The sequence below is a fragment of the Miniopterus schreibersii genome (assembly GCF_964146895.1).
Source record: "Miniopterus schreibersii genome assembly, chromosome: 9".
NCBI lineage: Eukaryota > Metazoa > Chordata > Mammalia > Chiroptera > Miniopteridae > Miniopterus > Miniopterus schreibersii.
The window spans coordinates 74,321,169-74,388,713 of record NC_138118.1 but is presented as its reverse complement, the minus strand read 5'-3'; the positions used below and the strand labels follow the sequence as shown (position 1 = coordinate 74,388,713).

The window sequence follows — 67,545 nt, the reverse complement described above, 5'->3', positions numbered from 1 at the left end:
TCACTGTATATGTTTGTCCAGTTTAATGTATACATAAGATTTTTCTTAGTGTATGACATTTTACCTTTTATGAAGAGCTTAGGTGATGGTGGATTAGTTATTTGGCTTTTCCTTTATAATGCACATCTTAGCTTTTGTATAGCTGAAGGGGAAGAGTATAATTGCAGCATAGGTTTCAAAAGCAATTGGGTGAATTTGAAATGAGAATTTAAAGATGCCATCATGCTATCCTGTTTTCTCAATAAAAGAGTTGGACTATACTTTATGTACTGTTTACCTGAAAAAGTATAGGACATTGGATGTGTCTTTCACCAACATGTAAGGGGAATATATGGAAACCATTTGTCATCTTAGCCCTTGGTAAGATTAATTCCCCAGGATAACTTCTCAAATGTTACCAAAGGAATGTTTCCAAAATCCACAAGGGTGCTCCTGGGTCCAGATAAGGTTATGAGGCGCTGTTACATATCAAGTGATAAATTAGATGTTTTGTTGGATTTTAGAAAATGTTAATACCTGTTGGCAAATGTCCTAGTAAAGACATTGAAAACTGAGCTAGTAAAAGCCTTAATTTTGCCACAGATTACACACATCTAAGTTTCACCTACATCTCACTATATCCAACTTTGTTTGGAAATACAAATTTTAATTTGGTTTTATGAGAAAGATGAGTTACAAGTAATGTGAAACTAACAGTTTTTTTGGATTGCCTGTAGATTTGCTAATTTCTGATCCCCAACCCGATTTCTACTCAGGTGAAGGGTGTAGTGAACATTAGGAAACATAAACCTGAGTTGGGAACTTTGAATCTTTTAGACCAGATAAGGGGCCAGGGGTTAGCTCTTATTTTATTAGCCTACACCTCATCTGTCCTCACAAACCTTGACACTAAATACAAGGTATCCTCAAGAGAACTCTTAATACCTTTAGTTTTAGGAAAGAGCAGTAACATAGGTATTTCTCTCTAAAAGTTTTATCCAGTTGGTTGTGGATACGTACTCCCCATCCCCAAATGTTGATCAGAGATACTTTGTTCGGCCCTTGAGGCTATTCTAGAAGAGATTTCATAGAACAAATATTTTACTTGTAAAAATAATGTTTTGGGAAGCTGGAAATTAGGTGTGATAAGACAGTTCAAATGGCATTGAAAATATTAAGTAATTACTTAAAGGCTTATTTTATAATAGGTGGCAATTTTGGAGGTAGCCCTGGTTATGGAGGAGGAAGAGGAGGATATGGTGGTGGAGGACCTGGATATGGCAACCAGGGTGGGGGCTACGGAGGTGGTTATGACAACTATGGAGGAGGTAATTCACCTGCAACCTTTATGTGGGAATTTGGAGTGGAATTAATGACTTTTAATGACATTTCTTTCATTTCAATGTTGTCAGTAGTTGCCTTAAAAATTGTAGAATTGTAGATAGGTGTTTTGCATTTGTTCTGATTTACCTTTTTGGGGAGATTTGTCTTGAATACTTAACATGTATCACTGTTTAATGTTTAATTGTGTTGATTCTGAGGTTCATTATGTAAAACTTGCATTGCAACTTTTTTACAGGAAATTACGGAAGTGGAAATTACAATGATTTTGGAAATTATAACCAGCAACCATCTAACTATGGTCCAATGAAGAGTGGAAATTTTGGTGGTAGCAGGAACATGGGGGGACCATATGGTGGAGGTAATTTGTTATATTGCTTAAATTAATAATGATACAAGAATAAATACTGGTTTTATATACCCACAGCTGTAAATATACTTTTGGGAAAGTAGGTTAGATATTTTGTGGGGATTTCTTTTCCTTGACTGAGTGTTTGGCAAATAAAATTGCCAAGCACACTGCAAAGTGGAATAAATTTGTATGCGTTGTCTCTGAAAGTTAACTTGGTAATCACATGTCTTTATTCAAGTTATTCTTGAGAAAGTTTCTAGTATGACCAAATAAATTTCTTATGCTTGGTATACTTATGAAAAATCCCTTACTGGCTCCAAACGATAACCCTCTCAAAGAATAGGGTCAGTAAAATATTTTCCAAATTTAAAGGGAAAATTATGCCTATGAATCTGGATAATTTATTTTCCAAATAATTAAGATAACTAGAAGCAATCGGTTATGATTTGTTTAAAGTTTATATAGGTATAAGGTAGGATTAATAACTGTTTTGCTAATTATGGGAAATAAAGTAAGTTTGCTTTGTCCTGTTCTAGGAAACTATGGTCCTGGAGGAAGTGGAGGAAGTGGGGGCTATGGAGGGAGAAGCCGATATTGAGCTTCTTCCTATTTGCCATGGGTAAGTAGCTTTTTTGAGTTTTACATTATTATTGTCTTGGGGAGACCTAGCTGTCAGGAGTAAAAGCTTTTTAGGATCATGTTATCTTTCCTTAAAATCTGGTTAGATGGATAATTTCATAACCTATTTTTTTTTTACTCTTTACTTCTGTTGAAACAGGCTTCACTGTATAAATAGGAGAGGATGAGAGCCCAGAGGTAACAGAACAGCTTCAGGTTATCGAAATAACAATGTTAAGGAAACTCTTATCTCAGTCATGCATAAGTATGCAGTGATATGGCAGAAGACACCAGAGCAGATGCAGAGAGCCATTTTGTGAATGGATTGGATTATTTAATAACATTACCTTACTGTGGAGGAAGGATTGTAAAAAAAAAAAAATGCCTTTGAGACAGTTTCTTAGCTTTTTAATTGTTGTTTATTTCTAGTGGTCTTTGTAAGAGTGTAGAAGCATTCCTTCTTTGATAATGTTAAATTTGTAAGTTTCAGGTGACATGTGAAACCTTTTTTAAGATTTTTCTCAAAGTTTTGAAAAGCTATTAGCCAGGATCATGGTGTAATAAGACATAACGTTTTTCCTTTAAAAAATTTAAGTGCGTGTGTAGAGTTAAGAAGCTGTTGTACATTTATGATTTAATAAAATAATTCTAAAGGAAATTGTGTAATTATAGACTTTTTATTTTAAATAAGTTAAGGAGTGGGTAGTATAATTAAGGTCCATTGCAAAGTTGTTGTTATATTTGTGTAAGATAAATGCTGGTCAGATATAAGTGTGTTGTCTGCTGCAATTCATCAGGATTAAATTATCTAGATAACTTAAGGGATATCTCTGCAAGGAGAAACACCTTTTTAGATCTTTTAGATGCTGCTTCTTCAATGCAAGGAAAGGAAATAACCCCAGCGAGGTACTCTTCAGGGATACAGGTCTAGTACAAGAAAACTCTTTGGCGGCTACTAAGTTCAGCCAGTCTTAAAAAACTGTGCTGTTTCTACAAAGCTTTAACTACAGTAGTTTATAAGGATGCCAACGAAAGCTGAGGGTGTAGAGCAAATAGTCTAAGCTTCAGTTAAACTTCTTTAGGTAAGATCTTATTTACTTTTCCTTTCTTAATTTTCCTCCCCAAAAGATAAACTAATACTCTTCAATGGTCTTTCAGTATAGTGGTTCTTACGTAGTTTAACATAGCTATAAATTGAGTTTAACAATTTATAAACTCAAGAGAATAATTTCATAAACCCTGTTTTCCGGTCTGTCATTTACTTAAATTATTTTGGTTGTTCCCCCCCCCCTCCCCCTTTCCTTCTTTCCCACCCCCTCCCCCTCTATGAAGATTCAGGTGCTTAACATATCATTTTTTTCCCTGCTGGAATTTTAGCATTGATATGAACCATGGACAAGCATATTCTGCTGCCACAAAGACTGTAAAGTGCTTCATTTCAACAGCTGAGGCAAGCCAAGTGATTAATAAAGCTTTTCTTGGTTCCTTCAGTGGTGTTGGTAGTAAAATGGTAGGTAAAAGTTAGGCTGCAAGTTCAATAAATCATATGACATTTCCTTTTCTTGGTTTCTTCAGTGGTGTTGGTAGTAAAATGGTAGGTAAAAGTTAGGCTACAATTTCAACAAATCATGAAATTTCCCACCTTTACACCCATGTGTATGCACATTTCTTGGATCAAGCATTTTGAGTGAACGGATTTTTACTAATTACATTTTTAATTTGATAAGGTTATAGCTTTACATGCTTACAAGGATCAGGCTAAGGAGAGAGGTAGGGCAAAATGGTTGAATCAGATTTCAGATAATAGTTTATACTTCAAGTGTTTGTCTACATTATAAATCATGTATCTATCTAGTACTGAATACCGGGGGTATGATTGTAATTTTCCTAATTCCCTACCTTATAGGAGAGATTTAGGTTGGCTGCTGAAATTTCATTTTTTAAATGTCATCAATTTGATTGCCTGGCTTTATTGCCTTTTCAGGAATGTGATAATCAGGGCATATTCTCCTGTATGCACCAGTAAGTCTTCTTTGATCCTAGGACCACCACTGAAGTTACTTAGGTTCTATGGACAAACATGATAAACTTCTTCAGATACTTTTTTTTTCCTTTGGCAGGAAGGTGTCTTGCTGCAGGTAACTAATGAAGAAGTGGTCAACCACAGAGTCTTCAAGAAATAAGAAATTCTGTACCATCTGAAAGTAGTTCTTGTTGGTGCCTTCATTTTAAAAAGCACTCTAAGATTAAAGGGAAATGTTTTCTGATAAAATACAAACTTCATTTAGTATAGGTTCTTAATATAAAACAATTACAAGTTGAGTATTGTTTGTACAAGTAACAAAATCAGCTAGAGATAAATGTATCATGTTTTAAATTAGGTTTTGTGAGTAGACAGATTAAAGTTCTATTTTAAATATAAAATTTATAAAATAAATACTTTTGTATCCAAATACTTGGTGTAATGTTTACACATAAAATGTGTGAATCTTGTTCTATAAACCTTCAGTTGTCTAAAGAATTGCCATCCCCTAGATTTTTAAAGCAGTTTCACAAAGCTGTGCATATTACCATTTTCTATTCAATACTAATAGATGAGAAGAGCATTGTGGACATTATTGGCTGTCCCTAATAAAAATGCCATTCTTTATACACTGTATTTTTAGCGTTCGAATGCTGCTATAGTTTCTCTGGCTTTACCCTGTGCGTTCAACATTGCTGGTGGTGTTTTGAGCAGCTAGAGTGGTCCAAGTTAAGTGGTTATGCAAAGCACCAAGACATAGAATCTGTTATAGTTCAAGAAATGTTGCATTTTATCATTATCGGTAGCTGTCTTAAAAGGGTTTTGAGTGTGGTGGACACAATCTAGTAAAAGTGACTTTCATACTTTGGACATTTACCTGAAATAACAGCATAAAAATATGAAACATGTTAATGTTGGCTTGCTTGCTTTTGGTTTTGATCATGTGAAGTTTATCAGGTAAGTCAAATGAACAGCAGCTAACAGAAGATGAGCTGCTTTGTTTAAAATAGCTATTCGTCAAGGAAACTCACAATACTCTGCTTCAAATTAGGAAAATAACTGCAGGTGTCTGAAGTCTCTAGCTTGATAACGAAGGAGGTAAATGAAGTTGGTGTAACTTTAAAACACCCAACCCTTAACCAGCACACATAATAGCAAAAGGTTTTGATAATATGTAATAAAATCAACAACTATTAACAGGTAATTTTGTTTTAGAACTTGAATTAAGGTAGTTTATGTACAACCCAAGACTTATAAAAGAAGATAATAGCTTTGGGGCAGCTGTTTTCCACCTTTTTCATCTCATGGCACAGTACAATTTCTGTGGCATATCAAATATTTTCTGCTGATCTGACAAATAGGTATAAAAAACTTACTGCTGCACATTACCTTGGTACACGGAGCAATTTAAACCAATAAATTTGTGACCTCGGAGTATTGACAGGTTAACAATTTGGAAGCGAAGCTCAAAATTGCAGTTATAACTAGACTTGGAAAATATGCATCCCAAATGGCCTGACAGGGCTGGCAAGATTGGTTTGGCTGTTTTCCTTCAGCAGTCCAAGAACAAGGGTCAAAATAGGACCAATGTTATGAAGTGTCACTTGTATTCTGATGGTTGCATAATACAGGTTTACTTGTGATCGCCAAGGTGCAAGCATGATTATGGACTGGCTTCCACAACGGACTTCTAGGAACTGGGTCTTCACACAAGATTTTCAATAACCCAGTTTGACTTGGGCCTGCAAGTCAGGTTACTCTGTAAAAGTTACTCTAAGAATTGGTGATTGTATTAAATGTTTAAGTTAATTGAGTTAATTTAGTAATCTGGGGAGGCTCTAAAAGAACGTCTCAGCTCCTTAGTAACAACAGCTCAAAAATGTGCCTATGGAGACACTAATCGGAATACCAAAAATGCATGTGCATTCTTGGCCTAATTTTATTTCAATCTTTAACATGCTCAGGTGGTTGGCATGCACCATATAATTTTACTGTCACCACTACAAGTTAATTTCTTGATAAGTAAAGTTGAATCAGTGGATTATGCAAAAATGAGCAAGTGGGAAATGATCCAGATTCAGAGTATACTAAAAATTATAAAGTGTTGACCAGTAGGCTGGCATCTTGAGGCTTGGTTCTGGAAATTGGTCAATATTGAACTGCGTCTGGCCTTGATAGGGAACCACCCAAATATCCAGAGGTTCTTGAGCACACATTTATTGATTACACTTGACCAAAAATCTGATCTCACCTGTAGGATGTTCAGCAGAGCCTTCGTTTGATGGCTGCAGGAGGAAATGAGGTGCTTAGCATGAGATGGTCTGCCAGATTTCACTTTTAAACGGACTTTTATGATGGAAGAGTAATTTAAAAATTACCTAGTTAAATGAGGTTCCCAGCTGGGTGTGGCTCAGCAGGTTCAGCGTCGACCTAGGATCCAGGCAATCGGGGTTCAATTCCCGGTCAGGGCACATGCCCGGGGTGCGGGCTCGATCAATGACTCATAATTGGTGTTTCTATCTCTCTCCCTAACCCTTCCTCTCTGAAATCAATAAAGATATATTTAAAAAAAAAAAAAGTTAAATGAGGTAAGAGTGATTTCATGTTTGAAACGGAATTTAGGTTTGGGTCAATCCACTAAAATCTGAAGAGAAAGATGCCTACCAGAAAACTTACAAGGGCTAACTACCAACAAGAGCAAACTACTCAAGGGTCTAGATCTTGGTCACCTTGAGGTTTATTTTTAAACCTCATCAAATAATTGGGAAGACATTTTGCACAAACCTTGTTTTGATGGAATTGTCTCAGTTCAACAGAGACTCACCTGTGTTAAGACTAACTGGTCTGGTTTAGGTGTTTAAGGAATGGGTCAACAGTTTCAGTAAAATGCAACATCAGTTAGAACTTGGCCTTTGAAAAGTCCTAAAGTCTGAAGCTGAATAGACTGAATTCCATTTTCTCATAACACTGCCCTTAATTCCATAACCTACATGTTAAAACTACTGAACTAGTAAAGCAGTTTAGGCAACCTTTGTGTTCTCTAATCAAAATAGGGAGTTCAGACAAAATCTTGATTTCTGCTGTTAAAACTGGGTCATCAATGATGGCTGAATTAGCAGCTTCAGGTGACCCACCCCAAATCTGATTATTTTTGTGTAGGGGGGACGATGTGTCAGGAAATTCCGAGTTTTGATTCATTGACCTTTGGTTACAATGCACCAAAATACCTTCCAGACCAAAAGTTTTAAGTCTGTTAATGTACTAAGTCCCAGTGCTCCACAGGTCCTTTTTCCTTGTGAATTTGATGCCGCCTATTGTGGTCTTGGTAGTTCCAGGGATCTGGGGAGTCTTGACAATACTTGAGTAAAAAGGCCACAAACAATTTTGAAACAACATAAGTTGGTACTGTTGAATTTTGTATTTCAGATTTGAAATAATTTGTGGTAAAGTGCCCTGAAGCTGTGATCTAAATACCAAAGATGACATCAGTGGTGATTGTACAAAACTGATCCGAAGAGTGATGTGTCTAGAAGCATTGTGGCAAAATCTAGGGCTTGAAAGAAATGCCTAGGCCCAATTTAAAGTGGAGAAAAAGTTTATTATAAAAATCCACTCATAAAACACTGCATTTTTGCAACCCAAGATAACATTGTTAGGTAGAAATATATGACAACCTTATTTTGAAATTAGACAGTACTCACAATAACTCATTTGCATTTCAATTATTTTTAGGATTAATGACTAGTTCAAGTACACTTGTTTCTTACTGTCCTGTTTCATACGGTTTTGGTATTTCCAGTTTGGTTGTATAGTCTATGCTCATCTATTAACTCTTACCCTGCTGTTGGTTTGTGTTCATGTATGGCTTGTAACATTTTCACACGAAGCTACGCGAGTTTTGGTAAGACATCAATGTTCTGGACGTGAGGCCATCCCTATAGGCTACCTTACTTGCCTGGGAGTTCTTATATATAGGTAGCTCTGTTTTATCTCTAAAACCTGTGACTATCACTGTAGAGCATTGATCTCAGTCATTAAAGTCTAATGCACTCTTTAAAGCTTCATTTTTTGTTTTGTTTTTGACACGTGTTTACAGCTTGGCCATTTTATTTCATATAGTATTCTGTTAAATCCAAGTGGGGATTTCCCTTACCACATTAACAGACCATATTTAGTTCAATTTAGATCAAGCCCTTTCTGCTAAGTATTCACCTGTATTCCTGAATGTAGGTGTATTAGAGGAAAAATAGCCAAGGTAAATTTGCTTAGAATTTCTGTATTTAAAGGAAACGTTAACTTTTTAAATAAATACAAGTATAAAATTTATTTCCACAGAAAAAGTTATAATTAAGTATTCATAAGAATTAAAATAGCTTTTGAAAAGCTCACTATAATTCAGTGCCAACAAACAATGTTAAGGCTACTCTGCATTTCAAGTCAAGAGCTAAAACTTTTAAAAATAATTGCATCCAGTGCTTGAAGTGACCATCTTACTAAGAATAAGAAGTGGCTACCAAAGTGACTATATAGTCCTATCAAGTTTTTATGTCAGCTACTCGGTACATATTTATGAATTGTGCATAGAATACATGACTTCTTGGAAAGTTGTGGCTTTCCCCAGATTTCCCACAGGCCTTACCTGGGAGTCCTAAACTTGTCCATATAAGCTTCAAAATGTAGCACTGAGTGATTCAAGTAGCAGTACTTAAAAGATGCTTATAAAATATTTTGAGCTAAACCTTCAAGCCGTTCCAATGGTTTGTGAGCCACGTATCATCTGAACATTACTACTATATACACATTAATGAAATTAATCCATTTTCAATTTCTTCTCTCACTTTTTCTCTTTCCCTTTTGAGTTTCCTTTTTGTGGCCTGAGGTCACCAGTTCCTTGGGTACAATCAAAACACTTCCATCATGGCTGCACTGAAGGGCATATTGGTTTGGATTGACTGGCCTACCTTCATCATCTCTTAACCTACTAAAAATATCATGATAAAGGTCATGCAGTTTCTGTTTCATGATGTTAATAGCTTTGTTACACTGGGCTCGCTCGCTCTTGAGGGTTTCCTTCTTTGCTTGCAAGTTACATACATCATCTTCTAGGTTCAAAATGATGTCCAGTTTGCGCTTCCGACAGTTCTGAGCAGCAACTTTATTTTTCCCCCTTCGTCGAATATCACGGATGAGTGACACTTGTAAATCTGTCAGGTAGTACCTGCTTAGCATGTTGTTGAAGGAATCAACAGGCATGTGGACAATTTCATCTACAGAAAAAGGGATGTGCAGAGCTTTAGCACGGCGCTCATCACGGCTTAAGTTTCTGTCTGTGTCATTCAGGTACCTACTTTTTATTTTCTGTGACTTCCCAGGCCATGGAGAAGATTCAGAAGTGGATTCTGGTACACTTGGCTGTAAGTGGTAAGTGTGGTTATGGAATATGTGTTGAAATGCAAGGTCCCCGTAAAAACCAGAATCATCCCTAAGATCCATGTGACAAATCTTACTGGGCTCCGGGTAGTAGCCTCCTACAGCCCCTTCTAAAGCATGGTGGGAAAGAGTTTCAAGGTCACTACTAGAACCCATAGCACCTTCACACACAGAAGAATCACAGTTGGTGGCAGAGGTGCTATTATGACTTGAATTTAAGGAAAGCCCAGAATCAGAATCTGGTTGTTCAAAAAGGTGAGAAACTTCCATTGGATCAAAACCTTCTTCTGTCACCAAAGACATTGAGTTTATCTCATCAAATATGTTTATATCAAGGTCATACAGAAGGTCTTGGCTTGTAAGATTCCTTATCTGCTGGTCAACTGGTGGAAAAACTGCCAAATTAGTTCCAGGAAGGGTCTGTTCAGGACTGGTGGTCTGAGAGTTTAACTGCAGAAATGGTTCCTGTGGCTGTGGAGTCCTTGCTACTGGATCTCTTCTAAATGTACTGTCAGGACACAGCAACATGGCCTCATGGAGGTTGACATCATGACTTATAGCCTGGCTAAAATTCACATTATAATATGCTGAAGAATTCATGCCATCATTGATACTTCCAGAGAGAAGAGGAGTATCTCCCAGTGAGAGGCCCTGGAAAAAGAGCACTTAGTTCTTACAATATGGCAATTTAGAAAACAATTAGGTTAGTAAAAACCTAGTCTTGCTATTAGATCATTCTAATGTTCTAATCTTACTGTATTTTACTACTGTAAGATGCAGCTCTCCTAGCTGTTGGCAATCTAAATCTACATTGTGGAGGATCATGGGTAAAAATAGTAACAGTGAAGTAGTGCTGGTTGGGTTGTGTGTGTGTGTCAAAGTAAGACCAATACCGTATAATCATGACACAAATGCTACAAGAAAAATAAAGCTATGCCTTAGTTTGTCAGTGTTGACTGCCATTTTGATTCAATATGAATTATACAAATTCAATTAGACCTTTGGAGGAATAGTATACACATTAGACTAATTCTACAAAGTTGACGTGTTTCTATAAAAAGGAATCCTAAGTCTGTGCTTAAATAGTACATTAGATATTAATTTCTGCATAAGTACTTAAACTATGTCATCCAGGTATAAAGGTTATATTCATTCACAGGTCAGTACAGATATTTTCCTGCAAGGACAAAAAGCCAAGGTTCCAATTACCTCCAGTGAATTTTCAGGCTGTGATGAAAGCAACTGAAATAAGTCTTCCAGAGAGAAAGATGTGTCAGTCCCATTTAGATGTCTCTGTAGAAAAATGCAAAAGGTACATCATTAAAATAAAAGACTGAAGTGGTTGCCTGGGTGCTTTGGGTTTTATCTTATAAGGACAACCAGATCTTGTCTCCATGCTGGTTTTTCATCCCTACCTTGGGGTTTTTATACCCCTCCTTTAGGTACTCAATATTCTCATGTCCTTTTTAAAATAAGATCCTTCCAACTCCAAACTCCTCCCCTATTCCTGCCCTAACCATCTCCATATAACTTTTGGCTAGAATTGTTTGTTCTACCTTATTTTGCCCCTTCACAGCCAACCCTCCAAATTTGCTACAAAATTACGTAACTTCACAGTCAAATATGTATTTAGATGTGCCAAAATTTTCGACTAACTTCTTTACTCACCATTACGTCATCTGCCATTAAGGTTTAGTTCCTTTCTTGCTGAAATAACTCCTGAATAACTCTTTAGAGGCTCCTCAAGTAGTAAATCTTAGTTTTTATAACCTGGAATTATTTTGCCTTCATGTTTAAATAACTTATTTGGTAAGATGATCAGGTTTAAGGTTTTCCCTCAGTACTTTGTCCATGGCATTTATTACTACTGATTGGCTATAAGATGACAGATTGCAATCTTTTTTCCCCTAGGTAATTTTAAAGGTTTTTTTCCTTATTTGTTGTCCTGCCATTTCACTTTGATATGTTTGGGACTTTGTACTTAGTCTGCTTGGGACTCTGTATTCCTTTTCATCTGAGTCACAAGATCATTTTAATTTTGTAAATATTTTGCCATAAACTTTGAAATTGCTTCTCCTTCATGCTTTCTAATCTCTCCTGGGACGATTAGAGAGTTCATCTTTGTCAGGAGCTATTAATGTAGGAATCCCACATATCAAGGGTTACTGACTATGAGACAGTTTTGTGTTTTTTCTCTGCAAGGATCAGTTTTTATATCATTTTCTCAAGTTTGCTTTCTTGGCTCAGGATTCCTGATGGTAATGGTGTGGGTCAGACTCTATAGCTGGCTTTGGGGCCCATTTGGGGTTCTGTTTTCTAAAGGGTAGACAGCTTCCTGGCTGTCTCCTGTCTGGTGGCTAGAATTATCCTAGTCCCCATTTCCTGAACCAAAGAGCCTTTAGAGAGTGTGGTTATTAGACACGAGTCAGGAGGCTGTCCCCACTGGGCCTGGCCTTATTCTAGGCCAGAGGTACAAAATGGGCCCCTGGATGCCCAAGGAGCATGGCCCAGAGGGAGACTGCGGGAGGAGGTGAGCCTAAGCCCCAGCTGGTATTGAGGATGATCTGCCTGCGGGTGACAAGGCATCCTGCATCAGGGAATCCTCACCCAGCCATGGCAAATGGAACTAACAAAACCTGCTAGCAAGGTCCTGGAGGGGTGGAGGGGTGGACACACACACACACACACACACACACAATCTTGAGTTTAACCAGGGATAACTAATTCTATGGACTGATTTCCTTTGTAAATCAAATAACCATTCCCACAATAAAAGATTAAAAAACCCAAAATACCTTGTATTTTTCATATATCAGGTTTGCTTATACTAGGTCATACTTATATACAAAATTCATCCTCAACACAAATTGACAAATCCACCTTAAAGTGAGACGGTGACACGCTCACCTCATCCCTAGCTTCCGCGGTCTTCTCCGCCTCCCACTCAGCTTCATCTGCTGTTCTGGTTTCATCTTCATTCTTCTGCGGTAGTGATTTGTCCTTCTGGGCCGACACTCGTAGCTCCTTGTCCTCCTCCTGGGAACTGGGACTCGTAGCTCTTAGTACCTCATACTCCTATAAAAGTACCCCCAAAATGTGCTAAGTAGAAATCCGTATTTCATCAAGTCAGTCAAAACAGTCTTTAAAAGGGCACTGCACTTCCCGCTCGGCGATCATGAAAACACACGAGCCAAAAGCTGACACTGCCACTTCACTATCAAAGAAACGCTTAATTCTGAAACGAAGCTCAGTTTTGTCTTGGCCTTCGTAAGAACTCGCTGAGACAGACTGTTCTAACGTGTATGATTTAAATTCCATGCAGTTACAAAGCCCTTGAACTTGTGGATTTGATTAAATATGGAAAGCAATGTTGCCTGCAGTTTTTTAGTTTTCTGTTGAAAATAGAGCAAACAGCTAATTTAGAAGCAAACACTGATCAAATATACACAGAAAAATCTGGAAAATATTTCAACATAGTAATTGTGGTTCTGTCTGAAAGGTGGGATCAGTTGGGGCAGAGTGCTTAAAAAGAGTGGATTTCACGTTATACATTGCTGTACTGTTTGGATATTTCACAACAAAGACGTAATGCTTTTATACACAGGAAAAAGGTAAATATATTTTTATTCTGAAGAAATAAAGTTACCAACAAAGCTTAAACTAACATCTCTATAGATATTTTCAACTATGCTTATTTAACCGGATGAGTCCTTCCACCTTTTAATTGAGGAGACTTAAATAATTAAAAGGCCAGAGAATTTGTATATTTAGACATTCAAATAGTTGCCATTTAGCATATGTTATATGTACTGATACTTTCCACTATGGTATTAAAACTTCCGTACAATTTCCGCCCCCCTCTAACTTAACCAAGGCTTCTCAAAATCTTTCAAAGCATCTATTTTTAATTTCTCTCTTCCAACAACATAACACTGGACTAACAGCAACCCCCCTCAGCCCAAAATCATAGAAATGTTAATCTTAAATGTAAAAGTCAAACGAAAATCCACATTCCAGAAACAAAGAGAGAAATCAAAGAGCAGAAAAAAGCTGATGTGCTGGTGGCCCACTTGCTTTTTACTTGCTTCTCTGTTCACCACACAGACCTCTGTGACAGACACTCAACCTCCCTCTTGACATGGGGATGTCAGTCTATCCCACCTCAATCCATCTGTCCATGCGCACACCCGATTACAAGGAGTCCGGGTGCCCGAGAACGTTGCTCCTGTACCCTCCCTTCTGCACCAACAATTGTTTCCCATCTCATCGGCCTATTAACTTACAATGGCACCGCCCATCTATAAAATCCCCTCCCAGTTTCCGAGAAACCCTCCAGCCTCTGGAGTCAGCGCATCTCTCTGGAGTCCCTTCCAGAGAGGATCTGTCCCCACCAAGGTTCCTCTGAAAGAGCCCATCAGGGCCTCCCCTGGTCGCCGGTTCTCCATCATCCTACTGGCCCCTCGAGCAGCATTCACAGTTGCTCCGTCCCTGGAAACAGGTAGTTCCCCTGGCATCCAAGCACCTTCTAGCTCACCACCACTTTGTTGCTTGTTGCACCTTCATCTTTACTGTCTCTAAAAATGGCAATGGCCCAGGGCTCAGCCTCAGGCACCGAGCCTCTCCCACCTCCAGACTGTCAGGGGCGCTCCGTCTGATTGCTTCCGGCTCCCCGCCACCCCCCTGTGGCTTCCTTTCAGGTCCCTGTTCAAATATTAGGATCTCACGTTCAGGCTGGTCCTGAGGGCGGGGACTCTGTCTGCCTGGTTCCTGCTGTATGACACACAGTAGACCTTTAATAGGTATTTGTTAAATAAACTTCAAGACACAACATCCTAAGACGGGGGTAGGGATCTGACTTCTGGCAGGTGAGATCCACAGTCTTGCTCTTTTCTGCAATTACAATGCTGACTCCTATCTAAATTTGGGGAAGGAAGGAAAGGGTCATGACTCTTCAGACCTCTATTTTTTTGCCAAGGCAAAGTTTGTTTTGTTAAATCTGAAGGTAATCAAATTCTAACTTCTGGATTCCTGAGGCAGCTGATTTTGTTTACAAATTTGCTGCTGGTGGGCATGGGAGCTTCGAATCCCTAAATCACAGGATCGATTTTTAGATGAGGCACGGTACCCTGAGTTAATACAACACATGTGGACACACACATGAACTTGCAAACATCTATCTGTAAGGTTATATCAATAAACAACAGCAGAGGGAACTAAGACTGTATCAAGCCCATAAAGAAACGGACCAAGTAAACTTTAGTCGGAAACATTTTTTAGAGTGTATGAGAGTTTGGTTTTAACAAAGGTATGTAAGATGGCTTAACTAAAAACGGGAAGAAAAGAACTGAAGGTAGAGAAATTCTGTATGACCACACTCACATTGCAAGAATCATTTGGTTAAAAAGCCTCTCATATAATAATATCACTCATTAAATGTGTTTAAAGAATCATTGACTCCATTTGACTACAAACAAGCAAATGAAAAAAGGAAACCTCTTTGTATAGTAGGATGCACCTTATAAATATACAAAAATGGTTAGAAAATCATCAATGGATGCTAAAACTAAGAAGCAAAAATCCGATGAGAAACAATAGGTTTTGTCTCAAAGCGTCACTCCAGATTATTTTTTTAATTACTTAGAGAAAATTACACTACATGAAAAACCTGGCAAATACCATCTAAACCAAGTGTTCAAATCTATTGCCACAATATGGAGATAAACCAACATCAAGCACCTCCTACTATGATATGGAGGACACATTACTTCTGTACTACTCCTGCCCCAAATTTATAATCTCAACATAATCACAAGGAAACATCAGACAAATAAAAATTGGGCCCATTTTGCGAAGGAACAGATTGATACTCTTCCAAAATCTAAAGGTCGAGAAATCCCAAGACTGAGGAAATGTTTTCTAGATTAAAGGTGACTAAGAGAGATGTGACAACTCACTTCAATAGGTGGTCCTGGGTTAGATGCTGACCCAAGAGGAAAGGTGTTACGAGACATGACTAGGGCAAGCGATAAAATCTGAATATGGACAATAGTCTTAGGCTCATGGTAAATTTCCTGATTTTAATAATTGGTTATAGAGCAAACTGTTGTCCTCAGGAAATATACATGGAAGTATTTGGGTATCAAGGGACACAATGGCTTCAATTCACTCTTGAATGTTTCAGAACAAAAAGGATTATGTACTGTGTGTCTATACAGAGATAAATATCATTAGAAAAATAGATAAGTCAAATGTGGTGAAATGTTAACAGGTAAATCTGAGTAAAGGACATATGCTATTCAAGCAAGTGTTTTAAATTACAAAGTTATCCTAGCCCAGCCGTAGTGGCACAGTTGGTTGAGTGTCATGCTGTGTGTGCACAGAGAGAGAGAGAGAGCTGGGGGGGGGGGGGGGGGGGAAGGGGCATGCTCCATAGGGAGAGCCGCCTAAATTTTTTTCCAGTTATAGTTGCTGTACAATTTATATTAGTTTCAGGTCTACAACAACGATTAGACATTTATGTAACTTACGAAGTGATCAACTTGATAAGTCTAGCAGCCCTCTGACACCACACAGTTATTACAATACTATTGATTACACTGCCTAGGCTACACTTTACACCCTTTACTGGGATGCTTTTAATGTTTCACCAGTGAGGATGACATGTGGGCTTTTATTTGAGATCCAACAGGCAATTATTTTTTCAGTCATTCGTTCAACCAATATGAATACCAAAGACCACACTAAATGCTGGGGATAAAATAGTGAGAAAACACACCCAGACTGCCCTTTCAGAGCTCACATTCTAAAGGGAGAGGGAGCCAAAAATACAGGCGAACTAACAAAATCATTGCAGGTTTTCTGGCAAATGAAAGAAGAAAGAGGGGACTGCTCAGCCGGTTTGGCTCAGTGGTTGAGCATCGACCCAAGAGGTTGCCGGCTGGATTCCAGGTGAGGCTTCATGACCAGGCTGGGAACTTGGTCCCCAATAGGGGGAAGCTGATTGATGTTTCTCATCAATGTTTCTTTCTCTCTCTCTCCCCCTCTCTAAAAAATCAATAAAAACATATTTTTTAAAAAAGAAGAGGGGACCTACTTTAGAGAGAGCGGTCAGTCAGGGAAGGCCTCTCACCTAGGGAAGGTGATATTTTAGCTGAGATCTAGAGAGAGAAAGAGCTGCACGACAAGAGGAATGTGTTCAAGGCACAGAGAATATTCATGTTGGGCTCATCTGCCTGTTACTGTAACGTACTTAATTAGCTTCTTAATGATGGATGTTTAGCTGTTTCCATCTTTTCTTATAACAAACAATAGTAAAACGTGCTCATAAATACTTCTTTGCACACACGTACAATTCCTAGAATTTATGCTGGCTCAAGAGATATGTATAGTTTTTATCTGATGGATTCTACCCACCAGGCCTTCAAAGACACTTGTGGTCATTTAAAATCCTACCAACAATGGATAAAAGTGTCAACTTGTAGATGAAAACTGGCATCTCATTGTCATTTTAATGTGTATTTCTCTTATTAGCTGAAAATCTTTCACAAGTTTAAAAGCGTTTGTATTTCCTTTTCTGTGACCTGTTTGTGGCCTTAGCCCGTTTCTCTGCTGGGCTGTTAGTCCTGTTCTTATTGATCAGTGGTAGTATCAGATCATTTTTACTCACCTCCTCCCACCCAGTCTCTGCAGCAATGCAAGAATGGGAGTGAGGAGCCCAGGCAGGCTATTGCAATAATTGGAGAGTAGATGACAGTCAGGAAAAAGGTACTGGTAACTGACAGAGAAGTGGAAGAATCCATAATATATTGAGGGGAAAGAATAGCTAGGGATTGTTGGTGGACTGGAAATGGGACATAAAGGGAAGGGAAGGATTAAGAATGACTCCTAGAGTTCTGGCTTCAATAACTGGTGGATGCTTATGAAGAGAGCAGTGTAAAAAGGGAAACAGAGTGGTCCCATTTGGATATGTTAAATTTGAGATGTGCAGAGTCAAGTAGAAATATGCATTACACTGGTGAAATGAGAATCGGGAATTTACAGCAAAGGACTGAACTGGAGGTATAAATGGGGGAATAAATACATAAAGAAATACATAAAGAAAAAACACAAAAACACTCAGGAACTAATGCGATTACAGCAGGAGAGTGCCAAGCAAGAGTGCTGATCACCAGCACTGCAACATTCATTCGGAGAAGCGGGCAAAGAGCCTGAGGACAGGAAGTGAGGGGGGGGGGGGGACGACAATGTTTAGGAATCCAAGTGTTTGAAGAAGAATGCAGTGGTCCATTGTGTTGAGTGCTGCTTGGAGGTGGCACAAGTAAGGACAGAAAAGTATCCATTGGATTTGGCAACAGGAAAGCTGTGGGTGGCCTTCAAAAAATCAGTTTCGGGAGGAAGCCAGATGATAACTGGGTGGAGGAGTGAATGGAGGTGACAAATTGGAAACCGTGTACAGTCAATTCTTTCAAGAATTTTGGCTGTGAAGTGGAGAAATGGGTCAGAGTAGTTTTGTTTTGAAGATGAAAGCTGCTCACTAGAGTATGTCCGTAAGGGAATGATTTAGGGGAAAGGGTAGCTGCAAAGCAAGGGCCACCAGAAGGTAATAGAAGATGAGCTCCAAAGTGCCAGTGGCAGGGCTGATTTTGAAAGAAAAAACACACAGAGGCTTTATTTCAAGTTATTTCAAGTGGATGCAAGATACTTGAGGATTTGGGTAACTGAAGACCTAGCCTTATTTTTGAATGGATATTTTCTAAATCACATTTGAAGAAATTAGTTGAGAAAAAGTACTTCATACATTTGGGGATGCTATATAGACATGAATTGCTACTCCTTTCTACTGCTTTTTGATTCTGAAGAGTTGCCATTAATGCCCAACTGCTAGCAATTCAATCAGGATGTCCAGAGAAAGCGATGCTGGCCCCTGTCGCCAGTAATGACTGTTGGCTCTCTTCCTGTTTTTCTCAACTCGGTGACATGGAGCTGAGATACAGAGCACATGTGTTTTACAAGTACACTGGAGATTTATGGCCCATGCTCTTAATTTAAAGACTGAGTAAGTTAAACCCATCATTAAGTTACTTTTTATTTCTATGTAGGTGATATTTACCCTTGTGAGGCTGGGACTCAATAAATAAAAAAAAAAAAAGAAAGTTTCCATGCTCACCATAGGAAGCCATCGTAAACCGGTGAGCCAGGGTGTATGATCACAACCAGAAATCCAGTGACTTGTTCTGAACTGGCCCCTGCTAGAAAGGCCCCCTCACCAAAGCCCTCTTTGCTGGGAGAAGACCCACCTCACCCTCCACATGGATCCACAACCTTCTCAGTGTGGGCCCCCCAGCTAAAACCGGGTTCTCCTATCTCTAAAATCCCATGGCCTCTAGGTTTTCTCTCATGACACTCACCCTGTTCAATCTAAAACTACATCTAGTTGGATTTTTTCTTTCCTGCTGGGCTGGAAACTTATGACACCTGTCCTCCAGCTGTTCATTCACCTTTGCCACTGCTGGAAGCCTCGCACAAAGGCTTTCTCAGTCAATGAAGGCAGTGGGAAGGGGAAGAAAGGTGCCAAGCTTTTCTCTTCTTGCTAAATCTCTGAAGTTTTGCTAACTGGCAACATGATTTCTATGTCTGTACGTATCAGGCTATATTGGTACCTGAATAGTGTGATGCAGAGTCTGATGCTGAAAAAACTCTGTGAACAGTCACAGCTGGCTTCGCCGGGCCTTTCATTTATTCATCTGGGGGAAGAAGGACTGAGACCTGCTTTGACCTTTAGGGTTGGACGAACCTTCAAAGACAAAGAGCAGTGTGATGCCTACGAGAAGGATGACATCAGAGGGAGAGGGGTGAAGGCCAAAGAATTCTGAGGCTGGGCTCTAGGCTGGAGTCATCAGGTCTAGAGAGACGCGAGGAGCCAGTTAAAGAGAGACTGTCCTGTTTGGCCTGGGTGGTTTTTAACAGCAGTTTATAATAATTATAGCTCGCATTTATTGAGCACTTGCTGTGGGCCAGGCACCACTTACATGATCTTACTTAAGTTGCTCAGCATTCCTCTTACAGGAAGAAACTGAGGCACAGAGAGGTTCAGCAACTTGCCTTGATGTCACATAGCTGGTAGGTGACAGCACCAGGATCTGGTTGCAGGCATTTTTACTTCATAGACAGATCTTAGGTGCTGTCCTGCTACACTGCCCCTCTAGAACCATATGTGTCCCCCAGAAGCTGTCCCTTGCCACCTTGGGCTCCTGTGCTGCTGGCTTCACACTGGGTTCACCAGTGGGAGGAGGGAGCAGGAGACTGGAGGGCGAGCAGAGGAAAGGCCAAGGCAGTTCTCTTTCGTTCTCTGTGACAACAGCCCCTCCTCACCTCACTTGGCTCTGGTGACACTCTTTCTACTCCTGCCGCAAGTAGTCTCTGGGTACCCCACCCCATCTGCTCCTGCAAGAAGTCATTCATTAAGTCCCTTCGTGGAGCCATCTAGGGTGAATGCTGCTTCCTGCCGGAAACTGACTGCACCACCACTACCCACACTGGCTCCCACGTGCCTCACACTGCGTCCCACAGAGAACGGCAGTGGTGGGAAGAACTGACTCCACACGAATAAAAGAAGCTCCTGCCTGAATATCAGGTTATTATGCAAAACAGCTGGCCACCATGCAAGGTACGAATCCTGTTTGGATCGTGAGTCCAACAAACCATCCATGGAAAACTGCTCATGAGATAACTGGGGAATCTGAATACTGATTGGATATTTGGTGATACCAAAGAATTATGGATTTTGGGGGGTGTACTAATGGCATTGTGCTTATATTTAAAAGAGTCCTTATATTTCAGGAATGTATACTGATATATTTATAGAAGGGTTCTGCCTCCTCCAAAGCCCAAGGCCTCCTTCCCACCACAGCTCTTCAAATATTTGAGCTGGAGACCTCGATCCCTCTTCGGTCTGATCATCTCAGCTTGGAGCATCTCCACTCTGGTCAATCATTTCCTGAATGATTTCCCCCCTTGGGGACAGAAGGGTTCCTGTCACCCCAAAGCAGGTACAAGCATGACCTAGTGGGACAGGAGTTTCCTGGAGACTCGACCCCCAGCTCTGGGACAATAAGAGCAAATAGTCTGTTGGACACGCAGTAAAATGCCAGGAACTGTACCAGCCCTTTAATGCACGGTGCTACTGAATTCTCACCAGCACTAGTCCAGAAAGAGGTTATCACCATTCTCCTCCCACAAAGGCTGCCCAGGTAGAATGGAGCTGGGAGAGTGTGAGGAACAGTTTTATGTGTTAACGTGGCGTGTGGCTAGGCTGTGGTACACAGTTGCTCAATCAAACACTAACCTAAGTATTGCTGTGAAGGTATTTTGTAGATGTGGTTGATAGCTACAATCAGGTGACTTTAAAGAGATCATCTTAGATAATCTGAGTGAGCCTCATCTAATCAATTGAAAGGCCTTATGAGCAAAACTGAGGGAGGTTTCCCTGAGAAAGAAGAAATTCTGCCTCCAGCCTGCTGAGAGTTTCCAACTAGCCTAGAGTTTGGACTCATCAGCCTCCACAACCGAGACAGCCAATGCCATGAAATCAATCGTGTGTGTGTGTGTGTGTGTGTGTGTGTGTGTCTTCATATTATACTGCTATAATATATACTATTCATATTTTGTTGGTTCTGTTCTCTGGAGAGCACAGACTGATACTGAGTCAGACCTAATCTCAAAAGGTCGCACCCTGTAGGTCAGGCCTCTATGTCACTGCTTATATTCTGCCACCACCACATGCAACTTAACCCAAAACAACTCCGGTGCATGCCTGAGCCTCACTAGCTTCGGCTGCCCACAAGTGGATCTGAATAGTAACATGGACCCTTCACTAGATTTTGAGAATAAACTATTGCTATCGAAAGGCTGCCATGAATGGGAGAAGCTGGTTTTTACAGCTGGTCATTCTGCAGTGTGTAGGAGGTAGGCTTTACTCAGTGCTTAAGAACAGAGGCCTGTTCTGTTCTGGGCAAGGTCGCTAACTTGCTATGTAACTTCGGGCAATCCTGTTTCACCACTTGATTAATTATAATGCCAACCTGCAAGTCTGCTGCCCCCATCCACTCAAATTGGCATTAAGTGGTAAGGTGGCCCATGAGGATTCACATCTGACCTACTTTCCAGTTGGGTTCTGGCCATGAAGGACCCACGACACACTCAAGTTCACGGTATCAAGCCAACATGGAGGGATGGAGGAGTGCTCAACAGACACTGACGATACTGGCCTGCGCCCCTCACCCCGTCCTGGGTACCACTTAATGGTTAAAGTGAAGACCCAGTTTCCACACCCAAGACACTGCAGTTCAAAGCACACAGTGCTACCTGTCCTGGCCTGTGCTCTCTCAGCTCCCCTGAGCTCAGTTCCAACAGGGGAGTCTGGCAGGACATCGGCAATCTCCCTCTCCACTTAGAAGGGCTGTCCTGAGTATAGGGCTGGCTCTTCAAGGCATAAGAGGACAATTTAAGATGGAAAAAAAAAAGGAGAGAATGCCAATTCCCACAAAATAAACATTACAGAATGTAACAGGGCTCGAAGGAAAGAACAGGAAATGCTTGTAGATGAGGTGACAGTTGAGATGAGTCTGAGAATTTAACAGTAAAAACCTTGGAAGGAATGAGAAGAGCATTCTGGGCAAAGCTAACAGTAAGAAGCAGGAACTGGGCTGTTTGGGGAAAAGGAAGGAAGAAAGTTTTAGCTGGAAAGTAGGCTACAGGCAGAGGATCGTGGGAGATGAGCTCAGCTGGGGCAGTTAGGGTGCTGGGTCACACTGGCCACATGAGGAGCCTTGAATGACAAAATACCAAATCGGTCAGTAGCAAGGAACTGGTGGAGGCTCTCCAAATGAAAGTGAAGAGAACCAAGGCATGCTTTGGAAACCTGTCCCTGGTAGCAGACTGGACAGAAATAACTATGGGAAAGGGTATTACAGAGCCCTGGGAGCTGAATTAATAGCAGTAGCTAACATCACTGAGGGCTTACCGTGTACCAACCCTGCTGAACTTGCAAGATCTGCTCACAATTCCCTCAGGTACACTTCCCATCCATTTTTCAGAAAAGGGAACCAAGGCACAGAGAGGTTAAGAAGTGTGCCCCAGATCACGCAGCCCGTTGGGTGGAGCGGAGGTCTACAGCTAATGCAGCTGGTCTGACTCCAGTCCAGGGCACTGGACCACTAGGCGAACCTGCCTCTGAGTCAGGGCCTGCGCCCTGCACTCTGATGTCTCAGCTGAACTGAGAAATGGGGGGAATGGAGAGGAAGACAATGGTACAAGGGACACTGCAGAGATGGTATGCCTGTTACCTACCAATTGAGGTGAAGAACTAACTGGAGAAAGTTTGAAATAAGTCTCCTCAGGGTTGCTGCAAATCAAAGCAGATCTGCTCCTGAGCATTTACCAAATCCTGCAGCAAATGATCCTACACATGGACAGCTGCTTGCAGAAACAGCTTAGTTTTCAACAGTTGGAGCCCACTTGCTAAGCAAGCTGAACACCCGAGTTGCCAGGAAAAGGGAGATGGTGACTGTGTAACAAACTGAATTGTAACCCTCAAGACCACATGTTGAAGTCACAACCCTCAGCACCTCAGAAGGTGACCTTATTTGGAAACTGAAGCACTGTAATGTCATTAGTGAAGATGAATGGGGGGGGGCCCTGATCCAACAGGACACTGGTGTCCTTATAAAAAAGGAAATTTGGATACTGACGTGCACACAAGGAGAATGCCATATGAAGATGAAGGCAGAGATTGGGGCGAGGGTTGCCAGAGGCTGCCAATGAAGTGCCAGAGGCCAGGGCCTGGAACAGCTTCTCTCTCAGCCCTCGGAAGGAGCCAGCCCTGTCAACACCTTCACCTCCAGAACTGGGAGGCAGTACGTTTCCATTGTTTAAGCCACCCGGCCTGTAGAACTTTGTTTCGGTAGTCCTGGGACACTAATACTGTGGCCTGTGTCACCCTTTTCTATCCAAGACCATAGGGTCACCTTGACTGCGTCCCTTTAGTAAGCAGAACGAAGAGCCTGCTGTGAAACTTTGTAGTGCTCGCCAGACTATTTCTGTATCCTAGTTGTGAGTTAAAAACAGGCAACTGTTTGAAATCCCATCTATCTGCAACTGCCCAGGCATCAGGGACTTAGATTTTGAAAGGAAAAACAATTTTTACTTTAACAATCAAGGACCTTTCTCTTCCCTTTCCTCTTAGCAGCAAGTATTGATGGTACCAGAGTCTTCCTGTGACCTAAAGAAACACAGTCCAAATGCAAACCAAGAGGTCCTCCTGGACCCCTCGCCCAGCAGAGGGTGCCCATCCCAGGGAATGAAACCACATCAAGACGACCACAGCCTTCTCAGTTTCAAAGTGGCAGCAGCTCCCTGAAATACTGAGGCTGGCAGTGAGCAGTCACCCATCTTCAAATAAGCTCACATTCAATTATGCAAAAACTGTTCATTTCTTTGTTTCACCCACACATTACTCTGAAGAACGAGTGCTTCATCCCTCGTGAGTGAATGGCTGTGGTCACCAAGGGAAGCATGTCTGCCCTGGGGAATTCCGGATTCTGTTTTCAGATAGTGATTGGACCCGCTAAGAAGTGAAACCAAAGCAGTACTTCTTTTGACACTTGGAAAATCCCCTACTCCAGGATATTTTTGCACTTGAACAGAAAGTATGAAAAATTGTACTATAAAACCAGGGTTTCCTACAACTCAAATGTAAGCTACCAGAATGATCTATTTAAAAACATAACAAACCTATGATGGGTCTATGGGGCAGAGGACTCCCCCTCTTTGAAGTTAACAGTAACAGTTATTAAGCACTTAAGACGTGACGGGCACAGTTCTAAGCCTGTTGTGGGAATAAATTATCTTTCATAACAACCCTATGATGTTGGCACCTTTCTTATTCCCAGTGTGCAGGTGAGGAAACTGAAGCACAGATGGGTTGAGAAACAGGCCCAAGGTCACAGAGCTATAAGTGGTAGAGCTGGGACTCAAAACCAGGCAGTCTGACTCCAACCCTCCCCACCCCCTTGACAAACAAACAACCAAGCCAGACACACAGATAAATAAAAGACAATAAAGTGAGTGGGGACAGGTTAAGGAGGGTGGGTTGAGGATGGAGGTGAAGTTAAGAGAACACCAGTTACAATCCAGACACTGAGCTGGCACGTCACACATGCTTTTCCCATTTAATTGGCACAAAACCCCCGAGGTAAGCATTACTCTCCCACTGATGACACACTGAGGCTTGGAGTGACCTGGATGAGGGCCCAATAGTAAGTGATGCCCCTAAACCCAGGTTTGCTGATTGCAAAGACCAATGTCATTTTCCCAGTCTATTTTCTCCCAGGGTCATGGCTCCAAACTGTAGCCTCGGCATTACAGATGGTATAATCTGCTTCTAAATGTCAATCCAGCATTGAAGAGCAGTGGGGTCAGCTGCATGCTTGTTCAGAGAACCTGAGTACAGTGCAGGTGCCTAATCAATGCACCAGTTTGCGAGTCAGGAAGCTGGGGTTTTAGTCCCACTTCCAGCACTCACGCTGTGTGGTTTTAGCCAAGTCCCCTACCCTCGCTGGGCCTCCATTTTCCTTACGTACAATTTGGATATATAGCTGCCTGGCCTGTGGACCTCACAAGGTTGATGTAAAAAAGGCATTACCAATAAAAGTGAATTGGCTGTGAAAACTGTAAGGTGCTCCACAACTGATCATTGCTGAAATTAACATAACCAGGTCATCGTCACACCTACCAAGGTTCAGCAGGTCCACAAATGCCAGGTGGTGGACACTGCCAGAATAGCTTCCAGTGAACTTCACCCTCTCCCCTAGGAAAGCTGGGCTCAAGGACTCCAAGGTCTGGCTGGGCCTAGGCCCCAGAGCTTCCCCCAAGGCAGGCTTGCCTGTCTAAAAGGGTATCAGCCAGGTGATGCAGGGAAGGGGAGGGAAGTCCTTGCAGAGGGAACTGTTTCGCCTCCCTCCAGGTCCCTGTATACTTTGCCATTTGGTACAGCACCCAGCATTGGGTTTCACCTGTATGTTACAGGATCGCAGCACGCACCTCACCCTAGGAGGTAGCGGACTGTGGTGAGGACCCCCATCCGATAAGTGGGTGGGAAGAACCAAGACTCCTACCAACAGGCCACCCCACTAGTTCCGGCCCAGGAAGAGGGAGGAATCAGATTTGCATAACAGTGAATCACCGAGCACTTGGGCACAATGACCCTCCCGGAGAGGGTGGAGAAGCTCGTCTGACAACTGCCTACACAAACGACAATTCCGAAGAGCAGCAAACAAACCAGTCTAGCCCCAATCCCCATTTTGCATAAGATTGCACTCCACAAAAACATCCAAGGAACACTTGTTGATCGATACCAATTGTTAACACTGAGGTTTGGGCCAGGAAAGAATTAAAAAGGTCCCTTTGAAGGAACTTTGGATACGGTGGCTTTGTGGAAATTGGTATTAAGTGTCCTTAGACTGGAAGGGGCAGCTGGGAGCCACACATCCTTCAATCCACTGATCTTGGTTTCCAAAGAAAGTCAAGCAAAGGGTTTGAACCTATAAACCAAAGGTAACTTGTTAGTCACTAGGTGACCGTCAGGATCCTGTTTTATGCTAATAAGCGATTACACTTGTTCTAAGAGAGAGGCGTGTGGTTAGCGATGGGGAAGGTGAATCACCGCGGGACGGTCAGCCAGCTGCTAGCCTCGGCCTGGACACTGTCCACCGCCCCTGCATCCAGGAAAGCAGCAAAAACGAACTGCAATTGGGTTAAAAATCCGGGCGGGGGCCGTCGCGTTAGGCCGGGACCGTGGCTCTTAAAGAGAAACGTGTGTCCTCCCGGCGGCCAAAGCCTCCTTCGGGTCCTCCGAGTCGGGCACGGGTTCCAGAAAAAAAATGTCTCAGTGTACACGAGGTACTGAAAGAAGGCAGTGGGCAAGAACATGACCAGCGTCCCTTCTCCCCTCCCCAGCCCCGAACGACCCTCGATAGCCGTCACGCACAGGAAAGGTGTCCCCTACAACGAAACGGGTGACCTCACCCACTTTTCTCAAAACCCTAAAAGCCACAGCGACAGCACGAATAGCCTCGTTCAGAGTCACAAAAAGGAGACGCGCAGAGTGGTCAGCGAACCTCCAACCACCCAGGGCTGCGGGTGGAAGGTCAGCGGCGTGTCCCGTCCCCTCCCCGCCGGGGCTCCCGGCCAGCTCGCCCCGCACCGCGCTCGCGTCCTCGCTCTCCTGTTACCTCGCTCGCGCGTCCGCAGGCGTCCGGCACTTGCGCCGTCGGTTCCGCCGGTGTCCTCTCCTCCTCCCCTGCGGCCAAGGGGCTACTCGGAGCCGCTCGGGGGTCCCCGCCGCCCCCCAGCGCAGCCTGGCTGCTGCCGTCTGCGCTGGCGCCGACTCCCCCAGCGGACGAGGCGGAGGCGGCGGCGGCGCCGAGCGGCCCGTGTGCCCCGTCCGCGTCCCTGGCCACCACGCTGTGCACGAGCCACGCATCCACGTGGGTGCGGGGGATGAAAGGGACCCCCAGCGTGCGCACCTCCCGGAGCAGCTGGCCCTCGGGCTCCGCCGCGGGGCTCGGCTCCCGTCCTTTAAGGTGCAGGTGGTCCGCGCGCCCCCACCCTCCCGAGGCCGCGAAGGGGCCGGGCGCGTAGGCGGGACTCGTCGGGCCGCCCCAGAGCAGCAGCTCATCCCGCAGCAGGGTGGGTGGCGGGAGCAGCAGGTAGAGGTCCAGGTCGAGGTCGAGGTCCAAGTCCAGGTCCAGGTGGAGCCCCGCCAAGCTCAGCAGGACGGTGAGGTGCAGCAGGCCGCCGCCGTCGGACCACCACGGCTTCAGGTACTTCATCCTTTCGCGCACGCCGGGGCGCCCCTGCCGGCGCCCGCGCGGGTCCCGGCGCTCCGGCCGCCGCTGCGACACGTGCGGGCCCCGCGCACCGCCAACGCTGGTCCGGAAGAGACGGGGAAGCGAAACAATGGACCCGAACGCGCGGCGGCCGTCGCAGGTGCCCGGAACCCGGCACAAAGGCGGTACCTCTCGCAGGTCCGCACGGTGCCCGCGGCTCGGGAGAGACGGAGGCGGAGCCACCTGCGCGCATCCCCCGCCGCCCGGCCGCCCCGCCAGGCCCCGCCTCCCGCCGCGGGCCCCGCCGCCGGGGACACGCCCCCCGCCGCCCGGGGCCGGCGCCTAGGGGAGGGGCCTGAGCGGGGCGGGGCGGGGCGGGGCGCCGCGGCTCAAAGGCCTTTTATTCCAGGGGACGCAAAGCTTTCTGGGAGCGGGAGTTGTGGGCGCCGAGTGGCTCCCGGCCTTGCGCTGGGGGGCTGAGCACCCGGGTGGGAGTCGGGGGAAGTGTGGGCGGGAGGGGGCAGGATGTGTAGGCTGAGGGGGAGGTCGAGGCACAGGCAGCGTGCGCAGGGCTTCCACCCACGTGAGAACGCGGGGCCCCCTCCGTGGGTTCAGGAGCCTGATGGCTGGGTTCCGATGCCTGCCAGTCCTGTGGCTTTGAGTAAGTTACTTAACTTCTCTGTGCCTTAGTTTTCTTATCTGTAAAATGGGGAGAATGCTACCTGTCAAATAGGGATGTGGTGAGGTCACGTGAAATATTATATATAAAGCCCAGAGTTTGACATAGAGATGCCACAGCTGCCATTGGGATTAAAGAGCGCTCCCCGCTCCCCAGGCCGCGTGCCCCAGCCTCACAGGCTCCTCACTATCCCCTGGGCTTGCTCTACCCAATGCTAGGCCTGCCCTCGTGGCCTCCTTTGCTCCTTCAGTGAGGGTTAAGAGCACTAGCTCTTGAGTATGAGTTCACGTTCCCTCTCCGCCACTTACTAGCCTGGACCTTGCACAAACTGCTCACTCTCTGTGGGCCTCAGTTTCCTCACTGTAAAATGGGACTAATAATAGCACCTTCCCAGCAGACCTTCTGTGAGCCCCAAATGAGATGTAGGCAACCACCAACCACAGCACATGGTAGGTGGGAGGTTCTCTCGTGAGTGTTACCCGTTGTTTACCCATCCAACAAGGCCTAACCCAGAGACACATCCTCTGAGTTTTCACCATTTGAAATTAATCACTTCCCCCGTCTGTTCTCCCACAGTGCTTTCTCCATATGCCAACATTGCAACACTAGGCACCTTCCACTTTGTATTCTAGTTGAAGATCGGTGTGATTCTCCTATTGGACATTCTTGGGGCAAAAAAACCTGTTTGGCTCACCTTTGTGCCTGCACAGTTGCCTGGCACCGGGCTTGCAAATGTAGGTTTTACTCACCTCCCTCCCTCCCTTGGCGAGGAAGGAAGGGATGCCCAACTGAGGGCTGGCAGTTGTGTAGGAGGTTGAGCAAGACTGGTTTCCAAAGGCTCCCTCCTCCACCTGGGTTTCTCCTCTCTCCTGGGGATAGTGTGATAACTTCACAGGAGATTTTGATTTGCCCTATGAGAGCCAGGGGAGCAGAGTCCTCTTCTGCTTTGAGCCGTGGTGGGTGACTTAGGGGTGGTGAAGAGGCTGGAAGAGGGATGAAGAGAGATGCCGGCCAGATTAGTGAGAATCTGGACAGAAGCCCTGTTCACACCACGTAGTCCCTGGACAGGGGATTTGGGTTCTGGGCTTGGTAAACGTCAGCTGAATTTGTGTTTCTGCAGGGACCCTGCTAAACTGCCTGATGCTGTGTTTGAGGCTGTGAGGGATAGGAAATGGATACTTTTGCTCAGTAAGTTGATGGTTTCATTAAGAGTAGATGTTTGAAACACCTAGAAACAAGGGAAAGAATGCTCTCAAATTCCAAAATATTGAGGAGATGTCAATGACTTTAAAAGAAGTGCTATAAAGCAGGTGGGAAGAGAGATGGGGCCTTCCTGAAAATGGTATCTTCCAGAATCTCACACAGAGTTGTGCTCAAAAATATATATATTTTTTCAATTGAATTGAGGAATTTACACATAAGGTATGTGTTTTTTTCCAAATTATAAGAGAAAGTTTATTTAGGAAGTTACAGAGGTAGTAGAAATGGGCCAGCTGGGCTGCACAAGCCCAGGAAACAAGTTACTGAAGCAAAAGAAGGGCCCCTGGAGTTTAGGAGAAAGAGAGGCAAAGGTAACACACCTTGGGGCAAGGGGTGGGGCATGGAAAAGGGGCTGGCACGCTCCCGAGAGGGAAAGCAGGACTTGAGATATGTTTTGAGGGATCTGAATAGACTAAGAAGGGCATTCAGACTTCCTTTCTAACATTAGTTGGGGAGGGGGCTGACCTTCTAAAACGTGAATTGATAATCATAGTATCTGTTGGACTGCTCAGTTAAGTGAGGCTTAATTCTAGTTTACAGACTGGCGAAAGGAAAAGGAGGCACATAAGGGACTTTGGGGTAAAATATTAAATAGGAGACTCATAATCCCACACACCCTTGACCTTAATTGTAACAAAGGTCCCATTTGTAGGAATTCAGAGAGTGGAGTGAGAGTAGTTTGTTTGTTTTACCCTAGACTCCCTCCATCCAGGAACAGCCAAATGAATAGTGCAGATCATGTAAAAATCCTGAAAAGTCATCTGTGTTTATTAAAATCCAGCACAGATCAAAACACAGTCCAAAACCGATGCCAGTCCACAGACCATTTGTATCTGGTCCAGATGAGGTAAGTAACAGAATGGAGACTGTTTAGAAATTTATAGAGCAACTTGACATTGTTGCAACATCCAACATGCGATCAATAGTTTGTTGGCTTTTTTAAACATCTTTGTTATTTTATTTTTCTAGAAATTAATTTTTATTTATTTTACAAAAATTGTGACCTACCACAGATTGGAAATGAAAACAAACAAACAAAAGCTGGTCCTTCACCAGGATTAGCTTAGAAGCGTTGCCTTCAGTGCAGTTTCTATGAGGGAGTCAGGGTCTAAGATGACGTCCAGTGCCCCCCTTTTCTCAAGCGTGGGGTGAACCTCCTAACTCACTTCTAACAAACAGAAGGTGGGGAAAGTGATGGAATGTGATTTCCAAGATTAGGATATGAAAAGACTCTGAGTGGTTTCTCTTTTGCTTACTGCTTTAGTCTGTTCAGGCTGCTACAACAAAAATGCCATCGAACAGGGTGGCTTATATAAATAACAGAAATGTATTGCTCACAGTTCTGGAAGCTGGAAGTCCAAGGTCAGGGTGCCAGTGTGGTTGGGTTCTAGTGAGGTCCGTCTTCTGGGTTGCAGACTGCTAGCTTCTTAGTGTGTCCTCACATGGCAGAAGGGGCAAGGGAGATTTTTCCGTGGCTTTCGTGAGGGCCCCAAACCTGTTCTTGGACTGCATCTTCATGACCTAATCACTTCCCAAAGGCCCCACATCCTAATCCCATCATCTTGGGGGTTAGGTTTCAACACATGACTTTTGGGAGGACACAAACATTCAGCCCATAGCACTTAAACATTTTCTCTCTCCATCTCTGGCTCCCTCCTTCTTGGAGAGGATGCCATGCTGTGAGCAACCCTATGTAGAAGCTCATGTGGCAAGGCGCTGGTATCTTTGGCCAATAGCCAATGAGAACCTGGGTCCTGCCAACAGCCACTTGAGGGAACTTAGAAGCAGGTCCTTCCTGGTTGAGGTTTGAAATGACTGTAACCCTAGCCAACTCCCTGATCAAGCCAAAGGATGTATCTAAGTCACACATGTATTCCTGACCCAGAAATGACTCCAAGATAATAAATGTTGTTTCAAGCCACTACATTTTGGGGTAATTTGTCATGCAGCCTGGATAACTAACACACTCTGTGTGAGAAGTGGACATCAGATGAGGAAGGACACACTAAAAATGCAACTGCAGTTATATTCATTGAATAATTTGTAATTACAAAGTCCCATTACTGTAGGGCATTATGGTCCCAGATGCAATAATCCAGCTTACCTCTTTAACTGCAAGATTGTAACTTGAAACGTAGCTCCTACTAAAACACAACTACCAGTCAACTCGTGTGAGGTGGGCACGAGTGCTTTGTTCCGTGACAGTTTCTTACAAGTATCTCTCCACACTCAGCAAGAAAGAAAACATCTGAATCTTGGCAGCCTTTTAGAAAGTTTCTGCTAAGATTAGCCACAGGAAATTTAAATTTGTGGTGGAAATTCCAAGATCGGGCAAGATAACTTATTAAAATCCAAGACGTAAATTAAGATAGAAGTCGTATTACCTAGGAGGAAGATAGTGTCAAGACAGAGTTATTCACGGCTAGTTTCAAAACAGGCACAGTCGCTAGAATTTGAATGACTGCCATTGTCGAGACGTTTTGCCAAGGGCTTCTGCGAAATAGATTTATGAGCGGCCTAATTTGCTGCCTCCTACCAGTCTGATGAATTAACTGATACTTATCAAAGAGGAAGAGTTTGTTTTTTATCTCTTGTTAGTCTGTGATCTCATGAAAGCCCGACTGTGAGCTTGTTTTGGGCAGTACAGTGACGATTTTCACCATCTTTCTACTCACACGCAGCGTTTACAACAGAAGCTGGGCTCTGTGCTGGGCCCTCTTCATGCATGATCTCATTTATTCCTTGCAGCAGCTCTGTGAAGTAGGTATGACCACCACTTTCTACTGGCTAGCTGAGGACACGGAGGCTCAGGGACAGGACACCCTGTGCCCAAGGACGTGCCCTTGGTAAATGCAGGGTCAGAATCCAAGCCCACAGCCCGTCCTCTTTCCACTGTAGTCTCCCCGCCGCCGTGCTGTTTGGCTCACTGATCCGTCTTCCCGCAGGAAGAAGATGCCCTTTTTCAGTCAGTGCAGTCTTTCCATGACTTTTGAAAGTGTAAAATCTGCTCAAACCGTATCTTCTCGGCAGAGTTTCAGGGGGACGCGGAGTGTTGGTTTTGTCCCTCCGTGCGATGCTCCTTCTTGATCTGTTTACACGACCATAGCCAACTGTGTGTTTAGGGCACCCCCTCATGTTTGGCCCTTCGGTGATTCTTGCACAGTTTCGATTCCTGTTGATCTGTGCCAGCCTCATTTCCATCAATGACACATATTAAGCACCCGGTTGGTGGCAGTCATTGGGATACAAAGATAAGAGGTGCAGTCTTAACAGGGAGGCAGGATGTGCTCAGGGTGAAATGCACAGCACTGATTTGGGAGCCTAAGACTCCTCATGTGAAAAATAGGTTTGTTTAGGGCCAGGCCTATGCCAGGGAACTCACAAGCTAAGTAGCTTTGCTGCCTGTAGTGTGAATTGAACATTCAGGTTAAGGTTCCAGAGTCGGCAGTTGCTGTGTGTGTGTTGGGGGGCAGGGGGTGGAGGCGGGGGGATTGCAGAGGGCAGAAAGGGAAGTGAGGGTGAGGTAGAGAGGTCTAGGAGGCTGATTAGCAGGGAATGAGAAGTCTACAAGTTCACAGCATATACACATTTGGGAACAAAGGGGAACTACCATTGTCAACCTTTGTCCTGTCTATCACATCCAAAGTGCTAGATCCCTAAACTGTTCTGGGCCTGGTTCTGTTTAATCTCCCACACAAACCTAGTCAGGGTGGCTAACCACTATAATAAACCACCCCCAAATGTCAGTGGCTTAACCCAAAGAAAGTTTACTTTTTTTCTCGTTTCACAGTTCAAAAAGGGTTGGGATCAGGGACTCTGCCCTTTGGGGTCATTTGAGGACATAGGACCTCTTCTAGGTCCTCAGTGTCTTCTCTGCTCAGCTGGTGATGGAGAAAGAGAGCAAAGACCAAGCCTGGGAGGGTAGGGGCTGCACCTGGAAGTGGCCTCCATAACTTTCATTCACATTCCATTGGCTAGAACTTGGCCCCATGGCCACACCTAACTGCCTGGGAGATGGGGCCTAGCCGTGTTCCTAAGACTAAGATGTATCTCTGACAATTCTGGTGAACCACTGTCCCTTGGTCTTATTCCACATTCCATTTATTCAGGAACCACTTATTCAGCACCTCCTGAGTATCTAGCTCTTTTGACTAAAAATATTATTTTTGGCCACTCATTGTGAATTAACACACAATTGCAAAGCTAGAGTGGCTTGTTCAAGCTTGACAAGTCTAGGTGTTTAAGATGCCACCTGGTAAGACTGGTCAGAGCATGTGATGCAGATCATGGAAAGAGCTTGGGATTCCTGGGTCTGATCCGAGCTTGGCCCAAGCAAGTCATTTGGAAAGGACACCTACTCTCTGGACCTTGGGCCTCTCACCTGCACAGTGAGAACTTGAACCGGACAGGTCTCTGAGTTCCCTTCTTGCTTTGAGTGGCTCTGAAAGTCTTGGCCACGGATGAGGATTATGTTAGATTACTTCCAAACTCCAGTCTTCTCACTTGACTATGAGGCTTTCAGTCCTAAAAGCACAACCACGTAGCTTTGGAAAAGACTCTTGATTCAGTCTCCAACTGGAAGAAGAATCAAAACGACATCCCTGACTTGTGATGCTTCTTACTTGTTTGTTAGCACGTGTACCTGCTTGATGGCGTTTTGAAAGTCCAACACTCACATTGACCTTCACTCTTCAACTTGAAACTATTTGGTGACAGGGAAGCAGCACAGAAGTTGGGTTGTGGAGACTGTCACTGACCATCCACAAGGTAGAAGACCCAAGCACCCATAACTGGGAACGAAAACGACAAATACAGTTTGCAGAGGCCCGGTTTATGGCTCCTTTGCTTATAAGAAACTCATTGTGAGGCCAGCAACCCTGATTGTTATTTAATAAATTTGATGGGCTTTTAAAATTATCTGAACTGATGATTAGTTCAGCACCTGAATTATCTCCTTTGTTTAATCATCTCCCTTAAGCATATTTGTATTTTTGATAGCAGCTCTAATGTGCTCATTATGAAATCATATCATTAACCAATTCCTGCTTAACTGTTGCTTTGTCCTGCTGGTTTTCTCTAATTCCTACTTTTATCTTCCTGCACTCCAGAATCTCTTTCTGATCTTAACTCAGCGGCAGCTTCTGATTGCCAAACTGCAAGACGGAAGGTGGGGTTTCCTGGGCCATATAGATCCACTTCCGAGCCCCCCTGCCAGCACCTGCCTCCCTTCTACCCACCTTTTAAAAAGGTAAATACTAGTCAGAGTTTTTGCTTGCTGAACAAATGTTATCTATAATATTGTAGTGGGTTGAGTAATGTTGCTCCCAAAATTCACATCCACCTCAAAAGAATGTGACCTTGATTGGAAATAGGGTTTTTGCAGATGTAGCTGAGATGAGATCATACTGGATTAGGGTGGGCCCTGAACCCATGAGAGTGTCCTTCGAAGAGACAGGAAAGGACACACAGACATGCAGGGAAGGAGGTAAAGTGAAGATACTGGAGTGATGCTGCCACAAGCCAGGGAATGCCGGGAGCCGCCAGAGAAGCTGGAAGAGGCAAGTTAGGATCTGCCCCTAGAGCCTCCAGGGGAGCACGGCCTGCCAGCGCCTGATTTCAGCTGTGAGGCCTCCGGAACCACATGTGAGATACATTTCTGTTGTTTAAGCCACCAAGTTTTGGCTGTGGTAGTTTGTTCTGGCATTCCTAGGAAACTAGTACAGATTTCTCTTTCCACTTTTGTTTTGTTCTTGTTATTAAGTGAGGACTATTTCTTCCTCGAATAAAGACTGGATAGCTGAATTCTGCCCAGCTTGTGGCAACCTCAGAACCAGGGCATTAGGAGTGTTGCCGAAACAGGGAGTTAGGATGTTGGCTCTGAGGAAGCCAACTGGAGGCGGCTTGACTTGGAGGCCACCTGAGCCCTTAGCTCCTCTGTGTGTCTTACCCTCAAGGCTCTACCCTCTCCTCTTCCCAGCCAAACACTGCCTCAGGCTCTTGTAAGAGAAGTTGATTAAAAGTTAGTGTGAATTCCTGTTTTACAAACTGAGAATAACTTTAGTTTTCCTCCTGATGATAAAAGTAATATATGCTTATTGTAAAACAATAGCAGATAATACAGAAAGGGAACAAGAACTTAGAGTCACCTGGAATTCCATCACCCAAAGATAACTACTCTTTAAAATGTAATTATACAGATATATATAATTTTTGTAAAAATAATTTTACAGTAATTTTTATAATACCATATAAGTTATATAATAATTTTTATTAAAATACTTTGGTTTTGTAACATATTGGTTTTTGTAACTGCTTTTAAAAAACCACTTATACTGATGACATCTTCCATATAAACAAATGTAGCTCCATGTCGTCATCTTCATAGGCTGCAAAATATTCCACTATACAGATGTACCCACCTTGATTTCATTAAACAGTTTAGGTTATTGTCAAATTTTCACCGTTATAAGCAACTCTGTGATAAATCTTATACGTATTTTTGGACATATAGCTGATTATTTACATAGTACAAATTCCCCCAAATTTCTGGGTCAAAGAATATAAACTTTTGGGAAGGGTAAGATATATTCTGCCAATTGATCTTTCAGAAAGGACTGTATTTAGTGACTTTAAGTGCTTTTTAACAGTATATCCTAATTTTGAATTTCAGTAAATAGTCCCTGATTTTCTGAGTAAAACTAATACAATCTTGCTGTTACCAACATCTAGATTAGAAAGGATATTAAAAATAATTTCATACAGTAATTCAATTTTCTTGGAGGGCCTTTTTCTTCAGCTGTCTTTTCTCTCCCTTTCTATCCTGCCTCATTTCTGTTTGAAACTGCTTGTGATCACAGTGTATTATTTACTACTTTGTGACTTTTACAAGCATGAATTAAATATGAACATTACTCTCCTTGACATATATATCTTTTTAAATTCAGTGGCAGGTGCATTTTCCCAATTCTATGGAACTATATCCCTCCAAACCTTAAGGATGGCCAAGAGGAGTTAGGAAGAAACCTGGATCTGTTTCCTGCAGAAATGTCAATATTTGCTACAACAACGAGGTGGGAGTACCCCCAGTGGAATGCCATCTGTCCTTGTCTTTGAGAGCCTGCCGGAAAGTCTTTTCACAGCCAAGAGATGATTATTTGGCATAGCTGACACGGAAATTCAGCAAGGTGGCTTACAGATCAGGAACTGGCTGATGTAAACAGATACTTTGCTATATGAAAACTGGAAGTACAGAAACGTGTTTCAGTTTTGAAACTGTTAGACTAGGGATTGTTTTCTTTTTCAGAGTGTTTCACATAGGAATCTTTTCTTCAGCAGAATCACCTAATGGATTCAAATATTCAGATTATTTACAAGTCCTTTTGTTGCTCAGCCTTTTAGGAAGTGAGCAGCTGATAAAATGAGATACAGTTCCCCTCTTATAGTTCCTTTATTTCAGTTACGTTATAATATGCTGTTTCTTAAGCAAATAAGCATACTCCTTTTTTCTGTTACATATGGAAACTCAGTTCTGTTGCAGTTTGAGGGTGAAGGTTTAACACACAAAGCCCAGCTTCTAACATGTGGTCAGTTGGCTAAACTGAGTTCCTGAGGACGCTCTTAGCTACCTGGGTTCCTGTGGAGAAAACGCAGGTTACTTTGAACAGCAACCTGAAGGGTAATTCAAGAGGTCATCTTGGGTAGGAGTGAAATTCTTTCATATACATTTGGCAGCTCACAGGGCCCAGTTCCCTTCCTAAGGAGTATTGCTCAGTGTGATATTTGCCACTCAGTTCCTAATCCATCTGTGTGTGGTCCAGCTCTCCCCTGAAAACACATTCATTTGGGAGCCTCCAACCATCTGTAGCGCCTGACTCCGTATCATTCTTGTGACCCCAACACACTCCATCCACCTATGTTTATTCACAGCAGATGCCACCACCCCTCAGTTGGACCTTCATCTGATCTCAGTCTTCTCAGGAAAAAACAGTCATCCCAGCTTCAATAAGGCTGTAGGCCATCTCCTCCAGCTGTCCCTCCCATAGGTTGGAATGGACCAGGATGCACATAGTGTCTCACTGCAAGGCATTTGGCTGCTCTGCAGACACCATAGCCTAGTTGAACTAGATTTAGCTAATCCAGGAGCGTTTTGACCACTATGGAAACACGTATTTCAGCCCCCAAAGATACATGGGCACGTTTACCTAAAAGGCTTTTGGTATGGACTATAGTCATTCATTCATTCAATAAGTATTTAATGAGCATCTATTATGTGTCAGACGTTCTGAGAACATTTTCCTGTGAAAAAAACAAAGCCCAGGTCTAATGGAGTTTGCATTCCACCTGCAAGAGACAGACAGCAAACAAATTGTTGTGGGTGATAAATGCTCAGAGAGAGAGAGAGTGAGAGAGGGAGAAAGGTAGGGGAGAAGAGATGAAGGGGAGGAGAGAGAGGGTGTGTTATTGTGTATGGGTGTACAGCAGACAATATTTCCCTGCTTAGTCTCTAAGGTGGCGTGTGCTGCTGCTCTGTGCTTCACACCTGGGCAAGGAGAAAGGCTTTGAGATGCACAAACACATGACCACCTCCCTTTGATGACAGTCTCTAGACAGGGCTTCAGGGCGAAGTCTAGGTAGTGCCCCAAACCATGTCTTCTGAGGGGAGAAGGGATTCCACATCAGAAAGAAGTTGCCTCGTGACAATGAAAGGACAGCTTCAAACGCGCTGTCTGGAATTCATCAAACGACAGTGATGGAGCAACCCTTTCAGGTCATGCCGGGCAGCCAACCGGCCCGGGCTGGCAACTGATGGCGGATGAAAGGAGGAAGCACACCTGAGCCAACTTGCTCAGGAGCTGCAATATTCAAATGTGGGTGCAGAGCGGTTACCCAATTCCCGCACCTGTTCTGACTCAGCACACACTGAAGAGCTGGACCAAGATTTGATGTGATGCCAGGGCCAGCAGCAGGAGCAGAAAACTGCACCGTGACGCCACCTGAATGAATGGTGGCAGGGAGGGGACAAAGAGTGAACACACCATACAATATACAGATGATGAATTACAGAATTGTACACCTGAAATCTATATAATTTTCTTAGCCAATATCACCCCCAATAAGCTCAATCAAAAATTAATTTAAAAAAATGTAATTGAAGAATTTTTGTCTGCAGAATAGGGAAGTTCTTTAAAGTGCTTGTGGGAGGAAATCTTGGAAAGATGGTGGACCCGTTTATAGGAGAGGTGGCCGAGCCTGCCCTGTCTGGAATATAGGGGGAAATATGGGCATCTGCTTGAAGTAGCTTTTTATTAGTGGCATAGATGACTTACTTTATGAATAGTAAAACCTAAGCCTTGGCAGCAGTTTTAATTCTCCGGGGACCACAACTGTTGTTAAAAGGGCTAATGTAGGTCATGGTAAGATCAGAATGGGTTGTAGACCAATTAGATAGAAAATCCAACTCAAAGGCTGATTGAGCATGTTACTGGCGGGTGGGGTGCCCACCACATGGATGCATTTGAATCACCACAGACTGGGAGAGGCCTTAGCTGTCATCTTCTCTAGCTGCCCCAGCCTCCAGCCCTGGAACCTTTGACAGTCTAGATGGTCAAATATGCCCACGACCTCACAGGCAGCCTGTCTCGTGGGTGCTTGCCCAGATCTAAGTTTATGAAGTTCCCCTTTGACCTCTAACCCTTTGGCTTGCCCTCTGGAACTCCCCAGAGTGAATCCTCTTCTGTAAGACAGGTTTTCTAGTCCTCGAAGTTAGGTCACTTGTGTCCCCTAACTTGCTGTTTTCCAATTCCAGGCTGATTCTGTGGATCTGGATCCTTCTGAGGTTCTCACTTAATCAAAGACAATGGACTTCCCAGAGAGAAGAGAACAGCCCTTTCTCCAAGCAAACAGCAGTAGCTGTGCCTCTGAACTAGACTCTCCAAAAAGCCCATGAGCTCATTACCAGACCGGTATCCCATCTCATTCAGCCTTCCCTGCCTCAGAGTTTCCAGACCTTTGGCCATCCTAGAGTCCACCACTTGCTGGCATCAATTAGCCAGTGTTCTGAAAAGGGATGCCCAGCAGAAGAATGAAGTATGGCAATTAATGTCCGAATGGAGCCCCCTTTTCTGGGTCGTATACTTGTAGATGGTTGGGTAAGTTGAGAAATTCACTTATCCCCATTTGGTTATAATTTAACATTTCCTGAACATCTCTTATAAATTATCATTTTATGAGATAATTTATATAAAATAGTACAACCATTTTGGAAAACAATTTGTCATAATAAAGTTGACCCAGCAATTCCATTTTTAGGTATATACTCTACAGAATCTCTTGCATATATGTACTAGGAGACATGGAAAGGAATGTTCATAGTAGCACTGTCTGCAGTAGCGACAGAAACAAATGAACAAACAAAACTGGAAACATACAAAATACCCATTGACAGGAGAATGTATAAATACATTGCTCATTCATGTTTGAAAATGCTGGTAAAATATACGTAACATAAAATTTACCATTTTAGCCATTTAAATAAAATTTATTGATTTCATTTGATTTTAGAGAGAGGGAGGGAGAGGGAGAGAGAGGGAAACACCAATGATGAGAGAGTCATTGATCCGCTGCCCCCTGCACGCCCCCTGCTGGGGATCGAGCCCACAACCCGGGCATGTGCCCTGACCGGGAATCGAACCGTGATCTCCTGGATCCTAGGTCGACACTCAACCGCTGAGCCATGCCGGCCGGGCTTAGCCATTTTTAAGTTACAGTTCTGCGGCTTTAAGAGCATTCACATTGTTGTACAACCGTCACCACCATCCTGCTCCCTAACTTTTTCATCTCCCCAGCCGAAACTGTATCCATTAGACACTGACTCCCCAGGTCCTTGGCCCCTGGCAACCTCTGTTCTGCTTTCTGTCTCCGTGAATTCGACTGTTCTAGGTACCTCGCATAAGTGGAATCGTACAATATTTGTCCTTTAGTGACTGGCTTATTTGACTTAGCTTAATGTTTTCAAGGTTCATCCATGTTGTAGCACATAGCAGAATTTTCTTCATTTTTAAAGCTGAATAATATTGAGTATACCATACATAATGTTTATATTATGTGTCATATATATATCACATGTTGTTTATCCGCTCATCTGTTGATAGATGCTTGGATTGCTTCCATCTCCGGCTCTTGTGAATAATGGTGCTGTGAACACGGGTGTACGAATAATTGTTTGACTCGTGATTTCACTGCTTTCGGGTGTATACCCAGAAGTGGAATTGCTGGATCATGTGGCAATTCCATGTTTTGAGGAACAGTACTGTTTCCACAGCATCTGCACCTGTTCATTCACTTTTTAAACTGCATATAATATGCTATAGTGTAACTGTAGCATAATTTATTAGATCTTGCCAAACTTTTCTGTAAAATAGTTTGCTAATACATATACCTACCAGAGTTCCTAGTGATTCACATCCTTGTTAACACTTAGTATAATCAGATTTCTTAATTTTTGCCAATTTAGTGGTTTTAAAATGATTGTCTTATCATAGTCTTAATTTTTATTTCCCTGATTAGCATTGCAATTACTTATCACTTTATATGTTTGAAAATTTTATTTTTTACATGGAAATCTTTACTCCATTAAGAATTAATTTTTGTGTATGGCAGATGATATGGGGCTAATTTCCTTCCTTTTTACATGAATAATCATATATACTGGCTTCACCCTTTTCCCATTGCCACCAACCTCATATGTCAAGTTTCCACATATGGTTGATCTGCCTCTGAGCTCTCTATTTGTTCCCTTCGTTAATTAGTCCATCTACATTAATGGCATCTGTTTACCACGAGGTGACAATGATGTATTGAGACAGACTGATGCGGGTTAATTGGGCACTTATTGTCCACTATTGTAATTGTACCTGGGTATGGACCAGGTGGTTAGACTTGGCCTGCTGGTTGAATTAGGTATGTCCATGTGTTTATGATGCTCACAGACACATATTTAAATCCCGATGATGCAATGGGATAAGTGTGGCAATAGAGGAATAGCTGAAGAGCTATGAGAAAAAACAATGAAAGAGACAACTAATTCTGGTATGAGGGTGTCCAAGAAGGTCACGGTCAGGGAGGTTCACCAGTTCAAATAAGAAGTGTATGGTACTGCAATTGAGAGCTGAGTTTTAGAGGATGACAAACTCATATTTGAACCCACTTTTTAGCTGTGTGACCTTGACAAATTCTTGAAACCTCATTAAGCCTCAACTTCCTTATCTATTTAATAGAGATAATAATAGTACCTATCTCAGAAGGTTGTTGGGAGGAATAAAACCAGCCCTGTATCAGCACTTAGACCAGTGCCTAACACAGTGGAAGAACTCGATAAATGTAAACCTATTAATTCATTCACTATAATATTAATAATATTAATTGAGTACTTACTCTGTGCCATACATGGTAATACACTATAAATATAAGTGTGAGCAAAGCAGATGGTCTCTACCCTCATGTAGCGTTTGGTCAAGTGGCATATATAGATGCTTATAAAATAATAACATAGATTAAACATTTTTCTAAGACATAAGTGAGGTATTTTTATAAGATGATGGTAATACTGTTTTTCATCTAGAATGGATGTGGCACTGCATTTGTAAGAAGGGAAAATAGATGATTGTTTGGGTTTTCTGGAATAAATGCCATTCAGTAGTTCTCAAATTTTAGTGTTTATCAGATTCCCCCTGTTGAAAATTTAGACTCCCTCTCCCTGGCCATCCCTGAGGCTCAGTAGGTGCCCCCCTCCCCCCATCAGGGCTCTGTTTTTACCAAGCTCCTGAGGGATTTTGATGCTGGAGGACACCCTTTAAAAAACCTTGAAGACTGAGCATCTTTAACTCCCTCTTTTTTCTTTATTTGCAAAAATCTTCTTTTAGAAGAGTCTCAAAAAGGGCTCCTCCTTTCCATTCCCCCTCCCCCGGCCTCGGGCTCCGTGTCAGCTAGGCGTCCCAGGCCCAAGTGGCTGGGCAGGTTGTGAGTCTGTGAATCGGGGAGGGTGGGCGAATAGGAAATAAGCTGGCTGGGCTGCCAGCCTGGCGGTCTAGCTCTGCTTTCCCGAACATCGCCAGGCCAGGAGCACGGCTGCGAGCTTCCTGCGGCTCCGCGCTGCCTGCTGGCCGCCGAGCACTGACTCTACAGTTGTGTAGAAGTCAACGGCACGGGCGCTGGGCTCCAGTGACTTCGGGTGGCCGCCAGCTTGCCACTTACTAATGTGACCTTGAGCAGGTTGCCGGTCCCCTTCGAGCCCTTCTCCTGCTGTTCGTAGGGCTGGACTTGGCCAGTCGGGCTTTGGGGAGGGGTAACAGGATTGTATGAGAATGTGGGGCGGACCGGGGCTGGCAGTTTGGGGGGTTAAATTTAGTGAGATTAAGTTAAATGGTGGAGTGGAGTGAGCGGGCAACATGGGGGCCGTTCCGATCCACTGTCACGGCTGGTGGAGAGCGACAGCAGACATCTGTCTAGTCCCGCACCCAGCCCCTCATCTGCCCACCGTCCTTTGGCAGGTATTCTCCTTTTCTCCACTCCCATATATATTTAACCAAATTCTTTGCAGAGCTCCACTGAAGTCCCACTTCTCAGGCCTTTCGCTGTAGCAGTGGCTTCCGCTCCTCCTGATGTCATCTTTGTCTAGTTCACGGTCGTGATTTTCATCCACAGCTGTGCCATTTAGGTCCCCACTGCGTTCTGCCTGATACGGAGTTTTAATTCTTACCTTGGTGTGTCTTGTCATCTCATCTAAAATGAAACTTTTGGAGGCCAGGGCAAATACTTTGCTTCCAGTAACTTCGGGAAAAACCTGTATATGTGAAAAGTAGATATAAGTTTGTACTGGCCAACTCTCAGTCACCTGTCTTCTTAGTGAAGAGTCAAGGCTCTGACTCTTTATATATCTTTCATATAATTCTCACATAATTCTCAAAGAATCATGCATTCTTTGTATCCAACGTATTCATGCACATATTCCTGTGTATTTTTTTTAAGTACAGGAATATGAAAACTTCAACCTGTATTTACCTCATTTGCCTCAAAACATACACACACATACACACACACACACACACACACAAAGGAGGGACAACTGAGCGCCAAGATTATAATAAAGGTATCGGTACTGGGACGCTAACCCCAGCGCTTCCCACCGGCGGCTGGTTTCCTCCCTCCTCCTGGGTGCCAGCGTGTGCTGACCAGTGTTGTCACACTCCATCCCAACCCTCCCTGACTGATGGGTCGGGAGGCTGCTCCTGACTGTCCTTGTCACCGCCCCACCGTGGCTCCACTCCAAGGCAGAGGCTCCTAGCCCTCTTCTTTAAACATTTTGCCTAGAGACCCTTCTCTTCCCATTCTGAAACGAGAGGACACTCTTTTCAAGGGACAGTGCTTTCAGCCAGCCCTGGACAGCCTTCCCTGAATGTGAGCACGGCTCCCAAGGGGCTGCGCTGGGGCACTGGCGGGACACACCCCGTGCAGTGGACTTTACCTGCCTCTTTTGTCTTGAAATAAAGCACACAACTTTCAAATTTCCTGTACCTCCGTTTCCCCTCTTCTGGGGACACTGTCTCCGCAAGAGCAGCTTTCAGGGCCTTAACCTTGGGATCTGGGGCCTTGATCTTTGATTCCCAGCCCCTTCCCTTTTCCTCCCTGGTGGCCGAAGGTCTTCATGCAGCGCGACCTCTGGAGGCTGGCTGTGGCATCCCAGTTAAATTCAGGGGAGGGTCTGGATCCCTCCCGATACCAATTAAAATATGCACTGTAAGCAGTGAAATGGGGCAGGGAAATGGGTGAGTGAAGCATTCTTTTAAAGTTACTGTTTCTTTTAGAAGAAAAAGCTCCACTTTCCCTCTGACAACCAGTTTCTCTGGGTAACTCCAGTTTCTTCAGTACATTTTCACATGAAATTAATTGGCCTGCCCTGTTCTGCAGCTTTCTGAGACCCGAAAACACCTAATTTACACAGTCTAGATACCTCATTTGTATTGAGATAGTCTGGAGAGTTTGTCAAACCCTGAAGGCTTTCTAGGCTGGCTTTATTTTATCCTTAACAAAACATCTTAGTCAATTTGGGGTGGGAAAGAAACCCGTGTGAATGTTCACCCTCCGAGCACGTGTGCTCACAGACTCACCTACTATCCACAGACAGTTTTTGCTGTGGTCCTGTAAGTTGATGAATGGAAAGAACCTGAGGTTTTGCAAGGCTCTCTGCAGGAGGAAGTTAAGAACGCCCAGGATTGGGTCCTGCCAGCACCAGACAGCCACAGACTTGGCCTTTTCTGGAGAACAGGGACATATGACAGTTCCATTGCTCTGCAACACATAGCTCACAGAATGCCAGCTCAGAGCCAGAGCCAAAGACCACGTGACGTGGCCTACCTTGAGGTGAAGAAAATACCTGTTGTTTTTCAGTTGTGAGGTTGATAATACTAACCCTGTTTCCTTCCAATTCAATTCAGAAACCTGATGTTGCTAAATAGGCCCTTACTCATCTCTCAAGTAGAATGAAATAAAATTGATTGTCTATAAAATATTTATCAGACCTAGGCTAGTGTTTGAATTATAATATCTCCTGCAGGCTTTAAAATGTCCTATCTCTGCTTATTTCATTATTGATTAGACAGACAATTTTACTTAATGCAGTGACTATAATGTGTTTACTGGGATTCATTTACTCACTCTGGAGGATTAATTTAATTCTTTTATGATAGCAATTTTTCCCGGGACTTTTTTTTTTTTTTCACCCTCAAAGGTTCACATCCAAATTTATAAGACTATTACAGGGTTCACAATAATTTGGGTGTAACTGAATAATTTATACCTGTGCTTCCCAAGCCTGGCTGCCCATCAGAATTACCTGGGGAGTGTCTTAAAAATATAGATTCCCAGGTCCTATCCCAGACCCCAGTACAGGAGAACCCCGGCCCCTCTTGGACTAGGGTTTGGGAGCTGATCAATACAGTTTAGTCTTGGGTAATTTTAAGGTAAAGTGTTATTGTTATTAAACATAGAATTTTCTGTTGTGTACACCACCTGTCCTTATTTCTTGGATCCTCCCACCCACTAGAATCACCCAAGCACCCCTCCATAGGTTACAAGTGAGCTTCAGATGAGGACACCTGAGGTGAGAGAGGTTGGGAGTGGAACTGAATTGTCACTGATGGTAGTCACTGTGGAGGGAGGAGCCAGCTAAAGCAGGCAGAACAGCCACCTGGTATGGTTCCCTTTCTCTAGATTGTCCTGGGTTAGGTGCCAGTAGGACTCACCATGTTCAGTGACATGAATTGGTTCCTGGCCAGAGGACTTGAAGAGCACAGACCTGTAAAGTCACTTGATGAGTAGAGACACAGTCATGCCATTTCAGAGCTATCAAGACTGAAACACAAGTGTAATCACAACAATGACAACAAAAACACCAAAACACTCGGGTGTTGTTTCCCTCCCCCTCATGTCAATGAACAGGCTTTTGTTTACTGAACAAAGGCCATCCGTCTATTCGAACTAAATATCAATCTCCTGGTTCAATGAAGGATTTCATGAAAATGAATTGGTCTATTAGAAAAGCCTTGCGTGTGGTACACAAAGTAAATCACATTTAAAGGCCTGCATTTGGGGGGCACATGGCAAATTTTAACTGCAAAAGGCATGTTGAAAAACAGGCTCCTCGCATCCTTTCCAGATTTTGTTCCTCAGAGACACATACGGAGGCCAATTTCTTGACCATTCTTTAAAAAATATTTTATGCTTATAAGGTATAATACCACCTCATACATGTATAGTCAGCCTTTAAAAAATAAGTTGTTTCCAGCCTTTTTGCTATTATAGACCATGCTTTAATGGACATTTCTATGTCTATACACATGTAGAGGGTGGAGCAAAAGTAGGTTTACAGTTGTGAGTACATGAAACACAGAATGCATTGTTGTATTATCATTAATTATTATATTATTTTCCATATGAACATCTGTAAACCTACTTTTGCCCCACCTTGCATACATACTTGGGCCATGAGGCTCTGAGTATATTTGAAGGGTACCTTTCTGGAAGTAGAATTTACAGGCTTAGTGGGCATGAGTACACTGAGTTATGACAGATGGTCCAGACTGCACCGCATACCCCCTAGGGTTGGGCCAGTTTACCGGACACCAAGAATATGGGAGAGTCATTTTACCGAATGCTTTTATTGTTTCTAACAGCTCTTCTGTGGCTTTTCTGTTTGTGTTTTTCCAGTTACATAATACATCATTGCTGATAGGGATAATTTTACCTTCTTATTGCTAATTTTAATGCCTCTCTTTACTTCTTTCACATGTAATTGTAGAGCAACGCTAAACAATAGAAGGGAGAGTGGGAATCTTTGTCTTATTCCTGCCTCCAGTGGGAAAGCTGCTGTTATTTCTTAATTAAGGATGAAAAACTAAAAAACGTTTTTTTCTTTGGTGAAATTTTAAAAAAAATCAGAAATGAAATGTTGAGTTTTATAAAATACCTTTATAAAGATTCCATGCCTCTGGAATCTATACAAATTATTTTGTTGAAAATAATTACATTGAATTACGATTTCTCAGAAAATTGAAAATCTCTGGTTGCCCTAAATCTATCAGAAAAGGTTATAGTTACAACATTATTTGTAGTATAAAACTAAACCCCAAACCTAGAAACTGTGAAAATGTCTCTCAACAGGGGAATGGTGAAATAAAGTATAGCACTCTCATACAGTGGGAAGTTATTTGGCTCTTTAAAAAATAATGAAATAGGTTATGTATGCCAAGATGGAGCAATCTGACATCTGAGGTCAAGTAGAAATAGCAAGTGCAATATAGTGTGTGTCCTTATTTGTGCAAACAATAAACAGGGGATGCAATATAAACACACGTGTGTGCAAAGAAAAACTGAAAGGACACAGAAGAAAAGATTACCAACATTCGCTTCTTCATGAGGACAGAGGTCTGGAGAGTGAGATAACCTACTCTGTGTTTGGATTTTTTTTTTTTTTTTAAACCACATGCATTTATTCCCTTTTCAATGAAAAGAAACTGACAAAAAAAAAGTGTTATTTTAAAAGAAAAAAGATCTGTTCATGTTAAAAGTTTAAATGCTAGTAACCAAAGGGTGAAGGACAAGCAATATTAAACATCCCTAACTGTGGGTCACTTTTGTCAGGCAGAGATTTTGGTTGGTTTATTTGGTTTTGCACCTAAGGCAAGCACCTCACTCCTTTCCCCCTAGTCTCAGGCCTGTGATGGAGCTCCAGCTTCTGGAATTTCCCACAAGCCCCCACACCCTCTGCAGTGGGAGCTGCTTCCACCGGGGTTGGCCTCACGCTTGCATCTGGGTGAGTCATGGAGGTCTTTTATAGCAAATGCTCTCTCTCCAAGTAGAGTTCCCAGCTCCAATCTTAACAGCAAATGGCAGCCTCCGTGACCTTGTGCTGATTGGGACTCTTTCAACCCCACGAACAACAGGGAAATTATTTACTAAATCAGGGCCAACAATATGATGACATAGGCTTTTGTTAAAAATTATGATTAGGAAACTTGAAATGGGGAAATGCCTGACATAATGATAAGTGAAAAGAGCTGATGAAGGGATCACATATACACTATGACTTTAACTTTGCAGAAATCAAAGGAGGGGGAGATAAGTTGATGAGGTAGCCTTGGTAGCGCAATTTGGTAGAGTGATGGGTTTCCCCCAAACATCTCCTTAGTTTTGGCATTACATCAGTGTATTTTATTAAAAATAAAAAATCGTTTTTGAGATCCTGATATGAAAAGAGGACATATATTTTCTTGTTTCCTTTTAATATCCAGTATGGAGAAGGGAAGTGCGTAGGCTCAAGGTCACACAGCTAAGAAATTCAGCACCACCCTTTAGGGGAGATTTCTTATTGTCACCTCTAAGCAAATGAGTTGAGCTGCTGCCCATCGGCAAGGCTGGGCCCAACTCGGAGTCTAAAATCCCATTAAGGAGGGATTCCGCTTTGGAGTTCCCTAATGAATGGCCGCTACCATGGTTATAGTTTATATCAGCAGGACTAGTCCCGATGCTCATTTATCATTCCGCGTCTGGGTGCAAGGCCCTACTGTTCTCTTGGTTGATGAAAATGATTTGTTGTGGGGAGGTGATTGTTTAGCAACTTAAGGGAAGCTTTAGAAATCCTCCCTGAATGTCCAGCAAGCTTTGACTCTCAGAAGTCTGATTGGTCACCATTGTCAGGAACAGTGTTTCCTCCTTTTGTTCCCCTGCACATTTTCTGTCTCAGCTAATCTGGTAAACAGCACTGGTCTCCGCTCATTAATTACCAGGCATATCAGGCAAGACGCAACCGTCCCGAACTTCTTTCTTCCCCTTCTAAAAGCAGCAAGGGTGCCCAGGGAGGGGTTCATATATTTCTGCCTCGGTCCTGGAGACGACTGTGTCACCCTAGGCAGATAAAGCACTAGCATCCTTTTGGTTAGTGATAAGCTGCTTTGCTGCTTTGCTGACTGCTGCAGGAGGCTGGCCTCACCTGGAATAAATCCTGTTCCCCCTTCCACACTGGTCATTTGGTCTGATCACTAGGAAAGGTGGTCTTCATTAAATGACGTGAGACCTTCCTACTTTGGGCAGTTCAGGGAATGACCAAAACCTCCACCACTGAGGTTTTATGAGTCTACACCTGCGAGATTACTTATATCATAGGGAAAAGGAAAAATGTGAAGTCTGAACTGGGAAAGGGGCAGAGTTTTGGGAAAATGTGATATCTGGGAACATGTTTTGGCACCCAACTCTTAGTCATGTAATCAACTTCCACAGAAAGCAGGGAATAGCAGTGGAAAGCCAGCAATGGAGAAATCCCAGGGAATGATGGGCAGATCTTAGTAAAAGCAGCAAGGGGTGCCTGTGTGAGGTTTTAAAAATCTGAGCTTTCCTTTTTGTCTTGGGAGCAAGGGTGTCTCGTGGTGGTTCTTGGAGGGCTTCGATGGTCAGGGCAGAGGCAGAAGGCACTCCCTCAGTCTGGGCTGTCTGTTCAGAATGGTCAGTTTCACTGTAGATCCTTCCAATCACCAGTTGGTTTGGTGATGTCATCACCAACCTTTTTTGGAGACAGACCCAGGGACAGACAGATCTTGGGAGCCAGGGCAGATGTGGCAGCCACTTCCCCACCTGTGCACCTCAGGTATAGGACTTTGGCATGGTGGCGGGGGCTGGTGGCGGATGACCTTGGCTTCTGGAGGACTGAAGAAAGTTGCACCTAAGCCTCCTCCGAGCGGAAAGCCATATGGGACCATTTAACGACAGAGCAAAGGCAAGTTTCCATGCGACATCTGGGCACTTCTCATTCGTCTGTTTTTCCACGGCACTATTGAGCAATGATCAGATTTGGATCAGTTTTGGTATTGGCAGTGGACGTCTGTTGTTTTGCTCTGAGCAGCATCTCTTTCCCCGCCCTTGGGAAACAGCAGCCAGATGCTCTTTTGGGAGAACTACCCCGCTGCACTGCAGGCGATGCCGGTCAATCAAGGGGGAGGGGCGGGATCTGAGACTCAAGCTGGGCCAATCAGACTCTTCTGGGAATTTTAATCACAAGCGGAATATCATCAGGTCAGAAAATAATTCAAGGCCAGCGAGGCACCATTTGTTCCTACTTGAAACAGCGCACTGCAGAGGCAGTGCGGCCTTGGGAGTACGAGCTGTAGAGAGATTATAAAGAAGGGATAACAGTACTTCCTCCTAGGATTGTTAGCATTACAGGAATCGGGCAGAGCTCTTTTCAGGCCACAAGAGCCACTCGGAGTATTGGAAGCAGGAGAGGAATTTGATGCATGGAATTAGGAATATAAACATCAACAAAAGGCTGGAGAGGCAGGCTCCAGGCTGCAGCTTCTGGGACACGCTCCCACACTGGCCTGCCCTGGAAGCCGCCTCTTCTGCCACCATCAGGAGGATGGACCACTAGCAGATCACCACAGGGACAGCTGACTTCAAGAACACAATGCCATAGCTGTGACCCGGGAACCAGGGAGGTACTTGGCTGCTACTGTGACCACCTTTCATCTCTCAAGACGTTAGGGACTGGACAGAGGACAGGACTTTAGCCAAGAGTGTCAAGATCACTGAGGGTCCGTTTTTAAGGTTGAAATGATGGCTGCTAGTAAAAGTGTTTGCGTCTGTAAACAGGTGATGCAGCTTCCAACTGAATGGACTGAGCACCCTTTCAGCTCTATGATTTCATAATTCCCAAGTCACATGCAAAATTCAGTCTCATTAATTGTAATTATGCTTTATTTCTGTGATTGCAAAGAGGGAAGATGGTAATTCATGGGCCCTACAGCAAAACAGCAGCATTTATTGCTGGCATCTTCCTGACTCCCTTGAAATGCAGTTTTAATAGCATAATTCATGTTTGTAATGCTGGCCTGGTGAACTGGAGACTTTGGCAGTGGTGACATATACTGTCTCCCACTGAATCAAAGGAGATGAGTTCATGGGTCCCTGCGTAGCAGGACCTCCCTAGTGAGGAGGGTCCTGGAGTGTGAGGAGAGGAGCAGGAGGGCTCGAAGAGCTAAGCCGGTGTCAGAGCCCCTTCCTTCTGCACGTCACCGCGGGGATTTAGGCTGAGTGCCAGTTACCTGGAGCAGAATCCACTAAAGCAGCATTTTTCACTTGAATGGACTGCAGACCTTTTGGTTTGTTTGTTTAATCAGGAAAGAAATTCTGTGTTAACTAGACTTATTGTGGTGATCATTTTGCAGTTATACACAACTATTAAATCATTATGTTGTATACCTGAAACCAATGTAATATTTCAATTAAACCTCAATTTAAAAAAAAGAAAATTTTCACAAGCTGAATATTGGATTAAATGGTTTTTACTGTAACTACTTAAGTATGGAAAAATACAAAGTTATGTAAAATTTTGCATATATCCCGGCCAGGCATGGCTCAGCGGTTGAGCGTCGACCTAGGATCCAGGTGATCGGGGTTCGATTCCTGGTCAGGGCACATGCCTGGGTTGTGGGCTCGATCAATGGCTCTCTCATCATTGATGTTTCTATCTCTCTCTCTCTCCCTCTCCTTTCCTCTCTCTGAAATCAATAAAGATATGAAGATATATAAAAAAATTTGCATATAGTATTTACATAATTCCACATTTTCATTTATATATATGGAATATATAGTCCATGCCATGCCAGTCCCACTTTATTTATATATATATAGATAGATATAAAACAGTACAGTGTTACGGTTAAGAACACAGGTTCTGGAGCAGGACCTGACTGGGTTCAAATCCTAGAGCCACCACTTACTTGTATGTATCCTTAGGCAACTTCATCTCTCTGCCTCAGTTTGCCTACTGGTAAAATGAAGATAATAGTGCCTGTCTCATAGAGTTGTTGTGAAGATTAAATGAGCTAATCCATGTAAAGTGCTTAGCACAGTGCCCGGCATGCCATAAGCTCTCAGTAAGTACAAGTTATTATATTATCATAAAAACAAAGCGAGCCCTGGCCAATGTGACTCAGTGGTTAAAGCATCGACCTGTGCACCAAAGGGTGGCAGGTTGGATTCTCTCTCAAGGGCACGTACCTGGGTTGCAGGTTTGATCCCTGGACCTGGTTGGGGCACGTGTGGGAGGCAACCAATCGACGTGTCTCTCTCACATCGATGTTTCTCTCTCTCTCTCTCTACCTACCTCTCTTTCCTCCCCCCTTCCCTCCTTCCTTTCCACTGTCTCTAAAAATCAGTGGAAAAAATATCCTTGGGTGAGGATTGACGCAAAAAACAAAGAAACGAAAAAGCCAATGTATGAATGAAGCACAAACACATCTGCAAAACCAGTATCATTCACGGAAGCGGCATTAATTTAATACGACAGATGATGCTGTTGCTCTGACACTAACTGGTCACGTTGTCTCGGGTCCAGTTCTGGTTTGCTTTGGCTTTCGGGTTCGAGGCTGATGCAGAGAGGCCTGTTAGCCTGGCCTTATTGCTAGTTCAGAATAATCAGACCTCGTAGCTAATTACAACTCTGCCCTTGAGCATTCCTGAAATGCCGATTTGGGGGAAACGCAGCTTGATAACTCCTTGGCACTGTCCTCTTCATTCAGAAGTAAAGTTAGCATCACCACATCTGGATATCCTCATTAAGTGAGTGTCTAATTGCATTATTGCTACAACGAGAAACAGAAGAGTTCTTTCTTGTTCATTTACTGCCACATTCATAAGAAACAAACTTTTAGAGGCTGGTAGGTATAAAATAGTCTACAGACAAAATGAGAATGTGGCTCTGATTACGACAAGGTTCCTTTGAGCTCGGATTCCCAAACACTCGGCATCCTAACTACTTAAATTATTCCTCTTACTGTGGGCCTTTTACTGTTCATCATAACATGATATCATTTGGCCTTTATTTTTCAAGAATGTACTTACAAGTATAAATATAAACTGTGAATTATATAGCAGAATGGCAGTGTTTTGGTTTATCATCAAAATGAAAAAAAATTAAAACTAACAGCAACCAATACTTTTGGAAAATTGAAAACCCCTGGGAATCTAAGGACTCTCACTTTGGTTACTCAGTGCTCGGTATACAGTGGATGCTCAATGAATGTATCTGAGTGAGGAAAAGAAAGTAGTAAGGGCTACGGAGGTAACAGCCCTTCCTGTGGTCTGGGCCAGCATGGCAAGAGCAGGGAAGATGCTGGGACTTAGAGATTTGTGGATGCACTGGGCTCACCTCTGGCACTCTGGCTCCTGGCACCTTCTGGGAACAATTAGGAGCAGGGTTGAGGTCTGGAGAGGATGACCTAATTATCAGTACAGTCTGTACAGGGTGGGGCTGAGATCCTGCCTTTGGGATTGCAGCAGAAACTGGGGCTGCCTGGCCCTGCAGCTGGGGCCTGTGAGTAAAACAGTCTGGGAAAACCTGTCAAGTGTGCAGGCAACAAGTGAGATAACCTCCACCCCGGACCACATCTCGCTGAACACTGGGACGGATCGCACCTGCCAGCCTCCAAAATAAAATAGCCGGCAAAAGAAACCCACTTCCTAGCAAAATGAGTCTATTCGGGAATAGCAGAGAATTGCAATTTGGGACAAGCAAGCTATGGGAAACCTCAGGCAAGCCCAAGAGTCAAAGGGAAGGTTAGCTTTTATTTGGTTTTAGGAGGAAATTGGGGAGGGGGGTTTTGAACAAAAGTTAATTGGAGGAACCAAGAGTTCAAGGTTGTGGTGGTTTCTCACTGGCTGCAAGTGGAGGTTAGTGCGTTGTTGCTGGGCCGAGAGGAAACTTCCTTTTCTTAAAAGCGGGAGATGAAATTCCTCTGGGAAAAATGTCCCCCCTTGTCAAAGAGATTCTTACCTTCCTTCTTTCTGTTGGTTATGGAGACTGCGAGGAGTGGTCAGTGGGCGAGAGCTCCCCCTTCAGGGCTTCCCGGCTCCATTCGAAGCGTGGCTTCCTTTATTTTCACACAGCAGATATGTTTATAGGAAGGCTGTCAATGCCTCGATTTTGTTCAACTAGGGGAAAATTCACTTTTACCTGAAGTTCGGGGAAGATGGAATCCAGTGTGCAACAGTTTCCGAGTCGAACAGGATGGCCCCATCCACAGCGTGCAGCCCAGGGTGTGGTACAGCTTCCTGGGCCCAGCGCGGAGAGCTCAGGACTCCTCCTGGCTCTTCTGGAGCCTGGCATCTGCATTGTAAACCAGCTCCCCACGTGATTCTGATGCTGGAGGCCTGCTGCCCTCACTGACACCCTGATCCACGTTTTCCTCGGAGGTGCAGCAGGCCTGGTTTGGCTAAAGAAGCTGAGTTAATTAATTAAACAGCCAGAGGATCTTTATTGATTTCCTACCACGTGCAGGGCCCTGCAGCTGGGTCTCTGCAAGAGAGGCGATTGTTCAACCGCATCTCCAGCCCTCCCCTCGCTGTGTGCCCCACATTTGGGGACTGCTATCTTTTTCCTGTAATTAAGCCTCCCTCTTGTGCCCCAGTTTTACTCACTGGGTACCTGTATTGTTCCCCGTGCCGGAATCTGTGCTGGTATTTGGCTCTTTGTTCCTCTAGCACTTCCTGAAGCTGCAGGGGTCACTTGAGTTTGGGGAACTCACCTGTTCTGAGCCCCCCTGTCTAAGGAGCCATGCCGGTCCCCTGGGGCTCTGTTCCTCTTCCAGCCACAGCTACTGGAATAGTGTCCCAAAGAAGCCCCATCCTGGTGGGGCTGGAGGCAGCTGTTGGGACACGTGAGCTGGTTTCTTTCTTGGGAATTTGGAGCCTAGTGATGAGTGCTGAAATGCCACAGAGGTGCTATGTTGTCGATTTGGATTAACCTTGAAGTTGTTTAATTTACACCTAGTTTTAAGGAACAAAAAAAGTACAGACTGCAGAAAAGAGAGGGGCTGGTTCTCAGCTTCTGCCGGTCCGCCCTTCCTGAGCTCTGGCTGCCCAGCTCATCCCAGGGTTCGAGCATGTAGGTCCTTCCCGAAACCCCTGTTTTACCCGGACAATAAAGCCCATCTGCCTGCCTCCCTGAAGCTGTGCATCTCACCTTCGCCGACACTCCAGGTCTCTCCCCAGCAGCCCGGACAGCCCCAGCCCTGTCGGGCACTGGATTACATTCTCTCTCTTGCTTGGATAGACTCCCCCACGCGTGGGATGTGGCCCCCGGGGTCTCGCTGGCCCGCATTTGGAGGATGAGCCTGTCGCAGGACTGGCGGGCCATGCTCCTGATGTAGCCTAATGCTTTGGCTTCGGCATCGGCATAAAAGGTTAAAATTTTATTTCTGATCTGCTCTTATATTTTGGAAAAGAAATATCACTTCCTAATTTTGTAAAGACTGGGCTTTCTCTAACTCCATCTTTTAAAACTGACATCAGAATCACCTGAGCAAAGAAGTGTGATTTATAAGGAAATGGAATTTATCTTTCAGGTGCTGACATTTTTACTTGAAGACCTGATTATATGAAAATTTCTACACAACTTTTTTTGGGGGGAGGGAGGGTAAAAAACCGAAGGTTCCCTAATTGTGATTCCTGATGTAAAAATTGCTAACCTTTCTATGCCCTACTACTGTAAAGTGACAGTCTATAGAATGACTTTTTGTTCTTTCCCCTAGCAGTTCGCAGGCAGTTCCTGTCGTGTTTCATGCTCCTAGAAGTCATCGCGATGTATAGTTAGTGTGTACCAGTTTTTAGTTTTTCACTTTTTATTGAATTTATTGGCATGACATTGGTTAATAAAATTATATAGGTTTCAGGTGTACAATTCTGTCACACGTCATCTATATATTGTATTGTGTGTGTACATGGTTTTAATTCTAGGATATGTCTGTTTCCTTTTATCTCTCCTCTGCTTTTCCCTGGCTACAGTGCTCCTCTCTCCAGCAACTGAACAAGACTTCCTGAAGCTAGCATCTCATCTCTCAGTATCAAATTTTGCATCTGTAGAGGCCGCTGCCTGATGGTTGTGGCATTTACTGGGCTCTCTGAGTTTTCTCAAGCTGAAGGGTAATGATATTCAAGAAGTCCTTTCCCACTGGTTGGGACAACCAAATGGTATTTGTTTATTTAGACATATCTAAACATAGAAAAGGTACAGTAAAAATACAGTATAAAATACAGTAAAAATACAGGTGTACCATTTAAAAATGGGACGTACCATGAATGGAGCTTGCAGGACTGGAAGTTGCTCTGGGTGAGTCAGTGAGTGAGTGGTGAGTGAACGTAAAGACCTAGGACGTAACTGTACACGACCCTAGGCTTTATAAACATTGTACACTCAGGCTACACTAAATTTATAAAACAACATGAGATTAACTCAAGCGCAAGAAAAAATGATGCAATTAAGAGTCATGGTAAATACAAGATGTGTGAGAGAGAGAGAAACATCAGTGATGAGAGAGTCATCCTGCCCGGCCCCTACCGGGATGGGGCTGTGGCCCGGCCTGCGCCCCGACCGGGAGTCAAACTGTGAGTTTCTGGTTCATGGGTTGATGCTCAACCAGTGAGCCACGCCAGCCAGGCAGAAATATTTTTTATTAATTGTAGAACACTACAAAAAATGGTCTCAGTGTTGTATTTTGTGGATGTTTTTTGAGGCTGTAACCATCTTGGATCAGAGGCAGCTGTGAAGGGCAAAGGAGGGTCTGTGATGCTGAAGCACATGGTACACGATGCATCCTAACACAGGTGTACAGTGTAATGGTGCTTGTGATGTGTTCTTCCTGCTGGTTTCCTGCCCTCTCTGGGGGTAAATAGAATTACCAAATCCATCCTCAAAAACCGTTTCTGGGACTGTGTCTTTGAATTTGCTTTTAGAGCCCGTTTATCAGCTGTGTAGGACAATTAATTCTCATTTTATCATCACCACATTCTCCTCTGGGTTTATAACCTAGAATACTCAATTACCCATCTGTTCCTAATGCCTGCTTAGCTGTCGACATGAATCAAATTTACCCTCCAAATACGAAGGTTTGCCACTGTAACAGATACTGAAAAGAACAGGCCTCAGGCTCTGTATCAAGTTTCTAAAGAGGAATTTTAAAATGCTTTGAGCAATGGTGTCACTGTTGGAATATGAGGGCAGCCGCCTCAGGTTTGCGCTCAGGAGCATGTGTAAGTTTTGATGCCATTGGTTAAAAATCTGTCAGGTTACTTTAGAATCTCTCTATCCCTTGACTCAAATAATACAAATGATTCAAACCATGTATCATTTTGCTGTTGTTTGCATGCTTACCCCTCAGCCGGAGGGAATACATGTGCGGCTCTCTAAATTGTTCTTAATGGAGCATACACATTTTCTGTAACTCAGAATGATCATGTCTTGTAATTTCATGGGATTCTTCATCTTTTTGTGACTTGCAATTGCAGTTTCATGGACATCAGGTCAGACTTGAGCAAATAAAGTAATTTAGTGGGCCGCGCAGTGAACACTTGCTGAGCACATACTCTGTGCGTGGCTATGTGAAGGGAATGGTTTGAATGCCCCGTGCTTGTAATGAGTTGGATTTTCCTTGTGTTTGAGAACTTCCTCTAACCTCAGACCTGAAGTGAAATTCAAGGACTGTGAGAACAAAACATCCCCACCAGTCCTCTGTAAAGTGAAACCTGGCTTCTCCTGGCAAGCAGGGTAATTCTCGGATGACATGGGTTACGCTTTCTTCCTTGGGCTCCACTCATCAAAGCGTTAACTCGTCCTGGACAAGCTTTACGCAGCTGCGACACCTTTCATCTAAGATGCTGAGGCTCTCTATAAACAGCAATTAGGTCTCATCACACCCTTGTTAGCCCCATTTGATGGAGAAGAAAAGTGAGGCAGAGCAAGATTTCATTGCTTACAGAGGAGCCAGCAGCGAGGGACGGTGCCTGCCTGCTGAGTCTGGCTGTGTGTGTATGTAACCGAAAAGCACCAAGAATTCACTCTATTCCAGGTCCCAGCTCAGTAAATGAAATACTCTGGTTTCTTGGTTTGATTTTCTGACCAGCTGCGTTCACAAAATGGGCTTTTAAACACCCACCCTGGGGAATAGGAGGGGACTGGGATGAGGTTCTGGAGATCTATCCCTAAGCATTCCCCTTTCTCCTTGTAGGCAAGATACGGGAAAATTTCCCTGGCCTCTCTGGGAATGGGAATAGAAAGAAATATGGACCATATTTTCAGAACCTGGGTAAGAGGGTTTCTCTGTGTCCTGAGGGCCATGCTTACTGGAGAGTTGCAGCACGACTGGCTCACTTTGTCCCAGGGAAGCCACTTCTCGAGGTCCATGTGGATTTATTGAAGGTGGGGCCCCAATTTATTTAGGGACAAAAAAAATCAGCAAATATTATTATTTTATTTAATTTAAAATTTTTGATTTCTTGAGGGGAAAAGGCATAGCAGGAAGAAAGTAATGCTCTGCATTGTATCTTGGGAATATTTTAAATGAAAAATTACTTCCACCATAAAGTACAACTCTTTCTTTAAAAAATGTTTTTAGCTAATCTAATTTTTAAGTTTATTGGGTTAATAACACTATATAAGTTTCAGGTGTACAGTTCTATAATACATGAGCTGTGTATTGCATTGTGTGCTCACCACCCAAAGTCCAGTCTCCCTCTGTCACCATAAATTTGACACCCTTACCCTCCTCATTCTCCCCCACCTCTCTTCCCCCGTGGTAACCACCCTTCTGTTGTCTGTGTGTTTGGGTTAAACTCTTTTTCAGCATCTCTTCTATCACAGTGACTTTCAAAAGAGGATGTTCTGTCTCTACTCAAGATGGCTTTATTTAATTATTAACAAAAGGTGGTCCATTCAGAAGCTTTAACTTTGCCCAGAACTTGAAGTTTTATCTTTGGGATACTTCTGCCAATTGTAGCAGAATCTGCTAATGAGTAGGATTTCCAGTATGGACTAAGGTTGAGGGTGGTATATTCTTTAGTAGAAGCTTGGTTTTATGAAATTTACTAGAAGGAGGTATATTAGAGTTGGATGCTGATTTTAAAGTAGATATAGAAACTATCTCATATTTTTTCACTTAAAAATTAAGGAGAAAGGAAATTCCTTGCTTTTAGACATAAAAGTTTGGGGATCTCTTGGGACAAGTTGAGAGGGTTTTCTTTAATTGGATCTGAAAAGTAGTATCTGAGAACAGAGGGAGCACAGTTCATTTAGGAAAAACAGAGACATCTACTGGCCGGCTGGCAGATTTACTTTTCCAGATGCCTCAAAGGCCCCTGAAGGGGGAATATTTGCAAGACAGGGGCAAACCTGTCACAGTTTATGATGTCTCCTTTAAAAAAGAGTGGTTGTGTAATAACCTCCTTTGAATCCAGACAAAGGAGCCATTCCCGATAAGACCCTGGAATAAAAATGTTCAATAAAGGGGGAAAATTTTTGCACATTGAGTTTACTGAGCTGTAATGCTTTGGTAAGACTTTCTCTTGACTACATCTGGATCAGAAAACCAGAATTCTTTCACAAAAGGCATGATTTTGGCCTCGCCAGCGTGGTTCAGTGGTTGAGCATCGACCTATGATCCAGGAGATCAAGGTTTGATTCCTGGTCAGGGCACATGCCCAGGTTGCGGGCTTGGTCCCCAGTGGGGGGCTTGCAGGAGGCAGTCAACCAATGACTCTCTCTTCATTGATGTCTCTCTCTCCCTCCCTTCCTCTCTCTGAAATCAATAGACATATTTTTTTTTTAAAAAAAAAAAGGCATGATTTTGTCCACTCTATTTTCTGATTCCTTTGAATCTGCAGCCTGTGGCCAAAGGCCCTGAAGGGAGCAGCTCTGTGAGAACGGGTCACTTATTCCTAGTCCCGCCAGCAGATATCCTGATGTGTGTGGCTCGCGGATAGGAAGTGTTTGGGTCTAGCCCAGCTTCTCTGCCTGTTGGCTGCTTAACTCTCAGTGTGCTACCTTGCAAAGGGACTGAGCAATGTGTTTCTAAGACTGTTATGTGGATTAAATGAGATTTTTGGATGCAAAGGTGAAGCATGGGCGAGAAAGGCTCCCAGGCCCTCCTGGCACAGTCTCCATCTTTAAGCTGGCCTCCAAGCTCAGAGATGAGCTCTGCCCTTCATCTGGTATTCTCAGCTCCCTGCACAGACGCACTGTTAGGTCAGACTCTACTAACCCCAAACAGAATTCATCACCTCCAGCTGCCGCCCTGCCCTCAAGTGGCTTTGAATCCAGCCAAAGGAGCCATTCCCGATAAGACCCTGAGGCCTGTGATTTGGTGCCAGAGCCTTTACATGTCACTATGAGCCCAGGCTCTGGAGTCAGGGCCTCGAGGGGTTTTCTCATCTTTAGGATGGGGACAGTGACACTCCCTCCCAGAGTTGCTGTGACGATGCAACAAGATGAGCTCAGAGGCTCTTAGGACGGCCCCACCTGCAGGAGGACTCAGCAAGGTTATTTACTCTTTAACAATAATACTGCCTCACAGGTGCATCTTCTTTTCTCCATTTCCACCGCCTGCAGGCCTGGATTGATGCAGGTCCTCGGGCCTTCAAGCTGCTGCTCTCTCCCTGTTTTCTTATAGGCTGTTGCTAAGCTACTGTCCTCTCGCTTCGTTCTTGTTGGGCTATTTCCTAATCAAGAAACTAGCCAGGCTTCTTAAGAGACCGGCCAAACTCCCTCACCTGGGTCTAAGTCCTCACTGACCCGGCTCCAGCTCAGAATGTCCGAATTCATTTCTCACTAATCCTGGACGCAGTCTCCGTTCCAGGTAGGAGGCCCCCGAGCACGTCCTCTGTTCTGGCCCCAGTGCCTTTGTTTATGCTCTTTCCCTATGCCTCATGCCTCCCTCGCCCACCCCTCAGGCTTGCCTATATTTTAAGATGCAGCTCAAATCCCACCCCCAGTTCTGTGGTCCAGAATGACTTTCCCTGTGGGGCTAATGCCTGTCGCCCTAACAATCCTCAACTAAATTCCTGTTGCACTGAGAAACCCCATCCAACAGCCATTAGTTAGAATTTACTTGCTCTTGAATTTTTCTAGTAAGTTCTGTGAAGTAAAGGCCTGTGTTAATTCACCTCTTTGTGCCTCAGTTTCTTCCTTTGTAGAAAGGGGATAATGATAGTTCCTGCTTCATAGGATTGTTGTAAAACATGAAGTAAGTTAATGTATGTAAAGCGATTGTTCAGTGAGTGTTAGCGATTATGATAAGGGGTCCAAGTGGACTGTTTATCAGCCGTGTTTCATAGAGAAGCCGTTAAGTGCTAGACTTGGGCCCTTCACAGCCACCTGACCCAACATTGTGTATCTTTTAAACAAGACATTCATTCATTTGACAAATATTTATTGAGTGCCTACCACGTTCCAGGTACAAACTGTACTGTAAATGCTGGTCTTAGCTTTGTTTGTTTTTACATATGTGGCCAATCAGCCTTTCACCTCTGGGAAAAACAGGACAGGTCAAATATATTCATCAAAGAGGCTTTGAATTCAAGCTTTGGCTCCATCCATACGGCCTTGAGCAAATAACTCACCATATGCGACCTCTAGTTCCTCTACTGTAAAACCAGGCCTGGATACATGATCTCCTGTTCTGATCTGACACTCCCCTTGCTCGTCCTGTGGCTGTCAGGCATTTTACCTGCGACTATTTAAGAAGGGGCCTCTGAGGAACTCCCTGACCTCATTAATATCACTACCCTTTCAAAACTGAAGATGAATGGAGGAAATTTGATCTTGCTCCCCAAATGTTATAGGTGAGGAAGGGACATGTATACTCTTATCCATTTGTCATCTCCCTCTTCCTGGGCTCCTGTTTTCTGCCCTTTCTCATTTAATCACACACATGCATGTACACACAGCTCATTTATATGCCCCTTAACACAAAGCCCTAAAATATATTTTAAAACTTCCAGTGCCTAGCACCCTCCCAGTCCTGCATGCTTGCTTAATACTTGCTTGCTGCCAGATGGAAATTGCCCTAACTGCCATCATGGAAAAGGAATGCTTTGCTTTTCCAGTGGTTTCCAAGTGTGGGTGGGCTGTGAATTCCACCGTCTCCCTCTTGCTCTTCCCTGAGTCAGAATTTCAGGTGCTCCCTCTGCGCACTAAAGCTGGAGGCCCACAGAGGCCGCTCCCCCGCTCCCCCATGTCAGATTCAAAACTACAAGTGCACGTGGGTGGGACAGTGCCCCACTCACTGTTGCTTCAGAACCACAGCTTCAGTGAGAGGGGCGACAGCGGCCGTGCAGCCTGGCTGTTGGATGGCCTGAGTTCCCCATGCAGACTTGTTAGATGCCAGCTCCCTGCCACTTGTCCTGAAGCCTGGCATTCCCATGCACACCCTCAGTGGGCTCAGTCACCGATGGTGTCTCTCCCTTCTGGTCTTGGCCGACATTGAGTGTGGCTTCCCTAGTGCGGCCAGACTTTCTTTGGAGATAAGACCTGCACACCTGGGTTGGTGTGGTTGCTTGGATTTTTCAGAAATAGTTTGCTGTATTCTGGGAAGCGGCATATTCTAGAGCAGATCCTAGATTTCAAACTTTTTAATCATGACTCAGTGTGAGAAATCCATTCTGTGCTGAGACTCAGGGTTCAGACAGACACACACGTATAAATCTGCCCAGTGGCCAAACAAATACGTCTACATCGTTACCCTTTGATATTTCCTATTTCCTCAAAAAGATGGTTTTTAGGTGCAAAATCCAGGTCTACGGTGCCTGTGAAGAATCTGATGGCAGCTGCCCTTCTACCCTCCATCACTGTCAAATGGTTTCAGAGCCCACAATCTCCCTAAGCCACCCACAGAGCCCAGACGGCAGGGTTTCTTCCTTGCACTCAAGGAAGCACACCGCACCGCCAGTGAACCGGGGGCGTTAGGCTGCGCTTCTTGGAGTAAGATGTGAATTATTTTTAAAGTGTGCCCCTCCCCTCCCCCCCAAAAGCGCCTTCAGAATGTCTGGGGCAAGGTGGGGGTCTCAGCCTTGGGAAGAGTTGAGAAGCTTCTCACGTGATTTCCTCCTCACTGGTGCCCGGTGGCCATGCGGCAAGGTGGTCATTAGCACAGATGGGGTGCTGGAGTCTGGTTCAGGTCTCCGCTTACTTTACCTCGACTGGCACAGAAAGTTCTCTAAAAAACAGTATTAACTGTTGCGGGGGAAACAACCGATAGGGCCGTGTATTTACTCTGCTACCACCTGTGAGGGAAAGAGCACGTGCACACATGTCTGTTAATGCTTGGAATTTCTTTGGACGAATCCCAAAGAAACTAGCAGTAACAGCTTCCTCCATGGAGGGATAGAAGGAAGGAGACCCACTGATTTTTCACTCTACACCTTTTGAATTTAGTTACATGTGCATGTGTTGCTAAGTGAGAAAATCTGAATAAAAATATTCCAGTTCTGCTGCTTACTAGCGGTGTGCCTTTTAGAAAGTTGTTTGATTTTCCCAATCCTCAGTTTTCTCATCTGTAAAATGGAGCCAAGAAAACCTACCTGACTGGACTGGGTGGGTTAAATATGATGATGCATACAAAACACTCAGCAGACTGCTGGGCACATTTATTGTAGAAGTTCCTGAAATGAGAGCTGTTGTTATTTTGTTACCTGACCCAGGCAGGTACTTAGCATAGTATTCTGTCCCTTGCTTTCTTGTTTTAACCCACAGGCTAGAAGCATGGAGAGCACTGGCCATCAGCCTGCATTTCCCACCTCTGCTGCAGTGTTTGGTGGCTCCTGGAGGGCCGGGTTGAGGGCAGTGTAACCCAGTGGCCTGTATTAGGGGTTCACCCTCTTTTCATTTCACTCCTTAATAAATCTTCTATTTCCTTTTTACCCTCAAGGTGCTCTGAGCTTTGTTCCTTCCAATGTTCGTTCTCTAAGTTAATTTCTTACATACACCTCAAATGACACTAAAGAGCATCTTAAAAAACTAGAAGTTCTTGAATTAAGCACAAGGGCTTCTACCCCAGGGCACCTAACTTCTAGCTGGTTGCTTTGGCCACGGTGAGGTCTCTTTAAGCTGTGATTCATTTCAGCTCACGTGGCAGAGTCAGTGTAACATTGTCAGAATTATTTGTGAGTCATATCACTTCTCTGCCTTGATTAACTTTCTCTGTTAAAGTGGTTATAAGATGATTTATTTGCTTTTACTTTAGTCATGGGAAGTAAATAGAAGGTTGAATTTTAGGGGGTTGGAGGTTGGTGCAAAATAATTGTCAGCTCCTGTCATGCAAGTTGTTTTTCCTGAAATCTTTAGGTTGTGGTGGCCATACCGAAGTGGATTACTCTCCAGGGCCTTGTTCAAGTACAAGATGTATTCCATCTTGGAATGGAAGACAGGGAGGTGTGGAAGATTAATATTATGTGCCAGTGTCTAATCACATTAAAACTTAATAATAGTTAGCATGTATTGAATGCTTACTATGACTAGATCCTGTGCAAGGCCCTTAGTTTAGTTATTACCCTCATTCTATGAGGATTCGCCCCCATTTTACAGATAAGGAAATTAAGTCACTTGTCCAAGAAGTTAGTAAGTGCCTTGGATCCACCCACACCACTGGCCACAGAGCACGTGCTTTTAATCACTATCTACATCAGGATCTGAAAGCTTTTCTGTAAAGGGCTAGATAGTAAGTATTTTAGGCTTTGAGAGCAGAAAGCAGCCATAGACAATATGTAAGCAAACGAGTGTTACTGTGTTCCAATAAAACTTTATTTGTAAGTAGTGAAATTTGAATTTCACATAATTTTCATGTCGTGAAGTATTATTCCTCTTTTGATTTTAATCCCCCTAGTTTTTAAACAATGTAAAAATGATTCTTAGCTCATTGGTACAAAATAGATGGTGCACCAGATTTGGCCCCTGGGCTGTTGAAAATAGGACCAGGTGTGGGAGAATGGAAAATCCCTGTGAGAGGCTTGCCCAGCCTATTCTAGATCCTTCTGGACTTTAGCCAGGCCCTCGAAGAGATGGGGAGAAATGTGGCCTTCCCTGTCCGCCCTAATTCTCATGCTTGCGTTCCTTTTTATCACTTTTCACCCGAATCCTCTCTCTCAGCACCTATTGCCTCCCTGCTCTCCTGGGTTGCCCAGAGCCTCTCCTGGGTCCCTCACTTAGACTGCCTCTCCCTAGGCGGCTTTCCTGCTTCCCTGTCTCCCAGCCTCCCTTTTCCCCAGAGAACTAGCATAAGCTAGAATATATTTAAAAAATTTGCCTTAATGTATTTGCAATTTAAAGGAAGCTTCTGGACAGGGCAAATCAAAGTGATGGGCTGCTGGGGACATGCTGAGAGAATCCTTAGGGGCTCTTTACCAGAGAGCGTGAAGTGTCTGAGTTGGTTTAGAACCAACACTTAGTGATTGATGAGCTGAGGACTGGATGCTGGAGGCAGTGACTTACTTTCTTGGCCCAGTTAGTCAGATTTCCCCCAGGTAACAACCACTCTGGGCACTCACCCCCCTGACCTTGACCGTACAGCCCACAGGAAGCTGTTGTATCAGCTCCTGGGTCCTTCCATTTGCCCCTGGTGGTGGCGGCTGCCTGAACCCCTGGACTCGGCAGAGGAGCAGAATGCCTGTCATCTTAAGGGGAGCACGCTCTCGGTCTGCCCCCTCCAAATATGAGTGACAAATTACAAATATGTTTCTGAGCCTAGAAGATTCATCTGCTTGTAGATGTTTTCTCTTTTAGCCATGTTGACCTCATAGGAATACATAGAGGTTCTTGTCATAAGCCTTCCTGGGAGGGTGGGAGGATACCTGACTCCTTTTCTTGTGGATCCAGCCAAGATTCCATGGCTGTCCAGAGCTTTTTCTGTGCTATTCCCGTGGTAGCTGCAGCTGGAGAAGGAAAAGATTCGGCAGGCCATGCCTGAGGAGCAGCAAGATAGAGATGCCTGACCATTGCCCTTGCAGAGGCGGAATTTTCCTAGGGATATATATATATGTGTGTGTGTGTGTATATATATATATATATAAATAATTTTTTTAAATAGGCTAATTTTTTGCCAGCTAAGTGTATGTGTGTGTGTGTGTGTGTGTGTGTGTGTATGCGTGTACCTGGAGAAATGATGGAATGCCCTATAGTTTCTCTCTCCCTTTCTTTCTTTCTTTCTTTCTTTCTCTCTCTCTCTCTCCCTTCCTTCCTTCCTTCCTTCCTTCCTTCCTTCCTTCCTTCCTTCCTTCCTTCCTTCCTTCCTTCCTTCCTTCCTTCCTTCCTTCCTTCCTTCCTTCCTTCCTTCCTTCCTTCTTCCTTTTTCTTTCTTTTTTTACTGTCCTCAGATGAGGTCGCTTTGTAGGTAGACTTTTATAATTCCAGAAATTCCCTTTCGTGGGGAGGAAAACTAAAATGAATAGTTACCCTGTGAAATTACTAGATATTCCCACATGGCTTCAGAAAGGAAGCGTGAAGAGCGAACATCTCTCCTTGACCTTTTTGCCCTCCAGGGAAACAGCTGTCAAGTTCGGCTTTCAGAGGCCCCGTGGATCTTTATGCTGACACCCTGCCTTTGAAGCTCCTCAATACCCCAGCCACAGTCCAGGCCGGGTGGTGTGTGGACAGTGTTTCGTTTGGCGGCTTTGAGGCCAGGGGTGTGCATTTGGGATGGGTTGATGAATCCGGAATCCGGGCTGCTAAGCTCTTGCTGACGTTTTGCTGGTTCTGAGCTCGGGGCCCTGCCCGGCTCCTTGCGCTGGCCCGCGTGGTGGCTCCACTCTCCGTGCGGCCTGTGAGGGCCGGCGCCCTGCGGGTACAGGCTGATGCCAGCCCTTGCCCGAGCAGAGGAGGGCGAGGACCGGGCACAGGAAGCACCCTTGCCCTTTCCGACAGCCCAGGTTCTGAAAGGCTGTCGCAGAGGGGCGCGCACCATCTAAGTTTGTGTTTCAGTTGAGTTTTCTGCACAGTGCACCGGAGGACAGTGCTGTAGCGACGGTGATGCCCCTTACATAGCTGGGAGACGGTCTGAGCTCTGATGGTACATGGTAACGCCAGTTTTTGAGACCCTACCATAAAGTAAGACGCGATCCGTGTGACATCTCTTTCGTCCTTGCAATCACTCTACAAGGCGGTGTCATCTTCACTGTACAGACGGGGAAACTGAGGCTCAGAGAGATGATGCCACTTGCCCCGGACCTCCCCGCGAGCAGCGGCAGGGCCGCGTTTTTCCCGGAGCCGCTGGTCCGGCTCCCTCGGCGCCAGCGCCCCCGCCGCCCCTGCCCCCAGTGCGCAGGCGCGAGGCTCCGCGGGGCGGGGCGCCTGGGCCCGGGGCCCCTTTGTCTGCAGCGAGCGGTCCGCGCCCGCCCTGCGCGCAGCCAGCGCCGCTTTGTCTGCTTGTGTGTTGCATGGGTTTGGAGACCTTCAGGGCACAGGAAAGAGATATTTAGTGTGATGGAAATCTATGTGCAAGATCTCGTGACGTGCAATGGTTCATGAGACTAAGACAAAAAAAAAATTCTGGGCAGCAGAGCAGCAGAACTGTCTGCAAGGAGCAGCATTTAAGAAAGTGTTGTGCAAACAGCCCCG

The 67,545-nt window shown here is 44.1% G+C and overlaps 2 protein-coding genes and 1 long non-coding RNA gene across 25 annotated transcripts in view; 2 read left to right on the top strand and 1 right to left on the bottom strand.

Annotated features, from left to right (window-relative positions):
• The window catches only part of HNRNPA2B1 (heterogeneous nuclear ribonucleoprotein A2/B1), an 11,092-nt gene extending 6,143 nt beyond the window's left edge, over positions 1 to 4,949 (top strand). For 5 of the 21 annotated variants that reach the window (XM_081146350.1, XM_081146362.1, XM_081146358.1 and 2 more), the window contains 4 exons: positions 1,188 to 1,307; positions 1,559 to 1,681; positions 2,209 to 2,291; positions 2,451 to 2,948. In XM_081146350.1, coding sequence (XP_081002476.1) covers positions 1,188 to 1,307; positions 1,559 to 1,681; positions 2,209 to 2,270 — 305 coding nt within the window. In that variant the 3' untranslated portion in view covers positions 2,271 to 2,291; positions 2,451 to 2,948. Of the gene's footprint in view, positions 1 to 1,187; positions 1,308 to 1,558; positions 1,682 to 2,208; positions 2,292 to 2,450; positions 2,949 to 3,667; positions 3,801 to 4,410 lie in introns of those variants that run through there. The other 16 variants (XM_081146353.1, XM_081146354.1, XM_081146357.1 and 13 more) reach the window with 7 other exon arrangements.
• Positions 4,950 to 6,882: 1,933 nt separating this feature from the next.
• On the bottom strand, positions 6,883 to 27,894 carry NFE2L3 (NFE2 like bZIP transcription factor 3). Its single transcript, XM_081146347.1, has 4 exons — positions 27,032 to 27,894; positions 12,651 to 12,818; positions 10,953 to 11,036; positions 6,883 to 10,394 (listed from the first exon to the last, which is right to left on the bottom strand). Exons 1-4 carry the CDS (start codon positions 27,629 to 27,631, stop codon positions 9,135 to 9,137), a joined length of 2,112 nt encoding a protein of 703 aa, XP_081002473.1. The 5' UTR covers positions 27,632 to 27,894; the 3' UTR covers positions 6,883 to 9,134.
• LOC308561375 lies at positions 27,561 to 39,758 on the top strand. Of its 3 annotated transcripts, none has more exons than XR_013999471.1 (5): positions 27,561 to 27,622; positions 29,428 to 29,495; positions 34,676 to 34,815; positions 36,512 to 36,637; positions 39,373 to 39,758. It is a non-coding gene; the product is annotated as an uncharacterized lncRNA (long non-coding RNA). The 3 variants fall into 3 exon arrangements; XR_013999472.1 differs by lacking the exon at positions 27,561 to 27,622 and adding an exon at positions 28,176 to 28,289; XR_013999473.1 differs by lacking the exon at positions 27,561 to 27,622 and adding an exon at positions 28,974 to 29,041.
• Positions 39,759 to 67,545: the final 27,787 nt, after the last annotated feature.

What these genes read in the sequence shown, in the direction of transcription:
- NFE2L3 (XM_081146347.1), bottom strand. Translation starts at nt 27,631, where the DNA reads ATGAAGTACCTGAAGCCGTGGTGGTCCGACGGCGGCGGCCTGCTGCAC. An exon ending in CCGCGGAAGCTAGGGATGAG is followed by an intron (nt 11,037 to 12,650) that starts GTGAGCGTGTCA and finishes ATTTTTCTACAG; the next exon opens with AGACATCTAAATGGGACTGA. An exon ending in AGCCTGAAAATTCACTGGAG is followed by an intron (nt 10,395 to 10,952) that starts GTAATTGGAACC and finishes CTCTTTTTCCAG; the next exon opens with GGCCTCTCACTGGGAGATAC.